At 38.6% G+C, this 65,000-nt stretch overlaps 2 long non-coding RNA genes across 2 annotated transcripts in view; one reads left to right on the forward strand and one right to left on the reverse strand.

The window, feature by feature from the left end:
- The window catches only part of LOC118765703, a 1,920-nt gene extending 702 nt beyond the window's left edge, over nt 1-1,218 (forward strand). Inside the window, exons 2-3 of the long non-coding RNA XR_005001568.1 lie at nt 704-860; nt 983-1,218. This is a non-coding gene — a long non-coding RNA (uncharacterized LOC118765703). The remainder of the gene's footprint in view (nt 1-703; nt 861-982) is intronic.
- Nucleotides 1,219-25,498: 24,280 nt separating this feature from the next.
- On the reverse strand, nt 25,499-46,732 carry LOC118765704. The gene is made up of 3 exons (XR_005001569.1): nt 46,715-46,732; nt 42,955-42,959; nt 25,499-25,564 (listed from the first exon to the last, which is right to left on the reverse strand). It is a non-coding gene; the product is annotated as an uncharacterized LOC118765704 (long non-coding RNA).
- Between the last annotated feature and the right edge of the window lie 18,268 nt (nt 46,733-65,000).

A 65,000-nucleotide genomic window follows, 5' to 3' on the forward strand; every position in this document is an offset into this window, starting at 1 on the left:
ACGTGCACGTTAATTTCACGAGCAGGCTGTTCCGTTGATCAGATCAACTGGAGCCCTCGTCGTCGCAACCGACGGAGAGCCACGAAACGAAATCCAAGACTGGCCTACTACTTCTTGAATCTGATATTTTGCACCAATCTGAAGAGCGTTTTTACAGTTTGTTGCGACTGATCATGATCTAGCTATATTTTGATACTCTCTCTTTTACTCTTTTACTTGTTTCAGTCATTTGACTGCGGCCATGCTGGAGCACCACCTTTAATCGAGCAACTCGATCCCTGGACTTATTCTTTTGTAAGCCCAGTACTTATTCTATCGGCCTCTTTTGCCAAACCGCTAAGTGACGGAGACGTAAACACACCAGCATCGGTTGTCAAGCAATGCTAGGGGGACAAACACAGACATAAACACACACACGCATATATATATATATATAATATATACATAAATACGACGGGCTTCTTTCAGTTTCCGTCTACCAAATCCACTCACAAGACTTTGGTCAGCCCGAGGCTATAGTAGAAGACACTTTCCCAAGGTGCCACGCAATGGGACTGAACCCGGAACCATGCGCCTATAACTTACTGTATTTGCAATACGTATTTACACGCGCATAGACTTTTCACAAAATACATATTCCATGCTTCTTTTCGTGTGTAAAACGAATATCTATATATTGATGATTGTTTTTGTCACCGTATAGATGATGCTAACCAAAACGAAGAGGACCCACCTTGTATTCCAATTATTGTATCCGACATCTTCATGCAAGCCAGTTCCGGTTTGCATCAAGTCGCCAACATCATCGTTTATTCTGTAAATGGTCATGTGACTATGTCTGTAACACTTGGCTAGATTAGGTAAGTTATGATTGCATATTTTGCAGTGTTACAATACCACTATTTGATCCTATGTGATTTATACATCGATATGTTATACATACACACAGGTTTGGTACAATTTTTATCTTCATTGTTTACAGATATGTCAAGCACTTTGACCGCTGTGAGATTTGAATAGAGAAGCTGCCATACCTATACAGCACAAAAGACTTGTCCTACGTTCTAATGAACCTGAATATTCAACAGCATAGCTGAACAGCTAAAGAGAACACCATCAGAGTTATCCGGCCCAGGGTGCCAAATATGAAGAACACCCTGACCTTTTTTGTTAAGGTTAAACATTTTTTCGTAAATAAACGAAAAGGGGATGCAACTATCCGAATGACTGGAAACTTCTGGACATATTTTTTATAAAAGATAAAAATCATATTCTTTTTTTTTACTTATTTATATAACTTGCAGAGTATGGTATCTGAGTATAGGTGTCTGCTAGTTTTCGATTTTGCATAGTTTTCGATTTTAGGACCAGAAGAAATATTCTCTCCCTCACTATCTCTCCCTGTACTCCTCATATAATGTGACCGCGTGTGTATCGTTGGCGATTTTTTTCCTCCGTCTTCTCTTCCTTGGATTTTTCCTTTTCCTATTTTTCTGACGAAGAGCTCCGCTCGAAACGTTAAATCTTCCTCCTTTCTTTCCTTTCCTGAGCGTCCAATAACACTATACTTGTTCCACGTCCTCGCGTTGTTGTGTTTTCTCTTTGTGTTTTCATGTTTGGATTAACTATATATATATATATATATATATATAATTCATACACACATACACATACACACGCGCGCACACGCAGACACACACATACATACATATACAGATGTAACAGTATCCAGCATTTGAAACCCTATCAGTTCAATAACCGGCGAAGACCACGGCATATGAAGTTTCCGTATTTGGTGGCGACTGTCTCCATCAGATGAATTTGAGACCCATATTTCAACCGTGCTTTTGTATTCGTGAGGTGTCAAGATTAATGGAAAATTCCTGGTTAGCTGGAGGCTATGCCGTTCCGACCTCGTGTTAAAAAGATTATCTTTCGCCAAGCACCAACACTTAACATTCTCACCTCTCTCCAAGCATGCATTCTCACACTGTAATAACTGGTTTACAGCATTGTAGCGTTTTTTTATTGTAATAACTGTATATAAATCTGTAATGAAAGTGTGTGTGTATATGTTTGTGTGTCTGTGTTTGTCCCCCTAGCATTGCTTGACAACCGATTCTGGTGTGTTTACGTCCCCGTCACTTAGCGGTTCGGCAAAAGATAAGTCCCGGGGTCGATTTGCATGGCCGCAGTCAAATGACTGAAACAAGTAAAAGAGTTAAAGAGTAAAAGAGTATATATACATAAAAAAATAAATACACCCTTTTAAAGCCTAGCCAGGCTCATGGGCCTAGTTTCCCAGTTTCTATGGCGTATGTGCTCCCCAGCTGGATGGGACGCCAGTCCATCGCAGCGTTACTCATTTTTGCCAGCTGAGTGGACTGGTGCAACGTGAAATGAAGTGTTTTGGAAACAACGCGTTGCCCGGTCCAGGAATCGAAACCACAATCTTACGATCATGATGCTGACACCCTATCCACTAAGCCACGCGCCTTCACACATATATATACATACATATATATAAATAAATGGCGTTAAGCGCTTAACTCCATTTATTTATTTATATATATTGTACGAAATATTTCACATCAACTCGGAGTTTCTACCTTTACAAACAGGGTGTTGCGTCCCTATTGCTTGTGTGATTTTTTAGCTGCCCTGGTAGCTGTCTGTTTATTTTTTTGCATGTTAATTGTAAACAAGGCAAAAATACACACATCCATATATACATACATACAGACATACATACTACATATATAAATATATAATATATATATATATATATATATATATATATATATATGTATATATATATGTATATATATATATATATATATATATATATATATATATATATGTATATATATATATATATATATAGATATATATTATATATATCTATATATATGTAATATGTATATAAATACATACAACCATGCGTGTATATATATATATATATAATATATATATATATATATATATATATATATATATATGTAGGCGAATATATACATATGGGGAGTTCGGTGTGTTGTTTAGTATGTATGTGTGTATGTATGTATGTATGTTGTATGTAATATATAAAGTGATAGAAACGAGTGGACGATTAGAGTAACTGTACTGGGAGAGAAAATATTAAAAAAAGAATATAAAAGTGTAAAATGTTACAGAGAGGAGTGATTTCGACAGCAGGAAGTAAGGACGAAACGAATTCTACGTTTATTAATATACCGTTAAAATTGCCAACTTTGTTTCTATCTGCCTTTAATAACGTCTGCAAATAACTTAAATATCTTTATTTAAAACGCTAATACATATTATATTGCAGTCAACCACTTTAAACATTTATATCTCGCAGTTATAAATCGGCAAATCCAAAGCCACTGCATCCTTTAAAAATTACTTCCGGTTGTCAATTTTTCGAAATTATCTCCCGCTGTGATAGGAAACAAGGTCACATACGTAAGCGTATATATGTATGTATGTATGTATGTATGTATGTATGTATGTATGTATGCATGTATGTATGCATGTATGCATGTATGCATGTATGCATGTATGTATGTATGCATGTATGTATTATGTATGTAAGTACGCATATAAGAGTAATACACACACTGACACAGACACATATAAATACATTCATGTATGGATACATACATATATATAGCTATATCTATATATCTATATATCTATCTATCTATCTATATATATTATATATATATATATATATATATATATACATATACATATATATATATATATACATACATATATATATATACTATATATATATATATATATATATATATATATATATATATACACCTACATATATATATATGCATATATGTGTATGTGTGCGTACATATATAATGCATACACATATATATATATGTGTGTGTGTGTGCATATATATATATATATATATATTATATATATCACACACAAAAGCGCCTGTATATATACATATGCGAGTGGGCACATTTATACACACACACGCATACACGGACACACGCATACACGCACCTATGAATGCACATATTTTTCGCGCACAAAATTAGCTGCCTTCTATTTGTCTGTTTGCATGTGTGGAGCCATCCCTAATCGCACTTCATCCTTATATAATCAAATAAACAAAGAAAGAAAAGAGAACTCCGCCAAGCGTTGATATGTTTTTCCATCCCCACACTCCGGATGTCTACTTAGTTGATGGCTTAGTAACACTGAAGTCAGAATTCAGATGCCATCTGGAGTCAATTAGGTGAAACTCCCAAACTTACAAGCACGAACTCGAATACGAAACGATTCTTTCCTGGTTTGCTGTCTTCTATGACGTCATTGACCAGCTTAGAAAACATTCATGGAGTCGTCTTTAGAAGTTCCGAAGTACATGGCACACTTGTGGTCCTTGATAACAAAGATCGCGTTCAACTGTTTTATGTGTAATATGGAATTTCTCAGTGTGAACACAGCACGGTAAAATTTCAGTAACTGAATCAAGTAAACGCACATGTAAACATGTTCATATTTACACGCGTTCACACACGTGTATTTTGATTTTTTGATTTTTCCAGTTTCAGCTAATGAGCTGTGGCCATGCTGGGGCACCGCCGATAATTTCTGTATGCATACGAACATGTAAAGTTAGTATTTCCGTGCGTGTGCTTGCAACCATTTCTACAAACCACATACATATCCAAAACTCAAAATACAGCCACGTACATATGTTCATATGTATTTATATAAATATATGTACGCATTTGTGTACCCTTTGTTATTAATAATGCTTCTGTCGCTATTGATTATATAGGGGCAGACGTGTCTGTGTGGTAAGAAAGTTGCTTCCCAACCACATGGTTCTGTGTTCAGTCCCACTGCGTGTCACCTTGAGCAACAATCTTCTACTATAACCCCGGGTCGACCAAAGACTTGTGAGTGGATTTGGTAGATGGAAACGGAAAGAAGCCTGTCACATATGTGCGTGCGCATGCGTATGTGTTTGTCTGTGTCTTTCTGTCAGTGTCTGTCCCCTACTACCGCTTGACAACCGGTGTTGGTGTGTATACGTCCACGTTACTTAGTGTTTTCGGCAAAAGAGACTCATAGAATAAGTACCAGACTAAAAAGAGAGAAAGGAGTGGGATTGATTCTTTCGACTAAATTTTCTTCAACGCTGTGCCCCAGCATGGCCGTGGTCTGATGACTGAATCACGTAAAAGATAAAAGATAGAAATATATTAATTCTTTATTGCACACAAGGGGCTAAACATAGAGGGGACAAACAAGGATAGACAAAGGGATTAAGCCGATTACATCGCCCCTGGTGCGTAACTGGTACTTATTTAATCGAACCGAAAGTATGAAAGGCAAAGTCGACTTCGGTGGAATTTGAACTTAGAACGTAGCGGCAGACAAAATACCTATTTCTTTACTACCCACAAGGGACTACGCACAGAGGGGACGGACAAAAACTGACAAACGGATTAAGTCGATTACATCGACCCCAGTGCGTAACTGGTACTTTATTTATCGACCCCGAAAGTATGAAAGGCAAAGTCGACCTCGGCGGAATTTGAACTCAGAACTTAACGACAGACGAAATACCGCTAAGCATTTCGCCCGGCGTGCTAACGATTCTGCCAGCTCGCCGCCTTAAACGATAGAAATATATATACATACACACGCATAGACAGATACATACTCACACACACATATATACATGTGTGCGTATCTATATTCATTCATTAATATACATATATATATATATATACATACATACATACATACATACATCCATACATACATACATACATACATACATACATACATACATGCATACATACATACATAGACTCATGTACATACGCACAGAACATCTCTTAGGTCAAAACGTGATATATTATGTTGGGCTCAGACTTCACACTTAGTGATCTTTATTCGAAAATATCAAAACCATCCCACAAAAAAAGGGCAAAAGACAAGAATTAAAGGTGCTTTCTATGCCTCATGGTCGGTTACACGGATTCTGTGACGTATATTTCCAAAACTGACGCAACATCGGTCCGGCGCAGGATTTTAAGTTACAAAACCATAAAACTATGAACAAATATTCCTAAAACATCCCTCTCGCTCTCTCTCTCTCTCTCTCTCTCTCTCTCTCCTCTCTCTCTCTCTCTCTCTCCCTCTTTCTATCTCTCTCCCTCTCTCTTTATCTCTCTCTCTCTCTTTATCTCTCTCTCTCCTCCTTTCTTATTTGCTCTTCCTATACATTTATGCATGTGTGTCTGTGTGCGCGTGTTCGTATGTGTGTGTGTGTGCGTGTGTATTTGTGTATGTGTGAGTGTGTATTTGTGTATGTGTGTATGTATTTGTGTATGTGTGTGCAAATGTGCGTATGTATGTGCATGAATGTGTGTGAACGTGTGTGTGAGTTGTGCGTCAGTTGTCTAATACACATGTGAATGAAAACAGCCTACCGCATTTAATAAGTTTTGGGATGAGACTGTAACACTCCACATATATCACCAGGGGACCCGACATGGCTATCCCCGTCAGCGAAGGTGGTTGAGATACTAAATCGTTCTAATAGTTTGCTCTTCCTCTCGTCTCTGTTTAAAGCCATCAAAGTCGACAAAGATGTCATGTAAGCGAGTGGGTTCAACACGATAATGTTTACGTTGTAAGTAAGTCGTAACTATAATTTATTAACCACATAATATAAGATATAAACGTTCGTGTTGTCATTATTTCCCCTAGTATATTATGTAAATAGAGATTGTTACAATCTTACTCTACTTTAAAATCTTTTCTTGTTTGGTTGTTGTTTTCTGCGTTTATGAACGTCTCACATTCCGTTGGTTACGTATATCTGATCGTCTGTTACAGACACGCTGTTCTTCTAAATATTCGAAGTACAAGAGCCTCAACTTCTAAAAAATGATATTGGAATAGAATAACCGACAGTATTATACCATATTCATACGAATGTGTGACCTTATAGTAATCTAAGAATTCAATATTAGGTAAGTCACTGCCCGTGTGACAGATAGAAAATATTACTCCTTTACAAGTGTTATATTCGGTTGTCCGGAAAGTTTGTGCCGATTTTTAAAGGAAAGAAAAAGGTCAATATATAAACTTGCCATTACATTTTTAATCAACCAAATATAAACCATTTTGTTGCACAATGCGTCTCCATCTTTCCTTTAACTTGAAAATACCCTCTTCCCAGAATTGAGGTGGTTCCATGGCAAAGAATTCATCAAGGTATCTTTTTACATCATCCAAGGTATTGAAATTTTTACCATTAAGACTATTCTGCAGAAACCTAAATAAGTGGAAATCCGAAGGAGCAATATCTGGTGAAGATGGAGGGTGGGGTAACGCATCCCAGCCGAGCTGCAGCAATTTTTGTCTGGTTCCCAAAGCATCAAGTGCCGAAAAGGAACTTTCTTATCTTCCATTTTAAAGGGTTACAGAATTAACACAGGTTATAAGAACATAAACCTTCTTCCACGAAAAGATAGCTTAAACTGTGCTCTAAATGGAGGTGTAGTCAAATTCTATTTTATGGACTCAACCATGTTCTAAAATAAGTCCAAATGTAAGCTACTATAAATCGGCACGAACTTTCTGGACAACCCAATATAAACAGTAGAAAGCTAGATGAAGGTCCTTATTATTAAGTCCAACCGGTGATTCCTAATTGAGTAGACCTCGGGCCGCATTAACAATGATAACCGAAAGCGCGTGAACTCGTAGAGTAAAAATTTATCAAATTCTTCCTCGCCATCGTCAGGTCCTATCCCACTACTATATTAATTTCAACCTATTATTTTTAATTTAATTTATTTAACATTAATCAGCTGTAATGTAATATGATTTACTGACAACTAGAGCAACAGGAAAGCTTGCCAATTTTCAACAATTTTTTATTCATTAGAAACACAAAGCTGTTATACTTTACTAGGCAAGGCAGTCTGACAGTCTGATTAAAAGTACGTTTCACAATCGTGTAGCATCTTGGGCAATTATCTTCTTGCATGAATCTGGACACTGACCAAAGCCAAGTCAGTGAATCCGGAAGACGAAAACGGCTGTATAGAAGCCCGCCGTATATGGATATATACATGTGTTTCTCTGCGTGCATGCGGGTGTGTCTCTCAGTTTCTATTAGTTTCTAACTGTGCGACACCACTTTTATTTTTGATTATTTTCCTGTAACCTAGCGATTCGGCAAAAAGAGACGGAAAGAGTAAATATCCAGCTTAACTACTTGGATCTATTTGATCGACTAAACCTTTGAAGGAGGTAACCCAGTTTCACCATAGTTCAAAGACTGAGACAAGAATAGAATAAAATAATATTCTCCATGGTAAATATCAAGAAAACAGAAGCTCTTTGACGCTTATAATCCCTTGATGTCTTAATCACGTGCTTATCTATATAAATAAAACGGAATTTGTGTGTATGTGTGTGTGCGCGGGCGTATTTTCCTTATGGATTCTAAAACTGAGTTTCCGATTTTGAAGTATATGGAATCCAAAGACTCTAATCTTTCGGCTACCAAGTATGTTTTTTTGCACAACTCTTTTTCACTACGAAAATAACCTCGAAAACGAAACTGGGCCGCACAATTTTGAGGGCTTTCGCCAACTCTGCCTGCAAAATTTTTGTCTTAGGAAAATGTTTAAAATGTTTAAAATACATGGAATGAAACTTCGAAGATATACCGTCAACTTTATTAGTAATATTTAGTAGATAATCTTGTAATATGAAGTATGTTTGTGTTTATGAAGTATGTTCGTGTGCCGATTCTGCCCATAAGAAAGGAACAAATAATACAATGTGGCTGTAGATCATAACACCCGAGCATCGCTGGGGTGCATCGCTAGTGTTAGATAATGGTTAAACAGCTCATGACCTGGGCAAAGTGGTAATCTACACCCGGAAGCTCCAGCTCGGGAGCCAAGTCTTTAGGAAGAAGGGATGTACCTGTTACCATTACTCTCAGTTCCGCTCCGATCCAGGTGGGTAGTATCTGTTAAGGGTCTTAGTTATAGGACAAATAGCTAAAGATCGTCCTATGGCTAAAACACAACAATGAAATGGAAAAGAGCTGGCTCCGTAGACTTTTATCACACAGATTGCTTTGAGTGGAAATAGTATTTATTCGCAGTTGACTCCTTTTCTTCATATTTGTCTGTTTGTCTGTCTTTTAATTCAACCATCCGTCTCTCTCTCTCTCTCTCTCTCTCTCTCTCTTCCTCTCTCGCTATCTATCCATCGATCCATCCATCATTTATCTATCTATCTATCTATCTATCTACTATCTATCTATCTATCTATCTATCTATCTATCTATCTATCTATTTATCTATCTGTCATTCTACCTACTACCTATTTATCTATATGTGCATATGTGTATATATACACGTGTGCATTTGTATATTATATATATATATATATATATATATATATATATGTATATATACATACACACATATACATACACACATCCATACATTCATGCATACATAAATACAAACAAACATGCATATGTTTATATTTGTATTTGAAGTGGGTATATTTGGGTTGTGGCGTGCGCGCGTGTATGGCTCTTTGCCAACTTACGAAATTCCTATTTATTTGCTCCAATAATTATCTAGGCTCACTGATTTAAGTCTTGTGGTGAAAATTTGCGCTGAATTTTGGATATATGTCTCTGGTAGTTCTCTATTATCTCAAACGTTAAATGAACATCATGGATTCAAAGTTAAATATGTATATATATATATATATATATATATATATATATATATTATATATTATATATATATATATACATATAATATATATATATTATATATATATTATATATATATATACATGCATATTTATATGTTTAAGGAATTGAACATCTGGGTGGAATATTCAAACAGGAAACTATGATTAAGGTGGAAATGGGTGGAGGAGGTTGGTGCAGAAAAAGGGGTGAAATGGGTGGGGGTCATTTTGTTATTGGCTGAAAGATGTGCGGCCATAATTACATTAGAGGTAGTGGCGGTGAAGGTGATGGCTGGTGGGGTTGATAGTGGAAGTGGTGTTATCTCCGGATACTCATAGGGTAGATGGGGGACTTGACACAGTTTAGATTTGTAGGTGCTGTTGTTGTTGTTGTTGTTGTTTGATCCCTAGCCAGCCCTGGTAGAGTAACCCTCTCATCGAAAGCATTTCCACCGCTTTGACCTGAATAAGTTTTTTTTTTACTTCAAAAATGGGTTATATTACCTGATGTGTTTTATCTAATTTGTAGATGATTGGGGTGGGGGGTGGAACTTGTGGAGATTTGGCTGTTATTTCTGGGAGTGTAACCGAGAGTATAGAAACTCATGATCCCAAGCAGGAGTGGCTGTGTGGTAAGTAGCTTGCTTATGAACTACATGGTTCCGGGTTCATTCCCACTGCGTGGCACCTTGGGCAAGTGTCTTCTACTATAGCCTCGGGCCGACGAAAGCCTTGTGAGTGGATTTGGTAGATGGAAACTGAAAGAAACCCGCCGTATATATGTATATGTTGTGTATGTGTGTGTGTGTGTGTGTGTGTGTGTGTGTGTGTCTGTGTTTGTCCCCTTCAACATCGCTTGACAACCGATGCTGGTGTGTTTACGTCCCCGTAACTTAGCGGTTCGGCAAAAAGAGACCGATAGAATAAGTACTACGCTTAGAAAGAATAAGTCCTGGAGTCGATTTGTTCGACTAAAGGCGGTGCTCCAGCATGGCCACAGTCAAATGATTGAAACAAGTAAAAGAGTAAAAGAGTAAAGAGTAAGCCCCCATTGGCTTAATAGCAATATTCTTAATGGTAGAGAAAGTGATAATTGTAGTATCGCCATTGTTGTTGTTGTGCTGTTGCTGTTATTAACCCCAAGTCAGCCCTGATTTAGCAGACCTATGATCAAAGGCATTCCAACAATGGTCCCCTCATTTTTTTCCTCGTTATCTTGCATCTACAACTACAATGTTCTCATATACACTGTTTACATAAGTCACTGTGTCAATGCCTATGGGCATAGCTTAGTGGATAAAGGCTCTGATTAATTCAGTGCAGTCACCTAGGCGTTCTGAGCTCAATCCCAGGCAAGGCAATTAGGCGAATCACAAGACACCTGATGAAGGCTGGAGGTATACCAGCCGAAACGTAGTGAAAGCAGCAATCAAGATTTGAACACCAGTCCCACCTATGTAAACAGTATTTAAGTAAAATTTGGTTGCTATTTTGAGAAGGTCAAGTGACTACGAACAGTATCCCTTGGGGGATAGTTGTCTTATTTTGCTATTGTTGTTGTTTAACACAAGTTTAGTCTTAATGGAACAATCTATAATCAAATGCCTCCCTGTCGCGTTCATCCTGTCTTTTTAACACTTTTTTGCTCTGAGCTTGAAACCCACTAATACATTGTGCAGTGTCCTCTTTCCTAAGACCTGTGGTCTGTGATTGGAAGGAAATTTATCTACTGTTTATAGCAGACTGAACACCACGCAGAGGTTAGTGGTGGTATTTGTGGTGGCACTGGGGGTGCTAGTGATGCTGGTGATGATGGTTTGGGTGTGGAGTGAGGGTGCGTTATAATGTGGATCCTCGTCCACTTGCATGTTGTCAGCACTGTAATATTCTTGTCGCCACTATCATGTGGCAATATTCCGTGTTTTTTTTTTATCGTGCTATCGCTGATGAGCAGTCACGGAGAAACTCCCCCGTTGGTAGCAATGGTTATATCGGTAACAATGACATTGATCGTAATGGAGATGGTTATGCTGTAGTTAAAATAATAATAAATGCGCCCTTTTAAAGCCTAGCCAGGCTCATGGGCCCTGTTTCCCGGTTTCTATGACGTATGTGTTCCCCAGCTGGACGGGACGCCAGTCCATCGCAGCGTTACTCATTTTTGCCAGCTGAGTGGACTGGAGCAACGTGAAATGAAGTGTTTTGCTCAAGAACACAACGCGTCGCCCGGTCCAGGAATTGAAACCACAATCTTACGATCATGATGCTGACACCCTAACCGCTAAGCCATGCGCCTCCACATGCTACAGTTATGTTGACAGTAATAAAATAAATGGCTTTCCTCATCCCCTCTCCACATATTCAAACCAAAATTCCGGATGTTTTTAAATTCGGTCCTGTTTTTGCTAATGCGTAGAAGCTTTTCAAACCAATCACAGTTTTGAAATTCTAGGTTTCTTTATTTATTTATTTGTTTTGTTTTTTTGATAATTTCGAAATTCTTATTTGTCGGAAAGGTTTGAATCCGGGTGCGTGTTCGTCACCTTCGCCACCTTCACCAAAAGGTACTTACCAAAGATACCACCATACTAGATCAAATCCAGGAACTTGTTACGCATTATTTAATATATCTTTCTGTTATTTTTAAGATTGTAGAGTATGATTTCAGGGAGATTTGGTTTGCATTTCTAGCAGGCCGGACGGCCACGTAAAGACACGGTGCTTGTGGTTAGGATGGTATTAGTGATAGGAATGATATTGATGACGGAAAAAACGGAGAATGTTACACAAATACAAATAACATGACATAACAACAGGTGTCTTTCGACTAAGGACAAATTAAATTAAGCTGGCGTGAGTGGAAATAAAGCCTTACGCAAGGATACAAGATTTCACTGGCGCAGGGGGGACCATAGATGTTGCACGGACGACATATATATATATATATATATATATATATATTATATATATATATATATATATATAGATAGATAGATATGTATGTGTGTGTGTATGTGTAGGTATATATACATATATATATATATATATATATATATATATACGTGTGTGAGTGTGTGTGAGTGTGTGTGCGCGCTTGTGTTTGCCCGCTTCCCATTACCGCTTAACAATTTGTGTTGGTATGTCTACGTCTTCGAAATTTAACTGTTCGGTCCCTAAAATATGTACCAGACCTAAAAATAGGCAGTGGGAACGATTTGTTCGACTGAACCCGTAAAGGTGGCGTCCATGCATGGCCGTAGTCCAGTGACTGAAACGAGTAAAAGAAAAAAAGGGGAAGGATATAGTTTTTAAAATTTTTTTTGTGTCATTAAAAGAAAAGAAATATATGTCGAGCTAGGTGCTTGGTGGTCACCACTACTCTCACTACAACATTTATCAGTATTCTTGCTTTCAATTTTGCTTCTCCAGTTGTAAGGCGGTGAGCTGGTAGAATTGTTAGCAGACTGGCAAACCTCTTAGCGCCATTTCGTCCGTTTCCTCGTTCTGAGTTCAAATTCCACTGAGGTCGACTTTGCCTTTCATCCTTTGTGGGGGATCGATAAAATGAGCACTGAGGTCAATATAATCGACTTACCACTCACTCGAAATTGCTGGCCTTGTGCCAAAATTTGAAACCAATATTGTTCCTCCAATTCAGCAATGACAACGCACCAAACCTACTAGAAATAGCAGCCAAAAATTCCTCAGATTGCACTAAAACGGTAGATACCCCCTTCGGTCATGGGATTGCACCTAGAAAGTTACCCTCCGAGGCACAAGTCCCGCAAAGTTATTTAAGGAAGACCAGCTTGGCACCAATTGGATCGCAATACATTCCTACAGCTGAGTGAACTGCAACAACGCGAAAGAAAGTGTCCTACCCGAGAACCGACCACACTACACGAAGATAACGTTTCTGGTTTTCTTACACACTGATAAAAGGCGGGACTGTCATGGTTTGATGTAACGGGATTTTTATCATAGGGCTGTTAGATCGAAGCTCACCTTGGGCTGAAGTTATCACTATCAACAACTTGAAAATAGCATATCTATGCGGTAATTGACCTGCTAGAAATACAACCAAATACTCCTCAAATCACCACACACTTTTAGAAAAGGACACATTTCATAATGTTATCACAGATTCCCAACATATAAGAAGAGACAGGATGGTCCCAAATGGGAAGCTTTTTTCTCAAACATAGCTGTTATGGGGTTAAACAAAAGCAACAACCGCGACAGCAAGAGCAGCAACAACAAGGAGGCGCAATGGCCCAGTGGTTAGGGCAGCGGACTCGCGGTCGGAGGATCGCGGTTTCGATTCCCAGATCGGGCGTTGTGTGTGGTTTATTGAGCGAAAACACCTAAAGCTCCACGAGGCTCCGGCAGGGGTGGTGGCGACCCCTGTTGTACTCTTTCACCACAACTTTCTCTCACTCTTTCTTCCTGTTTCTTATCCCCGACTTCCTACGCAACCGCTGAGCCTGGATGCGCATTCATCCATCCGTCGGGGGTTGACCTGCTTTCTCTTCTGCGGGTCTTACGAATAGCAAAGGGCCACGTTTCGGACTTCTCCCATCTTGCGAGCTCTGGGACGAAGACCGTTCGCTCAACAGCAACAGCTCAACAGCAGCAACAAGGAGGCGCAGCGGACTCGCGGTCGTAGGATCGCAGTTTCGATTCCCAGACCGGGCGTTGTGTGTGTTTATTGAGCGAAAACACCTAAAGCTCCACGAGGCTCCGGTACGGTGTGGTGGCGACCCCTGTTGTACTCTTTCGCTACAACTTTCTCTCACTCTTTCTTCCTGTTTCTTGTCCCCGATTTCCTACGCAACCGCTGAGCCTGGATGCGCATTCATCCATCCGTCGATGCTCTCGGTGTCGGGGGTTGACCTGCTTTCTCTTCTGCGGGTCTTACGAATAGCAAAAGGACCACGTTTCGGACTTCTCCCACTACAGACACTCCCGAGGCGCGATCTTGCGAGCTCTGGGACGAAGACCGTTTCGCTCAACAGACAGACAAATAAACAAACAAACAAACAGCAACAACATAAACTTCTTGTAGGAATGTCTTGCACGAAAAGTTAGAATTCCTTTTTTGTCATAACATAGACATTTATTCCATTTTCTGAACTGATTTCTGCTGACGTTTGCCATCGCTGGTGTCTTAGGAAAGGGGCTAGCGTTTCAGTTATGTTTGCGTAATTAGGGGAAGAAGGAGTGTGCACGCTTGCGCATGTGTGTGTATGTGTGTGTGTGTGTGTGTGTGTGCGTACATGTGTATACTGTCGAATATGCATGAAGAGTGTTGTGATAGAATGAAAAAATGTGTAAAGGAATGAGACAGTCTAGAAGCGTTAGAGTACGTTTGTGTTTGTGTATGTGTGTCTGTGTGTCTGTAAGAGTGTGTGTGTGTGAGTCAATAAGTGTGTGTGTGTCTGCAAGAGTGTGTGCATGTGAGTCAATAAGTGTGTGTGTGTCTGTAAGTGTAAATGTGTAACTGTAAGTGTGTGTGTATGTCTATAAGTGTATGTGTCTGTAAGTGTGTGCGTGAGTATGTGAGTGGTGGTGTGGGGGGGGGGCTGTAAGTGTGAGTGTGTGTGTCTGTAAGTGTGTGTGTGTTTGCGTGTGTGTGTGTTGTCTCCGAAGGAGAAAGAGAGTGGGGTGGGAGAGGTAGCAGCCGGAGTAAAAAGGAGCAAAAGTAAATAAATGAACGGTAAGAGAGGTGGGGTGGGGGGAATCTAAGAATCTGTGAAAGTGACAGACAGACAAAGAAATTAGACATGCAGATAGAGAGACATATAGACAGCGGGACGGATAGACAATTGTGTACATACGCGCGAACACACACAGAGATACACACACATACACTTACAAACATGCACACACACTTACAGACACACACACACACTTACAGACACATATACACACACATACACTCACACACACACACACACACACTCACACACACATATATATAGATACGGATATATATATATATATATATATAGGTTCATCAAAATTTAGATTCAGGTGAATATGGTACTTAAGTCAAAGGCACCAGAATTTTGTATGGTATTATCCATATAAATCTATGGGGTGATTACAATCAAAATAAGTAACAAGTATATCCGAGGTAATGTGGTACGATCGTTTCATGCTACTTCATTTTATTAAACACTGTAAGTATTACATCAGTTTTAAAATGTCGAGCAATCTTCAGCCACTTATAGAAATTTTCCAATCAAACGGACAATGCACATTCTTATCCCTGTAGGGATAAGAATGTGCATTGTCCGTTTGTGCATATATATAGATATATATATATATATATATATAATATATATGCAGATAGATAGAGAGAGAGAGAAAGAGAGATATAGATAGATAGATAGATAGATAGATAGATAGATAGATACATACATACATACATACATACATACATACATACATACATACATACATACATGCATAAAGGATTCAGAAATATAAAATCATAGAAGAGTAGAATGGAGTAAGTGGAGGAAGAGCATGCACGAAAACGAAAATTGTCGCTGAAGAGGTCACAGATATGTGACGAAAGATTTCCGGACAAAGGACATGAGTTAAAATAAAATAATAAAAACAGTAATAAACGAGTGAGGAACAAATATATACTGTGTGTTTAACTGATAAAAAAAAGACACACACACACAAAGGACCATCCCGAAATACTATATGTGTATCTATATCTTACTTGTTTAACTTGTATATGTGTATGTATATATGTATGCATGCATGCATGTATGTATGCATGTATGTATGTATGCATGTATGTATGTATGTATGTATGTATGTAGTAGTATGTATGTATGTAGCATGCATGCATGTATGTATGCATGTATGTATGTATGTATGTATGTAGTATATGTATGTATGTATGTATGTATGTATGTAGGTATGTATGATTATGTATGTATGTATGATGTATGTGGTGGTATGTAGTCTGTATGTATGTATGTATGTATGTATGTATGTAGGGATGAGTTATGTATGTATGTATGTATGTATGTATGCATGCAGCATGTAGTATGCATGTATGTATGTATGTATGTATGTAGGTATGTATGTATGTATGTATGTATGTATGTATGTAGGTATGTATGTATGTATGTATGTATGTATGTATGTATGTAGGTATGTATGTATGTATGATGTATGTATGTATGTATGTAGTATGTAGTATGTATTATGTAGTATGTATGTATGTATGTAGGTAGTATGTATGTCTGTATGTAGTATGTACGTATGTATGTATGTATTGTATGTATGTATGTATGTATGTAGGTATGTATGTATGTTGTTGTATGTATGTATGTATGTATGTATGTATGTATGTATGTATGTATGAAGTATGTAGTATGTATGTATGTATGTATGTATGTCGTACGGTTATGCATGTAGTATGTATGCATGTATGTATGTTGTATGTATGTATGTATGTATGTATGTATGATTGTATGTATGTATGTATGCAGTATGTATGTATGCATGCATGTAGGTATTGCATATATGTATGCATGTATATATGATATATGCATGCATGCATGTATGTATGCATGTATGTATGCATGCATGTATGTATGTATGTATGCATGCATGTATGTATGTATGTATGCATGCATGCATGTATGCATGCATGTATGTATGTATGCATGCATGTATGTATGTATGCATGCATGTATGTATGCATACATGTATATGTATGCATGTATGTTTGTATGTATGTATGTATATATGTATGTATGTATGTATGCATGCATGTATGTATGCATGTATGTATGTATGCATGCATGTATGTAGGTATGCATGCATCTATGTATGTATGTATGCATGTATGTATGTATGCATGCATGCATGTATATATGTATGTATGAATATATGTATGTATGTATATATGTATGCATGTATGTATGTATGCATATATGTATGTATGCATGTATGTATGTATGTAGGTGGGTAGGTAGGTAGGTAAGGTAAGTATTAAGAAACTGTAGGGTGAGCTGAACAGCAGAGGTTCTTCAGAGAAGAAACCCAAATCATGCAAGTGTCTGGCGCTTAACTCTTATACTCTGAGGCGGGGGGGGGGCAAGGTCGCATCCAGGTCATAACTCCTGGTGCCCCCTTCGCCGTCACATTTTGTGAAACTATCTGCAATGCAACACTTCTTGGTGGTTAAGGTGCCCCAGATGCAAGGCACCTTGGTGATCTAACCAGTTCTTTTGTGGTTTCCACTCGCCCTCTGCCAAATTAAATTTGTAAAGTGATGGTCGGCCCGGGCCAATAGTAGAAGAGGATCTTTTCATTTTGAAAGCCAGATTTTTCAGATTTTTCTAGTTAACTAAATAATTTGAAACTTCGTATACTGGTAGAATGTGTCAAAAGAAAACAATAATTTCAACTAGTTTTTTTGACAAAAATGTATGCATCTATAATACACACACATTATAAATTACATTATAAACTTAGAAATTACAATTCCGTTTTCATTTTTGTTTACAATTATGTTTTCTTTTGACACATTCTACCAGTATACGAAGTTTCAAATTGTTTAGTTAACTAGGAAAATCTGGCCTTCAAACTGAAAAGATCCGTAGAAGACACTTGCCCATGACGCTAGGTGGGACTGAACCCTAAAACATGTGGTTACAAAACAGGTTTCTTAACAACGCAGCCATGTCTACTAGACGTGGAAACTATATTCGATGTGTTCAACTATACTCGTCATAGCAGTGCTCCAGCATGGCTGTAGTCTAATGACTGAAACAAGTAAAAGATAAAGAGTGTGCGTGTGTGTGTGTGTGTGTGTGTGTGTGTGTGTGTGTGTATGTGTACATACAAATACAGAAGTAGGAGAGAAGTGGAGTATATAGGAACAATGAGATAAAGAGACAGACATATGGACTGATGAGGAGACAAGAAGATGGGGAAACAGACAGATGGACACATGGTTAGGCAGACAGATGTACAGCGACAGCAACAGAGTTTCGAGAATAGAGATGAAGACAGAACGAGAGAGAGAGAGAGGGAGGAGAGAGAGCGAGATACAGAATGAGAGAGAGAGAGAGAGAAGCAGAGAGAAGCAGGGAGACAGAAAGACTAACAAAAATTGGGTGTGATGAAAAACGGATAGATATTTAAGTAGAATAATTAATGAAGTGTTGAGAGAAAGGGGCAGGAAGAGAAAAGGGGGTAGAGAAAGTGAGAAAGAGGAAGGAGAGGGTGTGAAGCATAAAAAAGGCAGAAGAGAGAACAAAGAAGAAACAAGAGAAAGCAACAAATGTGCAAGAAAGAATATAAAATCTCAAAGCAGACAGAGAGAGAGAAAGAGAAGACGGACATATTGATGTGCAGACGGACAATGTGACATAGAGAGAAAAGGAAAGAGGAGTAGAAAGAGAAGCAAATAGAAAGAAAGGCATAAAGATAAGAATAAGAAAGGAAGCAAAGATTGAGAGAGGAGTAGAGGAAAAAAGTTAAACTAGAGAGATATCTACCGATCTCGCTAACAAAAGAAATATGGATAGAAAAAAGAGAAAAAAGCGTGATGAAATGAAAAAAAGAGGAAAAAGAACGAAGGAAAAGAAAATAAGTGTAATACAGAATGTAGGAAGGAAAGGAGGGAAGAAAAGAAGAAAGAGAATCATAAAGCCAGAGAGAAAAAAAAACATAAGAATAAAGAAAACAATACAAGAAATAAAGAATTATATTATTAAAAAAATAAAGAAACAAAAATTGAAAGTGGATGGTGGAGAAGATGGAGAGAAAGAAGTGGCGAATAAGCAATCAACGTGAAAGAGGAAAAAATAAAGAGACAGAAGTTGAAATGGCAAGTTTATGGTGAAATAAATACGGCATGATATGGAAGGAGAAAGTATAGAGGAAATAAGAGAGGACCTAAGTAAGGGACGTAACCAGTGAGTTTAAATAGTTTAAAGTGGAGAAATACGATATGCGATGGAATGGGGAAGGAAAAGTGTATAAGCGAGAGGGAAGAGAGAAGGATATGATAATTATCTGGGTCTTTTCGCGCCAGTATGCGTATGTGAGTGTAGATAACTCATGCGTGTGTATATGTGTATGCATTTGTGTCTATAGTTATGCTCATCAAAAACGTATGTACACGCGTGTATATAAGCAAATATACGCACGAGAAAACTAATGATAACAAGATTATTAATAACTAGCACTAGTGCTTGCATATAGAGCTGCGTGCGTGCGCACATACACGCGAGTACTGTCCAAATCTCCGACCAACCACATACAGCTAGCTGGCATTCAATTGCCCTATCAAGTTTCGGGCATTTTGATTGGGTTTTGGATAGAAAATTCACAAAAATGTCACTTCTATTGATTTTTTTATGGTTTTGCGGGGTGACTGGGGAAATGCAAAGATGTGCACGACCACCCTTGGACGGTTTTGAATGACCATAGAAAGTGCGAGCCCTCTAACTGAGAAATTGTGGATTTGTATAAAGGACACGCACACACACACACAGACATTTTGCCGTTTATATATAGAGAGATAACAGCAATAATAGCAAGAATAACCGTAGCTGTAAGAATAACGATACTAATGGGGATAGTAACAACAACGAAAATAGCGATGAAAGCATGCAAACCAACACAAACAATACTGGCAACAACAGAGACAACCAAAGGGATTGTAACGATAGAAAGGATAGAAAATAATACAAGAAGTATAAATGACACTAACTCCCTTCACACTCTACTTTTGAATCTATGTGATAAGTTGTACGATATAAGTCGCATTTATCCGATAACCCTAAGTTTCAACAAAATAGTTTGTATCCCACGACAGACGCAATAGAAGCGCAATTCACCATAGCTTTTACAAAACTTAAGCAGTACCCTAGAATACAGAGTAGGAGAGACGTACAACAACTTGATAAGACATCTGACCTGCACAAACTCACAGCGCACAAAAAGTAAGGAAGTTGAGTGTTTCTCTACGGACAAGTCCGGCAGAATGTCGACAGGCAGCCTGTCGAACTACAATGCGACTCCACATCACCAACATGAGGGAAACAACAGTACAAGTGTTTGAGGAGAGAGAAAAGATCCTCAATATTCACATGATGATGTGGCCAAACATCCTGGGAGCAAAGAAACGCACGGCCAACAACTTCCAGGCCACAAATAAGGACATTCCAACGCTGTATAGACTCTGCAAGGATCATAAAAAGACCATTGTTCCAATGTCATTGACCATCAGAGGGTACCGGTGGGGACCTCATTACCACCGTTACCACCTGAAAACAAGAGAGATTGAACCCGGGCAAAAAATTGCTGTAGTATAACGTTTTAGCGGGAATATGGTCCTATACCACCTCAGTCTCTCTCCTCTCTCTCTCTCTCCTCTCTCTTTTTTTTCTCTCTCTCTCTGTTGCTCTCTTTCTCTTCCTTCCATGACCAATGTCTAAAAAATGTATCCTTATAGGCGCAGGAGTGGCTGTGTGGTAAGTAGCTTGCTTAGGAACCACATGGTTGTGTCATCTTGGGCAAGTGTCTTCTGCTATAGCCTAGGGCCGACCAAAGCCTTGTGAGTGGATTTGGTAGACGGAAACTGAAAGAAGCCCGTTGTATATATGTATATATATATGTGTGTGTATGTTTGTGTCTGTGTTTGTCCCCCTAGCATTGCTTGACAACCGATGCTGGTGTATTTACGTCGCCGTCACTTAGCGGTTCGGCAAAAGAGAGCGATAGAATAAGTACTGGGCTTACAAAGAATAAGTCCCGGGGTCGATTTGTTCCACTAAAGGCGGTGCTCCAGCATGGCCGCAGTCAAATGACTGAAACAAGTAAAAGAGTAAAAGAGTTATTGACAGTGACAACTATAAGCCTTCAAAGCTAATGGAGATGATTAAAAAAACAAAAAAAATAAGAAAACAAAAAATACCACGCTGAGTATTCGTCTGCCTCCTCAACTATTATAAAAGGGAGATCTACCGGATACCTACTTCCCTACCAAATTTATCAGCGAACAGAGACACCTAAAATAGCCTCGTCTCCGCCACCGAGCACAAAAACACAATCATGAAATAACAAAAACATGATCGTGGATTCATATATGAATAGTAAATTAAAGAATATTGTGGCAGTTTCTACCTAATACTCACTTTGTATACTTTGTCCTGTCTTAGAGTAATCCATGCAATTTGTAAATATCCGGTAAGTGTATTGGGTTATCCGGAAAGTTTGTGCTGATTTTTAAAGGAAAGAAAATGGTCAACAAATACTTGCCATTACATTTTTAATCAACCAAATATGGACCATTTTGTTGCACAATGCGTCTCCATCTTTTCTTTAACTTGAAAGTACCGTCTTCCCAGAATGGAGGGGTTTTCATGGCAAAGAATTCATCAAGGTATCTTTTTACGTCATTCAAGGAATTGAAATTTTTACCATTAAGACTATTCTGCAGAGACCTGAATAAGTGGAAATCCGAAGGAGCAATATCTGGTGAATATGGAGGGTGGGTTACACATCCCAGCCGAGCTGCAGCAATTTTTGTCTGGTTCCCAAAGCATCAAGTGCCGAAAATGAACTTTCTTATCTTCCATTTTAAAGGGTTACAGAATTAACACAGGTTATAAGGAATATAAACCTTCTTCCACGAAAAGATAGCTTAAACTGTACTCTAAATAGAGGCGTGGTCAAATCCTATTTTATGAACTCAACCATGTTCTCAAATAAGTCGAAATGTAAGCTACTATAAATCGGCACGAACATTCCGGACAACCCAATACTTTGAAAAGGCCTGATAATGTTGATTGATAACTGGCAGAATCATCAGCATACCACGACAAAAGACTTAGCGGCATTTGAGTTCAAATTATGCCGAGGTCGACTTTACTTCTCATCCTTTTGGAGTCGATGAAAAAGGTACCAACTCAGCACTGGGGGCAATATAATCGACTTATCCCCTCTCCCAAGATTTCAGGATTTACGCCTACAGTAGAAAGGGTTATGGATATAGTGAGTTTAGCCCCTTGTGGGTAATAAAGAAACAATTATAAAATTTTATAATAAGTAGCTGACCCCGTAGAATTACAACAACCATATTGTGAAGGGTAACATGACATTTTAAATGTTATATTTATAAGTCATATGTTCATCCATAGAAACAATATATACAGTGCCTAATTGCACACACGCACGCACTCACTCACACACACACACACCTAATCATTGTCTGTGTGTGTGTGTATGTCTGCGTGTGTACACCAGTAGCGTTTGTATGTGTATGAGTGTATGCGCCAATAGGGTTCGTCGGAATCTTTTTTCTTTCTTTCCTTCTTTCCTTTCCTCTCTTTTTTCTTTCTCTCCCTCCCCCAGTCTCTAGTCTCTCTCACTATCTGTATCTCACACACTTTTATCATTTCCTAAGCCCTATAATGTACCAGCAGCGTTCGTTTGAACCTCTCTCTCTCTCTCTCGCTCTCTCTTTCCCTCTCTCCCTCTCTCTTATCTCGTTAGCATTTTAATGCAATCGTAGACGAGAGGAGTTGGGTAGATAGATAGATAGATAGATAGACAGATAGATAGATAGATAGATAGATAGATAGAGATAGATAGATAGATAGATAGGGAGAGACATTGATAGGTACATAAATGAATTGATTGAGAGAGAAAAAAATTAGTGCGTGAGGTTTTGTACCAGCAGCGTTCGTTTGAATCTTCCTCTCTTTTCCTTTCTCTCCTCATACCGCTCTTTCCCTCTCCCGTGCACACACCTTTACCGTTCTCGTTCTACAGCCTGACAGATTAGCAAGCACAAGAGGCAGTCGCTAGAAGAGTGTCTTACCTTGCTACATTTAATCATCTTTATATCATAATTTAGAATTACACGGCGTGTTAGAATTAGAATGTTCGATCTCATCCGAATCAGACAAGTAACATAACAGGTAACACGCTAGACTAGTTTAGCCATGTTATTTTCTGCTTACCGTGTTCACTTGACTTGAAATCTCCGGCTGGACTGACGGCTCATGTCGGTCGACCACATATCACATGGTCCCGACAGATGAGGAGGTATCTTGCGGAGATAGGGTCTGACTCAGACTGCACAACGGATCGTCCGGGAGAATCCGGTATTATACCTATTTCTTTACTACCCACAAGGGGCCAAACACAGAGAGGACAAACAAGGACAGACAAACGGATTAAGTCGATTATATCGACCCCAGAGCGTAACTGGTCCTTAATTTATCGACCCCGAAAGGATGAAAGGCAAAGTCGACCTCGGCGGAATTTGAACTCAGAACGTAACAGCAGACGAAATACCTATTTCTTTACTACCCTCAAGGGGTTAAACACAGAGAGGACAAACAAGGACAGACAAACGGATTAAGTCGATTACATCGACCCCAGTGCGTAACTGGTACTTAATTTATCGACTCCGAAAGGATGAAAGGCAAAGTCGACCTCGGCGGAATTTGAACTCAGAACGTAACGGCAGACGAAATACCTATTTCTTTACTACCCTCAAGGGGTTAAACACAGAGAGGACAAACAAGGACAGACAAACGGATTAAGTCGATTACATCGACCCCAGTGCGTAACTGGTACTTAATTTATCGACCTCGAAAGGATGAAAGGTAAAGTCGACTTTGGCGGAATTTGAACTCAGAACATAACGGCAGACGAAATACCGCTAAGCATTTCGCCCGGCGTGCTAACGTTTCTGCCAGCTCGCCGCCTTTACATCGGTATTATACCGATGAATGATGAAAGCAGCGACGCGTTGCAACGGCGCATGCCCCAACACCTGAAGTAACCATTATTCTCTGCTGTTATTCTGGCACAAGAAAGGTAACGTATTTACTTAAAAGTAATTTCGTCAGATAAAATTCTTAAAACAAATACATATTCGATGTTTCTCGGTGCAAAACTGGAAATATAAACGTTCTTCTTTTACTTGTTTAAGTCATTAGACAGCGGCTGAGCTGGAGCACCGCCTTGAAGAATCTTAGTCGAACGAATCAACCCCTGTATTCATTTTTTAAAGCCTGAATTATATCGTCTATCAATCTCTTTTGCAGAACTGCTAACTTGCGGACTCTGTGTACGCATCAATAGAGTTTTTATGTGTGTGAGTGTCAAACAGTGGAGAGAGACAAACAAACACACACACATACACACACACACACACGCACACACACAAACACACACACAAACACACACACAACACACACACACACACACACACACACACACACACACACACACACACACATACAATAGACTTCTTTCAGTTTCCGTCAACCAAATCCACTCGACTTTGGTCGGCCCGAGGCTATAATGGAAAACACTTGCTCAAGATGCCACACAGAATCACACAGTTGGGAAATCACTTAACACAGCCACGTAATATTTGAACATTCCAGAATTTAAAAAAATAAATTATCTTCCCAATTGTTATCCGAAAATTCTTAAAATATCGATTTTGTTCAATATATGAACACAAAAACATATAAATTCAAAACAATACAATGAAACAATTTCCCTATTCGTCCTCTTGCTCCAGTCATTGGACTGCGGCCATGCTGGGATTCATTGATAAATGAAGTTATTATCTGTTATTATGTATCTGTATTTTTATAAACATAAATCTGTCCTCAAGTATCTTACGCACCCTATATATAACCACAGTAACAGCATGCATCTTCATTTCTTGAGTAAGCTGAGGGTCTGCCATTATTATTTTCTGAAACAAAGATTATAGAGAGATAGTAAAAAATGTAGCAATGACCCCCAAAAGGTATGTCCTCAAATACCATATATATATATATATATATATATATATATATATACATACAACAAGAGTATTTCAGTTCCTATTTACTAATCCACTCACAAGGCTTTAGTAGGGCCGAGGATATAGTAGAAGACATGCCACGCATTAGGACCTAACCCGGAACCATGTTGTTGGGAAGCAAGCTTCTTACCACAGAGCCACGCCTTCGGATATAACTGAGAAGGCAGATCAAATATCCAGAGAAAAAGATTTTCGCGAATGTGTGCGTGCGTGCGTGTGTATACATACAGACGTACATATATACATACATGCATACATAAATACACACATGCATGCATACATGCATACATACAATATATAATTACATCAGCTGAAAGTAATAAATTCTGATAAACTTCCCTCCTTCTGCTCTCTCAGTTTCTACTCGCCCACCCCAACCTTCTCTGTATGTTTCTATCTAATATCAACTCACCAGCTTTTTCGACTCCTGGTCGTCTAGAATTGTACCTTCACCAGTTTTCGACTGCCATACCAAACCCCAAGCAGTCTTCCAGGCACACCCACCATCTGGTTAAGAAATAATAGTAATACACACGTATATATATATATATATATATATATATATATATATATATATATAATATATATATATATATTTCCCGGCAGCTTTAAATTAGATATAGATGCAAAGAAAAAAGAAGAGGAGGAGAAACGAGTTAATGAAATAAATTGGTGATTATCAAATCCAAGCTACAGCAGACGTAGTAATTACAATATTTGACAATCATTTAAGGCGGGGGAGCTGGTTGAATTGATAGCTTGCCGGTCAAAATGCGTGGCAGCATTTCATCCGTCTCTACGGTCCGAGTTCAAATTCCGCCGAGGTCGTCTTTGTCTTTCATCCTTCAACAGCAGACATAGTGATTGCAAATATGTCAATAAGTTAAGGCTGTGAGTCTTGGAAGACTCGGACTCGTTAGCCTGCCGGACAAAATGCGTAGCGGCATTTCGTCCGCCTTTACCTTCTGATTTCAAATTCCTGCTGGGGTCGATAAAATAAGTACCATTTGAACACTGGGGGCGGTGTGATCAACTTACCCGTTGCCCTGAAATTGCTTTGTGCCAGAATTTGAAACCAGTATCTAACTATCATAATGAGGTTCATTGCTGAAACTTTGTTTTAGTCCTTATCATATGAGTGTGCACGCATTAGCAGGGTTTCCAATGTTTATTTCAGTGGGTTTTTTAGTTTATTAGCCCTAGTTGTCAAAACGATAGGCCACGTGTAGCAACGTAAACATTGACGCATACATGAGCGTGCATATGAACTCGTGTGTTTAAATATGCACTGGATCATGAGTTTCTTCCATTTCAGCTTAACTGGAACTGCACAAGGACAACGCAACATGCATATGTCATGCTCTCTAGACACTGTCGAAAGAGATTGTATTGGCGCAGGTGTGGTTGTGTAGTCTACAGTTTGATTTCCAACCACATGGTTCCGGGTTCAGTCTCACTGCGTGGTGCCTTCTACTATAGTTCTTCTACTGTAGCCCTAGGCCCGACCAAAGCCTTGTGAGCAAATTTCGTAGACAGAAACTGGAAGATGCTCGTCATATGTATATGTGTGTGTATGTATGTATGTATATATGTATGTATGTATATGTGCATCGATTATGTGTGTCTGTGTCTGTATTTGTCCCTCACCACCACTTGGTGGGCTTACGTCCCCATAACTGAGCGGTTCGGTTAAAGCGACCGATAGAATAAGTACCAAGCTTAAAAAGTACTGGGGTTGATTCATTCTACTAAGAATTCTTCAAAGCAGTGCTACGGCATGGCCGCAGCCTGGTGAATGAAACAAGTAAAAAAACTTCATAAAATTTAAAAGATGGGACGATACTGAAGGTAACACGTAATGACATTTAGGTTTTGCTGAAAAGAAAATGATTTACCATTACAAGGAATATATCCGCACATTCTGAAGCTATTAATAAAATAGCAACCTAGATCAATTCGTGTAGAAAATAATGATATAATTATAATGGGAGCCCCGCCCCCCGCCACCGTTTCATATCATGTCATGCAGGTTCAATCCTAAAGGATCCTAATCTTAAGCGCAGCCCTAAAACTAACCCTTACTCCTAAACCTGAATAAATGAATCGAACAAACTTTGTTCTGACAACACACACAAGAATATATTTCATAACCCTTTAAACTAACGTTCCCAGTTCACTGTCAATGACAGTCGACTTTTAAGGACCACAAATCACTTTAAAACTGAGTGATACTTATTTTCATGCAGAATAAAATGTATCAAATCCTAAGACTGCATCAATATAATTTTGCTTTTCTATTTTACCACTAATTCCTGCTACGTATCTTATTAAAACTCATAAAGTCCAAATGAATTAGGCAAACGTTTAAAGTTTCTCTATCAAATTTCAATTGCAAAATTAATAGCGATGGGAACTGTTATGAAATTGCCAAAATATAAAGCTCTGCCTCCCATGCAGTAAATACATAGAAAAGTCATATCATGTCATAGGGATATCACCACCACTAATACACTAACAAGCACTATTGGTTTCACAGAACTTTAGTACACAAGTCACCAGCATCATCACAACAGGTAACTGCCTCATCAACATCTGAATAAAACTACAGCACTTTCAAAGTATACTATTTACTCTTTTACTCTTTTACTTGTTCCAGTCATCTGACTGCGGCCATGCTGGAGCACCGCCTTTAGTCGAGCAAAATATTTAGAAAATATTTAGAAATAAAGAGACCTCTTCATAGAAATGGATCGAAGTTTGGTAAGACTTCATACTATGTCCCAGGCAATTTCAATTCCAATAAAGGAAACGAGTAAACTGCGTCTAAAACATGCTAAGTTTATTTCTCATGTTTTAAAAATGATCCGCTAGGTGCATACTCATTAACCGTTGACTTTAAGAATCATGAGATCACAGTGAAATTTGCGAATGCAATTTCCACCATAAACAGTAATTTTTTCTCGATCCAATCCCCTGATGTAGACAGTCGACCAAATGACCAAAAGATTTAACGAAACCTTCGTTTAAAAATGTAATCCCGTCTGCCTTCAATAATAATATGCACTCAGATTCAGACCCACGTGTACGCACAGACACACACACACACACACACACACACACACGCACGCACACACACATACACACACACACACCACACACACGCATACACACACACATTGGCAGAGTCGTTTGCGCGTCGGATAGAGCGCATCGTTTCATAATGGTATTTGTTCCGACTATGTGCTCTGGGTTCAAACCCTGCCCTCCTAAGTTTTGCCTTTCATCCCATCGGGGTCGATAATTCATCCCAGTCTAAGGGGATGGATTGATGGTGCTGTTAGCGTGTCCGTAACCTTCCTGGTTCTTCGCATTATGGTGGGCCACGTCCACAACGACATTGATACTATGCTGCTTTGTTATTATCTTTTCCTTGGGCATCATCAGATGTTTGGGCACTTGACAGTCTTTCACAAAATCCTCTCAAAATCAGACTCTCACCTGGAATATTTCAGGTACGAATACACGTTATCAGCCATGTTTGAAGTGAGGCGCTATATAAACTCTGACTAACGCTTATATTTTGTTAGTCTACATTCGTTTCGTTTCTTAATTTTGTATGAGTATATTATATCATGTAGAGGCGCAATGGCCCAGTGGTTAGGGCAGCGGAATTGAGGTCGGGGGATCGCGGTTTCGATTCCTAGACCGAGCGTTGTGTGTGTTTATTGAGCGAAAACACCAATAAAAGCTGCACGAGACTCAGGCAGGGGATGGTGGCCACCCCTGTTGTACTCTTTCGCCACAACTTTCTCTCACTCTGTCTTCCTGTTTCTTGAGTAACGCTGCGATGGACTGGCGTCCCGTCCAGCTGGGGGGAATACATACGCCACAGAAACCGGGAAACCGGACCCATGAGCCTGGCTAGGCTTGAACAGGGTGACGTTCATCGTTATATATATATCATATTTTCAGTTTCCTGTAGTGATATTTTCTCTTTCATTTCCGGTTTTGTTTTCGTCTCTTACGCTTATCATCCGTTCAAAATTTTAAAGATTGTTTCCCTGTCGCATAAATAATTCTATGTCACTTTATACATCTGCAAGATCTAATTCTACGTATTCAGTACATATTTGGAGAGTGACACAGCCTCACAGAAATTGTGGTTGTATATGATATATTACAGTTCAAGAGTTTGGTTGATAACAGCTGGTTCTTAAATCCCTTGATAAAAAATAATCTACAGAAGTAAGCTTCGCAATTTTGCGTGTACCTGTAGGCATTCAGATATCTTTACACATTCCGAAACACTGGTTTATGTTGAAACTACTTTACATATGTGTTTGCGTACATTTTTGGTGAGTACAAGACACAGGTAATTAAACAAAAATACGCTCACAAAAATGCATACATACATACATACACACATACATACATATATAAAAGTAAGGACAGGAAGAGATGCATAGTCCTACACACGCACGCGCGCACATAAATGTCTAATTTTTCAAAATGCCATTTGAAATCCCACGTGATCCCTAGATAATTCAGAATTTCATATATAATATTACTCGAGAAATGCATATTATGTTTGCGTGTAGGCATAAGATCATGGGTGAGTATGTAGCCATGAATGTAAGTTACGTATATAGTCTGTGTGTGTGTGTGTGTGTGTGTGTGTGTGTGTACGTGTGTGTGAGTGTGTATATGTGTGTATATATATATATATATACATATATTTATTTATATATATATATGTATATATATATACATAGACAGACAGACAACGAGTGTTATATATGTTTGTGTGTGTGTGTGTGTGTGTGAGAGAGAGAGATACACACAGTATTTGGTGCACACTCACACGTAAGCAGTAAGAATAGAGAGTTTATTAGGAATTGCGCCATAGCTCCAAGTTTATATTAATGCTGCGAGCGACACCCTGAAAGGTTTTCTAGAAAGTCAGAAGTATCTGACTGTTCCTATTTTATTGTCCTCAGAAGGTAAAAAGACAGCAAAATGATGTAAAGTCAACGTGCGTATGGAACTCTTCAAGAATTTATCGGCCTCTCCTGTAGCGGAAGCACAGTGGCTCCCATGAAAGACACGGCACGTGTAGTACATCTTTTGGCAAAGTTTGACAGAACAAAAATATTAATAAACGGAAACTTATTTAATATCTATAGCATCTAAGTATGTTTGAAAGGCAGAAATGTTAGCATGCCGAGACAAATGCTTGGCATTTCGTCTGCCGCTGCGTTCTGAGTTCAAATTCCGCCGGGGTCGACTTGGCCTTTCATCCTTTCGGGGTCGATAAAATAAGTACCAGTCACACACTGGGGTCGATATAATCGATTTAATCCGTTTGTCTGTCCTTGTTTGTCCTCTCTGTGTTTAGCCCCTTGTGGGTAGTAAAGAAATAGGTATTTGATATCCCAAAAGGGAACACATTGTATAGGTATGCATGACGGCATTACACTTAATTTGGCAGAAAGAAAAAAATTGGAGAACTTGCGTGATTGTGTGAATTGGGACCTACTTATTTGATGTATGAATGCCCAGAATGTATATACATGCAATACGTGTGTGTGTGATCACGCGCATGCGTGTGAAGGGATTAATTAATTTTTTCATTTTATATGAACGTTATTTTCAGGGACGTAGCTAGTGTTTGAGACTTGTAGCAGCCCTTAAGTTTGTATCACCTCTCCGCCCCCTTTACAAGCCTATACAGCAGATCTTATAGTGCTCCTTTCCCCATAAAAGCCTCACCTGGAGCGGACCACACTCTCACCACAACCATCCCTTACCAGTGCTACTGATTATTCTTTTCAGAAGGCCAGCAACATTTTGAAGGTCGGTGTATATATTGGCCCTGAATATGACAGACTCTGCTTATCCAAAGATATTATTAAAGCAATGAGGTGGAATAAAAAAAAATCCTGGACTAGTTATGGTTAATAAAACTGATTTATCCAACTTATTTATTTAAGTTTTACATCATCTCTTTTGAAATAGTTACCTTGTACAGCACTACACCGGTCCAAGCATTCTTGTCGCTTTTGGAATCCGGTTTAGAAGTTTTCTGTTAGTGAGTCAAAGACCTTCTGTGATTCTTTCTAGATCTCGACAACGGTGTTAAAACGGCTACCTTTGAGCTGCATTTTCATCTTGGGGAAGATATGGAAATCCGCAGGTACAAAATCTGGCGAATAAGGCGGCTGCGGAAGCGATATCACGTGGCCTTTGACAAGAAACTCACGAAGGAGGAGAGATCGTGACAGGATGCATTGTCGTCGAGTAGAATCCAAATCTTCGCGTTCTACAGATCCGGTCGCTTTCGCCAAATGTCTTCCCTCAAACGCCTCGTTGATTGTCCTCCGACGATTCTCATGGACAAGTTGATGAATTTTCTCCGCATTTGCGGGGGTGGCGCTCGTGGCAGGTCTTTCAGATCATTCATTGTTTTCCGCTTTTAAAGCGCCCGTGTCACTCGAAACATTGCACACAACCCATTGCTTCGTCGTCATAAACTTGTCGATGCCTGCTCAATGTCTCTATAGCAGACTTCTCAAGACCTCGGCAGAATTTGAACATTAGAACGTAAGGACGGATGAAATGCCTATTTCTTTACTACCAATAAGGAGCTAAACACAGAGAGGACAAACAAGGACAGACAAACGGATTAAGTCGATTATATCGACCCCAGTGCGTAACTGGTACTTATTTAATCGACCCCGAAAGGATGAAAGGCAAAGTCGACCTCGGCGGAATTTGAACTCAGAACGTAACGGCAGACGAAATACCTATTTCTTTACTACCTACAAGGGGATAAACACAGAGCGGACAAACAAGGACAGACAGACAGATTAAGTCGATTATATCGACTACAATGCGTAACTGGTACTTAATTTATCGGCCCCGAAAGATGAAAGGCAAAGTCGACCTCGGCGGAATTTGAACTCAGAACGTAACGGCAGACGAAATACCTATTTCTTTACTACCTACAAGGGGATAAACACAGAGCGGACAAACAAGGACAGACAGACAGATTAAGTCGATTATATCGACTACAATGCGTAACTGGTACTTAATTTATCGGCCCCGAAAGGATGAAAAGCAAAGTTGACCTCGGCGGAATTTGAACTCAGAACGTAACGGCAGGCGAAATACGGCTACGCATTTCGCCCGGCATACGAAATGCCGTTAAGCATTTTACCTGGCGTGCTAATGACTCTGCCAGCTCGCCGCCTTATATTGGAAAGTTAATAGTGATTTGAGAAATCATGAATACAGAAACAGCTTTGCTATGGTACTGACTCTAGTGTTTTATCTGTGGCTGACACCGATAAATATCAGTAAAGTAACAGAGCAAGGTGTACTTTGCTAATTTCCTGCGTCAGCTGGCAACAATCCGATACAGACGGGATTTTTACTTGAGTAAACTTCAAATCACTGTCAGACATGCATTTTTCACATTAATAATCAAGGACATACCTTATCAGTATATGCTAATTATCTCCTTCAGATATAATCAGCTTAATGTTCGGGATCCTTTCAAACAGGAGATATTTTCTAATCAAGGTCAGTTAGCTTTGTATCATTGCGACGTCAGAGGAGTTCCAACGACGAAAGTAGAAAATATACGAACACTGGCGATTCAGAGATAGTCTAATTTCAAAATGTTTGTGATTTTTCCCGAAAATTGTATATAATGCTGTATATATAAGTATATACGTAAAAAAAAAGCAAAATATATATTCATTTTTTTTTTTCATTTTCATCTAGTTTCAGCTCACGAGCTGTGGCCATGCTGGGTTTTATTAGACAATTATTTTATTTCCATTGAATATTTTCTTCCACTTTGTTTAGGGTCATATTTCAATGAAACACTTGTGATCTATTCTGTTGACAACTTTGTCCTTCGTGCGCAGACACGTTTGAATGTCTCATTTGTGTCTCATACGTCCAGTTGGTGAGTTGGAAAATGTTGGAATCGTTTATTACCAGCTGATGGTTAAGCCGAGCGTGGGCAGATGATCGCCCACGTTCATTGTCATCATCCTCGTTAAGGTGGGGAGCTGACAGAATCGTGAGCACAGGAGGCAAAATGCTTATCGTACGAGGGCAAGGAAGAAGAACTGGGATTCAAACTGCATAGGCAAAGAAGTAGACGGCATCAAGCAGTAACAGTAACAGATCTAGACTATGCTGATGACCTGGCATTACTACCAGAGAGGATAGATCAGGCACAGGAAGTGCTGAGCAGATTAGAGCAGGAATCGGGGATGGTTGAACTGTACCATAACGCAAAGGAAACAGAGTTGCAAGTATTCAACCACGAAATGCCTGTGTCAGTGAAAGTGAGAGACGGAAAGTCGCTCAAGGTAGTTGAAAATTTCAAATACTTTGGTGTGTGGACACAAAATACTGAAAAAGACATTGTAGCAAGGAAAACTCTTGCCCGGAGCGCAGGCCATAAGTTGAGAAAGGTATGAAGTTCACAGTTAGCTAAGAAATTGAAAGTGAAGTTGTTTCCGGCAATAGTGGAGTCTGTTCTTCTATACAGTGCTGAAACATGGACGCAATTAGAAGGTTGTTATACGAGGATGCTAAGAATGGCTCGGAGTGTCTTGTGGAAAAGTCATACAACAAACGCCAACTTAGACCAGGGACTACCAAAAGTAACATTGAAGATACAGCACAGAAGGATGAGGCTGGCTGGACACTGCATCAGACATACCGATGAAATTGCTAACAAGCTAGTGCTCTGGCAACCATCGGAAGGAAGAACCAGGAGAGGAAGGAGGAAGATGACCTCTATTGACCACTTGCTGGAGGATACTGGTATGGAAGGGGTACAGGAGCTGAGGACCATTATGGAAGATCGAGATGAGTGGGGGAAACGTGTGGAAACAGTATTGGGGCGTCCTGAAGGACGACCTAAATAGATAAATGCTATAATTGTCAAAAATCCGATAAAATATCATTAGCTCTGGTTCAAATATTTCCTTCGCTTTATTTCACGTATAATTAAAATTCTAATTAACATAAATTTTGGAGCTATCAACTGATTCTTTTGTCCATATTTGATTAAAATCATTCATTGAGTCCATATTTAAATCCCTTAACTGTAAAAATAATCATAATTAATTTTTTTCTTCTGCAACAATAAGCATATTACCATTTAGTCTCAATTACGTCTGAAAACACGAGACTGTTTCGGTTCGATAGTTTCTGATCAGGCCTCAATTTAGGCTTAAACATTAACAGCTACTACTACCACTGCTGCTGTAGCTGCTGCGGTCACTAATAATAATTTTTCTATTATAGATGCAAGGCCTGAAATTTTTAGAGAGGGGCTTCGTCGATGGCCTTGACCCCAGGGCTCAACTGACACTTGTTTTATCGACTCTGAAATGAGGAAAGTCAAAGTAGAACTGGGTTAAATACGAACTCACAATGTAAAGTCGGAAAAACTGCTGTTACTCATTTTGTGTAGCGTACAAACGATTCTACCAGCTCGCTGCTAATAATAATAACAATAATAATTATAATAATTTTTTTCTCATTTTGGCACAAGCCAAAATTATGAGAGGAGGGGCAAGTCGGTCGATTACATCGATCACAGTGTTTGACTACTATTATCGATACGGAACCCCTTGTGGGTAATAAAAAATCAATTATCGACATCGAAATGCTGAAGGTTAAAGATAACCTCAGCGGGATTTGAACTCAAAATGTAAAGAACTATAAGAATCCCGTTAATCATTTAGTTCGACTCGCTAATTATTCTGCCAACCAGTAAAAAAATACTACTAATAATACTTTCTTTGTTAGTCACAATGACCAAAATAACATTTAAGACATTACAATAACAATTTAAGATATTACAATAACAAAAATACAGTGAGGATTTACATTTATATGTGTAAACAATATAACAATAACAATCAAGAGAACTAGTAACAACAAAGTGGTTACCAAGGAAACCCTCGCATCCTGGATCGTCCTGACCACTAAGGCACCACAAAGGGATGCTCTTCTCCCATCCATTGCCTTCATGCTACAGGTACAAGTTTAAATTTGGCTCACTTACCCAGGCCATCATTGCCACAGCCACCTACATTTAAAACAAATTTACGGCTCCTCCTTTCCATTTTTAGCTTTGATTTTAAATGGAATGTTAAAATGTCGATAAGAACTTGGCCCAAAAGGAAAGGATCAGACTTCAGTCCTTTCACTCTTCAGTTCATTCACCACACAACCTCTTTCGCCATACCCAATAGGCAGAAGAAAACAACCCGTCCTTCCTAGCCAAAGGATTGCGGTGGGGCGATGTTCACCATGGAGCCAGCCGGTAACTGGATGCATCCAACATACAATAATGAAAAATAATGATGATGATGATTCTGTCATTAGCGTTGTTTCTGACATAGACAGAAGAGCACAAGCCTAGAGCAAGAGGCTGGTCAGTTAAATCGATACCAGTACTTGACTGGCGATATTCCGGAAGGATGAAAGACAAAGTTGAAATCGAAGGATTTTTTGCTCAGAACATAAAAAGCGCTGGAGCATATAACGCAGTCTTTTGTGTGATGCACTCCTTATATTGCTATAATCAATAAGGTGGTGGCGAACTGGCAGAGAACGTCGGGCAAAACACTTAGCTGTATTTCGTCAGAGTTCAAATTCCGCCGAAGTCGACTTTGCCTTTCATCCTTTCGGTGTCGATTAAATCAGTACCAGTTACGCACTGGGGTCGATATAATCGACATAATCCTTTTGTCTGTCCTTGTTTGTCCCCTCTGTGTGTAGCCCCTTGTGGGCAGTAAAGAAATAAGAAACGTTAGCTCGCCGGGCGAAGCGCTTAGCGGTATTTCGTCTGTCTTTACGTTCTGAGTTCAAATTCCGCTGAGGTTGACTTTGCCTCTCATCCTTTCGGGGTCGATAAATTAAGGACCAGTTGCGTACTGGGATCAATCTAATAGACTGGCCCCTCCCACCTAAAATTTCGGGCCTTGTGCCTAGAGTAGAAAGGAATTAGGTGACGAGCTGGTAGAATCGTTAGCACGCTGAACAATTATTTCCTTTAAAATAAGTAGCAGCTGGGCATAAGGTTGATGTAATCGATTTAATTCCGCCCCCGAAATTGCTGCCATTGTGCCAAAATGTGAATATAATGAATTAGGTGACGAGCTGGTAGAATTGTTAGCACACCGAACAAAATATTTAGCGGCATTTCGTCCTTCTTTACGTTCCGAGTTCAAATTCCACCGAGGTCGACTTTGCTTTTCAACCTCTCGGGGTCGATAAAACAAGTACCAGTTCTTCACTGAGATCGAAGTAATCGACTTACCATCTTCCCGAAATTTCTGGCCTTCTGCCAAAATCTGAAACCATTCTACATATGACCATCACTGAAGGTGGTGAGCTGACAGATAAAATGCTTAGCAAGATTTCGCAAGTCTTTACGTTCGGTGCTCAAATCCCGCCGAAGTCGATTTTGCATTCATCCTTTCGGAGTCGATGAAATAAATACCAGTTGAGCTCTGAGGTTGATGTAACCGACTTAAATCCTCATCCGAAATTACTGGCCTTGTGCCAAAATTTGAAACCAATATTATTTCATACTTCCGGGTTCAAGTACTGGGCTCGATGTAAGCGACACTCTACTCCCACCTTCAAAATTTCATGCCTTATGCCTATAGTAAAATGGGTCTAATATATTTTTCTAAACACAGAGGGGCTAAACACAGAGGGGACAAACAAGGACAGGCAAACGGATTAAGTCGATTACATCGACCCCAGTGTGTAACTGGTACTTAATTTATCGACCCCGAAAAGATGAAAGGCAAAGTCGACCTCGGTGGAATCCGAACTCAGAACGTAACGGCAGACGAAATACGGCTACGCATTTCGCCCGGCGTGCTAACGTTTCTTTTTTTTTTTATTGCCCACAATGGGCTAAACATAGAGGGGACAAACATGGATAGGCGAACGGATTAAGTCGATTACATCGAACCCAGTGTGTAACTGGTACTTAATTTATCGACCCCGAAAGGATGAAAGGCAAAGTCGACCTCGGCAGAATTCGAACTCAGAACGTAACGCCAGACGAAATACGGCTACGCATTTCACCCAGCGTGCTAACGTTTCAGCCAGCGCGCCGCCTTACAAATGGGTCTAATATAATCATTGCTGATAATGGTCATTGGGTTCTTATTTTTATAGTTAGCAAAAGAAAACAACCAAGTAATTCAGGAAGAATAACCGTTACCACCTCCTTGCTATTGAGTAAGACTTACTAACCCTGACCTTTTCTGAATAAACATTAGCAGCCCACACAGTTGAATAAGCCTTACAACCGCTTATTATTGAATATCCCTTACACCCCTTACTTTAGAAGAAACCTTTACACCCCTTGCAGTTGATTAGCGCTAACCATTCCTTTCGTACCTTACCCAAACTCTGACTTCTTACCTTACTGCCTATGCCTTAATTCCAGTCTTCTTAGATATATCTTCTCCTCACTTTCTTCTCCTCCATCTCTTCCTGCCCCTCTCTCTCAGGTAGATATACACACTCTTTCACACACAAATACACATACACTCATACTTTCTCTCTCCCCCTCTCTCTCTCTCTCTCTCACACACAGATATACACATACACACTCCCTCCCTTTCCTTACTCTTTCTTTTATTATCTCTCTTTCTGGTACACATACACATACTCTTTCTCTCTCTCTCTTTCCCTCTAAATTTTTATCTACAGAACTTGTTTCCCAAACTCTACACTGTATCTGTTCCTCCATCTTATCTTTTTCCTTCAGTAGTTTTGTTAATTTTACTTCTTCTTCTTCTTCTTCTTCTTCTTCTTCTTCTTCTTCTTCTCCTCCTACTCCTCCTCCTCCTCCTCCTCCTCCTCTTCTTCTTCCTCCTCCTCATTATTATTATTATCATTATTATTATTATTATTATTATTAAGGCGGCAAACTGGTACATTCGTTCGTACGACCAACAGAATGCTTAGCGGCATTTCGCTCGTCTTTACATTCTGAATTCAAATTCCGCCGACGTCGACTTTGCATTATATATATATATATATATATATATATATATATATAGATAGATAGATAAATATATATATATATATATAATATATATATATATATATATATATATATATATGTATATATATATATATGTATATATATATGTATATATATATATATATTTGCATATTTATGTATGTATGTGTATGTATATGTTTGTGTGTCTGTGTTTGTCCCCCACAACATCGCTTGACAACCGATGCAGGTGTGTTTACGTCCCCGTAACTTAGCGGTTCGGCGAGAGAGGCCGATAGAATAAGTGCTAGGCTTACAAAGAATAAGTCCTGGGATCGATTTGCTCGACTAAAAGGCGGTGCTCCAGCATGGCCGCCGTCAAATGACTGAAACAAATGAAAGAAAAGAGAAAGAAAAGAATACAAGAATTGCCTTAATAGCAAAACCAATCACTACAATAAGTTAAGCGATTGTAATATATAAAACATAATGCTTACACTTGAAACAACTTACTCATCCTCTCCCTCAAAATTGCTGCCCTTGAGGCAAAATTTGAAACCATTATTATTATCCTCCAAAATGGTTATATTTTAAACATCAGTTTTACAAACTGCCGTGAGTTGAAATTGTGAGTTTGTATTGTGCGCGGAAAATCCTCAGTAGTTGGTGGTATCATATATGTGACTGCTTGGCTTTCTAGCCTCCACTACAGTGTGTGATTTGGTACCGTTTGAGGTGTATATCTTATAAGAGATCTCCACTCTTTCCAGTTATACCGGGATTAGAACTTTCACACTAATTTCAGGGCAATAGAGAGCTGAGACAACAGTTACAAGAATTTTACAAAGATACTAGACTTTGCAGAAACCAGAAGAATAATTGAATAATACTCATTAGAAGAAAAACGACAGATCCAAATAGCGGTTGAAAGTCTGCGTTAATCATACCCTTTGAAGATTTTAAAATAAACAGCTAACAGAACGGTTACTTTCCGGTGACCGGTGGACGGAAAGAGCCCTATATATCCAAGAAGAAAAACATCCAAGGGAAATTTGGCACAATATGGGATAGTGAAGCACAGCACTGTGGTGTGTAGGTGTAAAGAATTTACGCTGTTAGTTAAATTGTTATATGTACCAATTGAATTAAACATCTGGTGGTTGGTGATAAGCGTTGCTTCTCAAGGAGAGGACGCAACCATGGACATGAACAAACATTGCCAGCAATATTGCCCTGAAATTAGGGTGAAAGTTCTAATCCCGGTATAACTGGAAAGAGTGGAGATCTCTTATAAGATATACACCTCAAACGGTACCAAATCACACACTATAGTGGAGGCTAGAAAGCCAAGCAGTCACATATGTGGTACCACCAACTACTGAGGATTTTCCGCGCACAATACAGGCCCAGGAAACCTGCACCCACACTACTACTGATACATGAGCCATAACAGTAACATCAACAACAACATCAGTAGCTGTAGCAGCAAGTCGAGCAAAATTCGCAACCATAACAGCAGCAACATCAGGAGGCGCAATGGCCCTATGGTTAGGGCAGCTGACTCGCGGTCGGAGGATCGCGGTTTCGATTCCCAGACCGGACGCTGTGTGTGTTTATTGAGCGAAAAAACCTAAAGCTCCACGAAATCCGACAGGGATGGTGGAGACCCCTGTTGTACTCTTTCGCTCCAACTTTCTCTCACTCTTTCTTCCTGTTTCTGGTCCCCGACTTCCTATGCAACTGCTGAGCCTGGATGCGCATCCATCCATCCGTCGATGCTCTCGGTGTCGAGGATTGACCTGCTTTCTCTTCTGCGGGTCTTACGAATAGCAAAGGACCACGTTTCGGACTTCTCCCATCTTGCGAGCTCTGGGACGAAGACCGTTCGCTCAACAGCAACAACAACAACAGCAATAGCAACCGCTGCAATAACAACAGCAGTAGGTATCCAAACCAGTGCCGCAACACATGTGAGCTGAGGGTTGAAGGGTTAGAAAGCAAAGAGATGTCTTCTGCTCGCTACAAAAGAATAACACCGATATTAACTCAAGTGACACGTACGCACACACATGCCCCAACGAGCTTTTTCTCCGATTTTCTTTAAATATTTTGATTCCGAATTCTCGTGAAATCAGAAGCGAATAAGCAGTTTGGATACTTACAAGCCGTGACCACGAGGAGTAAAACGAGAGGAAAACGATTGTTCTACTACCATATTTGAAAGAAAGATTGGACTGTAGTGAGAACCCCATCACGGCAGATGATATATAGTTGGAGGTACATAAGTTGAGCCAGGATCTATGTTACGAGTTCCATGTAAACTTCCCAAACAAGCTCTTCTTCACATCTAGAGATGTATTTATTTGAAATGGCAGTAAACTCGAAGCTGTTTAAGAGGGGAGTTCTATTGCCGCTGAGGAAGAATGGGGACAAGGAGGACATCAACATTTTCTAGTCAACGCAGAATCAGACTTTAATACTCTAATGAGATTAGGGGTTGTCGTTGGGATGGCGCAGAAGTGTACGACCCTCATCAAATTCCAATTTGATTCGCATACAAAGTGTATACTTCTTCCATGTAGCCAATATTGTAAACATTCAACACCATCCTTCTCCTGATGCGATTTAGATTATCTGATGTGGTTTGTACACGGAAGAGAGGATGGTTAACAAATTTTATTTCGACGAAGCATCGATCCACTTGGATGAATCTAAAGGTTTGACCCCTAATTCTCGAAAGGTATCCTCAGTGCTCGTTTGCGTCCCGTCTGCAATTCTACCAAGAAACTAAATAGCCAGTTATTAGAACAGGTTTCGAACACAAGCTCAATCCACAAAAGTTGTTCTCCCTCATCACTTGTATACATTTTGGGGTGTGAGCAGTGGCTACGTAAGCCAGGTGTTGAGCAGTATCTCGCTCAAACTGCAGACGATCGTATATATAGTCGATATAAAAACTTTGTTATCGGATTTCACATGAATCGTGTACCACAATGAGGAAATAAGAGGTGCCGAAAGTATGTAAATCTAGAAAAATTCGATAGTGTTGCAGCTCGGCAACTTGAAATGCAAATCCATGCTGGTCAGAATCATTAATGCAGAACTAGCTGTCCTGTCAAGATGCTTGTGGGTATAGTTTAATTCAGACTTCCAGAAAGATAGTAACTAGGATGAAGTTACATGCAGGGTGGATATTCTCCCCAAGAAACTGGATTAGAGGAAGGTATCTGTGAAAGGTTGGGCAGAGGTAACAAATACATAAAATGCCTCCGTTATATATTACCACCTAACTGTCATGTCTTTCCCCAGTTTTCACAAGATAAATTTAAATGACTGCACTTTCGATTCTTGGAGAAGGAATCTGCTTCATTGGTTAAACTGTTCATCTGCTACCAATTCTCACAGCTCAGAGGTTTTGATATAGCGTCGATGATGATGCAGAGTCATTCCGATGAAACGTAGAAATTCCTGCATTGGCAGTGCTATCTATGTGGGCATTTCCGGTTCAGGATGTGCTCCATTGGCACAGAAATCAAGCTTGTCTGAGGCGCACGCAGGGCAACAAATTTGTTCTTCACACATTCATTCTAACACTAAGTTTACTAGATGGAAAGACATGACGACTCTGCCTTTTAGAGGAGAAGAATTGTACTCAGCGACTGCTGTATTTAAGCCTTCCACGTTCTCTTCGGCTGCATGTACAGGCATACAAGGTTTCAGTTTTTAAGCATTTGCACACCTTCAGTACCCTTAACGGTTTTAAGAGAAAACTAATAGAAAACGTCAAATATTTACGCCAAATATTGGAGGTGTCCACAGCAAGAGGTGAGTTACTTCTCAGTAGTTCGCTTTACCATCTTACATGCCTCCATCACTTCGTGACGGTCTTCCTCCATCCGAGCACTAAAAGTTGAAAGGCCAACCTTAGACCTTGATGAGCTAGCTATTTGGAGGATAAAGAATTCAGCCGTAATTCATGAAGAAGCGCTGTGATTCTTTGCATTCCTCGTTCCATAGCTATATTCTATTCTTTGAAATGCAGAGTTGTTGGCTGTTACACTTTTTCTTTAATTTGTGATATTTTTTAAGGGACTGGATTTTTGAAAACATTTTATTGCGTCTTAATTTTTGATAAAATGAAGTCTTAGAATATTAAATTCCAGTCTTAATGTTATGGGTGGTACTGAAAATGTATTAATGACACGGATTAGACTTTTGCTATTTAAAATTTTTGAAAAAACCTTATCTCGACTAAAAGATTAATTCGTTATTCCTAGTTGCCAAGCTTTCGCATAAGCACAAAATCTGCCTTCGTTTATACCAAAATAAGTATAATGTATACCAAATGATATCAATAAAGGACTTTATAAATAAATATTTGTTCCCACTTAAACGTGGATGTTCTGATGGAGCAAACTATACTGCGGTAGGTACCATAAGAGAAACTCTCATATTGGTTTTCTTTGGTGTAAAATGCACGCTTGTTTAAATCGGTAGCGGGGAGATAAAACCGTGCCACTTCCAGCGCCAAGGCCACCGGACCTCGTGATTTCGACCTTTCTTGGTCTTGTCAATGATGGGCGTTCGACCGCTCATTTCCTGCCAGTAATATATAAAGTAACAGTGCCAAAGCTGACGCTGGTGTTGCGATTAACCAGTGAGCATTATAAATAAAAGTATGTATGACATGCAATCGCAAACAGGGATATGCACAGCGGGTCAAAAAATATAATTAAGTCAAAATATTTCGAAACGAAGAAGAAAAATTAAATCGAGAAATGAAATATACGAGAGAACATCAAAATGTACAAAAATATACGGATCATGCGTTCTTGTAAATAAACCGGAACGCGAAATGGGTGTAAATAGGAGACAGTAATCTTGATTAATGTGAAAACGACCAGAGTAAAGGTTAAATCTACTTAATAAAAGGGAAAACTAATTAAAAATCAAATAAGGTAATAGAAAGATTTAAGCTCACATGAACTTCCGGATTAAACCATTTAATAGCATGGAAGAGTGTTGTAGTTCGTTTCAAGCATTGCCGGATTTGCTGAAAATCGTTTTGTTGTAAACATTAACTATAAATCAATAACAATAACAAAAACGTTGAAATGCTGCTTTTGAAATATCTGATTGCTCCGGCTATTTCGAATTAAAATCATTTTCAAAGCTTTAAAGGACACGATGACAAAGTAGATATATCTCCAGGGTGCGGAACATCAACGAAATAAACACACAATTTCTCTCTCTCCTTCTCTCTCTCTCACTCACTCTCTCTCCACACACACACACACACATACATATATATATATATATATATATATATAATATATATATATATATAATATATATATATATAATATATATATATATAATTATATATACACATACATGATATACATATATTGTTCTTTAAAAAATTTGAAATAGAGTTTTAACTCGAAATATTGGTCGAATTAAATATTCGTCATTGCTATTTTTTAATATTTTTAATATTCTATCAGCATCACTATTACCTTCCATAACACACCAATTTTCCTTAATGATATGTAGTTAAGACGGCGAGCTGGCAGAATCGTTAGCACGCCGGGCGAAATGCTGAGCAGTATTTAGTCTGCCGTTACGTTCTGTGTTCAAATTCCGCCGAGGTCGACTTTGCCTTTCATCCTTTCAGAGTCGATTAAATAAGTACCAGTTACGCACTGGGGTCGATATACTCGACTTAATCCGTTTGTCTGTCCTTGTTTGTCCTCTCTGTGTTTAGCCCCTTGTGGGTAGTAAAGAAATAGATATGTAGTTAAACTTTTTAATACATATTATTCGCTGATTAGCAGAATATGTGCCATCATAGAAGAAGAAAGGGAATACTGTACTTATATAAACAACAAGATAATGGGAGCTGAAACGAGCAACTGCAGATCTATTAGTTATTTATTGTTAATGTAGAAAGTGCTGGTTTGAAGCACGAGGCTTAGTAGGGTGTTGGGCTCATGATCGTAAGATTATGGTTTCGATTCCCCAGCCGGGCGATGGGTTGTGTTCTTGAGCAAAACACTTTATTTCATGTTGCTCCACGAGTAATCCTGCGACGGACCGGCATCCCGTCCTGGTGAGGAATATATATACGCCATGGAAAGCGGTCTTACGAGTCTATATGAGTTGGGGAGGAACTTTTACAAGGAACTAACAGAAGTGACAGATAGTAAAATGTAAATTTTGAAAAATTGAAAATCAGCAAAACCATCAAAGATATCAAGAGATACAATAAATTGATGGAAAGGAAAAACTTAGCAATACAATAGATCGACTAACGAAAAGTCAGCACATGGTAGAATTATCTATAACAGATTCTAAAGTGCTGTGAATAATTGCTTCTGATTTAGGCACAAGGTCAACAGATTTTAGGGCAGGATTTAGTTGATATCATCAGTCCCCAGTACTTGATTAGTACTTGATGTTATAAACTCAGAAAGGATGAAATTGGCCTCAGCATCATTTGAACTAGAAACGTATAGAACCGAAACAAATGATTAAAATAATGACATCATTGGATAGAGAACGTTGTTGAGACAACTATTAGTGAGTTTAGTTGGAATACTGACATGCAAACAAGAGCTACTCTTTTAAGTTAAAATAAGAAAAAGAAAGATGATTTTCCAAAAAAGATTCAATATTTGGTTTTGTTGGTAATGAATAGATAAAAACACTAGCGTAGGTACCTTTTGTATAAATCTTATAAAGTACTAATGTCCATAAATACCCTCAGAACTACACCAAAAAGTGAAAAGGATAAAGAATGTTAGAACTTTCGTCAGAGAAACTAGCAGACAGTGTGGCATTGAGAGAAATGAAATGAATAAATAAATAGATAAAATAAAGTAAATAAGGTAAAGTCTGTTGGAATTGCATTTTTAGATAACAAAGTAATACAAGGAGAACGAAATACATAGCTACAGGAGTGTTCTGGACGATTATGGAATGAAACAGAAAGAACTAAAAGATAAAGTCCCAAAAATATAAACAGGGAGTCAGACGATCTTACAAAGAAAACTAGTTGGGGAAAAAGAGCCAACACCTGGTAAATACTAAATCGGAGATATCCTTTAGTGTTTTTTAGTGAGCGAAAAGCGAAGCGTGATGAAATGAATAGGCACACCAAATCAATGTTAGCAACAAACCCACGATAGAAGTTTTCGTAGACATTTTAACGAAAACAGACAAATAAATAAATAAATAAATAAATAAATAAAAGCAGAATGCTACTTATTTTAACTTTTATTACGCTAGAGTATTATTGAAGATAACATGGACCGATTATATATATAAAAAAGGACTCCAATGTAATTTCTCATTCCTATCTCTATAAAAGAAATAGAGAATTCAAGATAGGTGCTTGGAAAGAGTTTGAGAGGAGGAAAATAAAATAAAGCTATTTTGCGAAGAGTTAGGAAATTATGCTCAATAGGAAAGTAAGTCATAATGGTTGCCTGCGCCATTTCAATTTTGTGATATGCAAGATAATACTGCAGCCAAGAATGCCAAAAAATACGCATAGTATTGAAATGGGCAGTATAAAGTAAAGTACATTCTATTTACGGATGACTTTAAGATGTATATTACGGAGATGAAATAGATTTTTTTAGTACACACAGTCGAGAATATTTTAGTACAAATACTGAGTTAGAAGTCGGGATAGAAAAACAACAAAAATGAACGTGACGTTTTAGCGATTTAATAATGAAAACAGGACGGAGAGAGGGAAGTAATTGAAGACAGTTACTTTACAAAGGAAACAGGCCGATAGAGAAGTTTACAAATAATTAGATTCGGCAGTGCTGGATAAGACTTAGGAAACAGTTAAGGACTTCTTGAAAATAGTAATTCGGAAAAATTTAAATTAGTGCATAAATCTTTGATCAAGTTGCAAAGATAAAGCTAAACAATAACATATTGGTGATGACTATTTTGACATATTGTTGTTGTTGTTTGTTCCTTCTCGAGCCACGCCTGGCTCATAGGGTCCGGTTTCCCGGTTTCCTTGGCGTATAAGTTCGCCACCTGGACGGGACGCCGGTCCGTCGCAGGTGAGCTGCAAGATGCAGGAGGAAAGAGTGAAAGAAAGTTGTAGCGAAAGAGTCAGCAGAAGTTTCGCCATTACTTTCTGCCGGACCTGCGTGGAGAATAGGTGTTTCGCTCATAAACACACACATCACCCGGTCTGATATTCGAATCCGCGATTCCTCGACCGCAAGTCCGCTGCTCTAACCACTAGGCCATGTGGCTTCACATTTTGAGATATTATTGGTTTCAGATTTTGTGTCAAGGCCATCAATTTCGGGTGAGGGGGTAAGTCGATTACATCGACCCCAGTTCTCAACTGGAACTTATTCTATCGACCCCGTGAGGATGAAAAGCAAAGTTGCTCTCGGCAGAAATTGAACTCAGAACGTGAAGATGGACGAAATGTTGCTAAGCATCACGTCCAGCGTGCTTACGATTCTGCCAGCTCACCGCCTCTAATTTAACATGTATTAAACTACCAAAGGGTAAAAAGTTTGTTTTGATTAAAGAACTCGGAAAATATCGGGTTGTCCGGAAAGTTCGTGCCGATTTATAGTAGCTTACCTTTCGATTTAATTAAGAACATGGTTGAATCCATAAAATGGGATTTTACTACACCTCCATTTAGAGCACAGTTTTCGTGGAAGAAGGTTTATGTTCCTATAACCTGCGTTAATTTTGTAACCCTTTAAAATGGAAGATAAGAAAGTTCTTTTTCGGCACTTGATGCTTTGGGAAACAGACAAAAATGGAGGAGCTCGACTGCGATGTGTTACCCCACCCTCCATATTCACCTTCGGATTTCTACTTATTCAGGTCTCTGAAGAATAGTCTTAATGGTAAAAATTTCAATTCCTTGGATGATGTAAAAAGATACCTTGATGAATTATTTACCTTGAAACAACCTCAATTCTAGGAAGATGGGTATTTTCAAGTTAAAGGAAAGATGGAGACGCATTGTGTAACAAAGTGGTTCATATTTGGTTGATTACAAATGTAATGGCAAGTATTTATTGACCTTTTTCCTTCTGTTAAAAACCGGCACGAACTTTCCGGACAACCCAATAACATCTATATTTTAGTAGGATAAATACATAGAAAAGAAGAAGCGCTTTAATAAGTTCTGAAGAACCTTATAGAAGATAAAAGCAAGGTAAACGCGTCTGCGTATGTAAGTAACACTGCTAGTACTGTGCTGGAAGAAATAGTAAACTGGGAATAGCTGAAACTGGAGAATATACGACACCAGGAAAATTTAAGGGATGTTATCTTGAGAAAAATACTGTAAAGCCAAGATTTTGGGCAAGAAAATAAAATGCATGGGCAGGTTATTAGGGAAATGAATAAATATGTAGATAATTCCCTGTCACGGATAAGAAGTCCTGATCAAAAGCTTGAGTCTCAGCTTTATTCATCGCTTGGCACTTATAAGAATCTTTATGAGAAACGAATTAGTGGTTGTGAAGCACAGTTGATAAATAGATGCAGTAATTAGCGCAGAGCATCCACTGGAAATTATGTGGAAAATATATATTAGAAAAAACACAGGAATTGTACGATATCCAACCTCTCGGTATAATCATCTTTCGTTACCAGAGTTAGAAACCAGATATCGTTGTAGCGAATAATACAGTACAGAAATAGGAAATAATTGGTAATGAACTTCCGAGACAGACTGGGAAGTAAGAAAAACGAATAAGCGGAGACATAGCAAGATTTTAAACATGTTTCCAAATTGGTGGCTCATAAAGCGAAGCTACATATGATATGAATAATGGAGAGATATTTTTCTATAATCCCTAATAGTCAAATGATTAACGAAAACTGGAGTAAAAATTAGAACAGAATACCTTCCCAAAACTATCTTATTAGGAACAGCTGAGGTATTAGGGAAAATGTGAGTGGCCTAGATACACAAGTACAGTGTATAGATATGTGTCTGTAATTTACATCTAATGGCAGCAAACACCGATGTAACAGATTTAAGGAGCAAACTAACTTGCCTTGGTTGATGTGAGCTCCCGTTACTACCCCATGTTCCTTCAGTGCGGAGCGATCGACTTGATTTCTTTGGTGTTTGGTATGCTTTGCGGACTGAGTTTGTAATTGTAAACTATTCTAATGGCTGGATGGTTACTGATCTTCGCCACTTGGGAGATTAACTATATGTTGAATCAATTGAATCTTTCAAAGCAATCAAAATAAATACCTCAATCTCATTTGAGTGGCCATTTATATCTTTCAAATTGCTTTTTACACAGCCATTCACTACCAGTCATATCGCAGGTGCTGTTATCAGATTTTCATTGCTATCCACTATTTCTGACGAGTCCCACCACCGCAAACCGTCGAGGCAAGCACTGAGGTTCACCGTCTTTGGTCCACCTTCCGCCGATTCAGTCGAGATAATTGGTATTATAGAAGCGCAAACATTGAATGGCACATGTCTGGTATGCTATTCAAACTCAATTGGAGCTTTGTTGCCGCATCGCGTTTCTGCCCACACTACATAGGAACTGTTAACCCGGTACAGTTTAACCAAGTCCAAGTTGGCGTATTTGGAAAATCTGGTAGTTTCCTGTCAGACACAACTCTTGAGCAAGTTTGTGAGGCATTTACTCTCCTTCCCGAAAGCATTTACCGACACAATCTCAGTCTGTGACTAAGAAACCATTCTCATTACCATGAATGATCTTAAATTTTTGAAGAAATATTTCTCACATGCTTCAACCGAAATATAAATGATACTCATCAGAGCTAATTACTACGTTGTGAAATTATATACTTCGTAAATATAACGTAAATATATTTTGGAGCAAACACGAAATTTCGAGAAGTAGTTTGCAGCCTTCGAACCTTCTTGAAATGTTGGTTCCTAATGGCTATTTCTGGTTCTCCCTCAGTGGTAGCTGCTTGTTCAATTCGTAAAAGAGCTAAATCAATCAACCAGGTACTTTCAATATTTGAAGTAAATGCACAAAATATATTATACGTTTCTACCAGTAACTTTCGATGTGTTGTCAATGGGGTTATACGTCAACTAGCTTCCAAACTCAGTCAAATCCAGCGAAAGGATCACACAATTGTATTTTATAAACGACAGACTATGCTGATGATCTTGCAGATGTTTACGTATCCATATACGTAAATATTAACAAGTGAAACTAATTAGTACATAGGTAATAGTTTTTTTATTTCGTATATTTTCATTTGTCTTGCTTATTTTTACACTTTGTTTTTTTTTGCTGAGTTTTTTCTTGCGAACACATTCTTCGTGGAAAATAGCGATTTTGATGTCTATATCTAGCATATAGACTGTCCACTTTTAGTGGTCAGTCCTATAAATTTTGTATGTATATATATATTTATATATTGTATTTCGGGATGGTCTTTTTTTGCCTAATAAACGCATGCGCTATATATTTTTTCAACACTCATTTATTACTGTTCTCATTTAATTATTTTAACTCATGAACAGAATGTAGTAAGTGGAGCAAGAACACACACGAAAACGAAAGTGTCGCTGAAGAGGTCTCAGAGGCGTGACGAAAGAATTCTGACAATGGTCATGAGTTAAAATAATAAAATAAGAAGAGTAATAAATGAGTGAAGAAAAAATATATAGTGCGTGTGTTTATTAGGAAAAAAATGACCATCTCGAAATACAATATCTGTTTCAACACACAATTTCACATCAGGAATCTTGCAAAACGAATTCATAAACACACACACACATACTTATATACGTAAAAATCGAACGAGGAAATGAGTGCTCAACACCGCATTGATGGATATATAATTTCTTTATTTGTGAATTATTCACCAATGTGGTATTGAGCACTATCTCATCGTCCGAAATTTACGTATCAAAGGTTCCGACGCCAAAAAACACCGGGCAAGCACTGAAAACATACCATGGAAAAATATGAAATAATGACATCACTGAAATACATACATACATACATATATATATATATTATATATATATATATATATATATATGTGTGTGTGTGTGTGTGTGTGTGTGTGTGTGTGTTGTGTGTGTGTGTGTGTGTGTGTGTGTGTGTGTGTTGTGTGTGTGTGTGTGTGTATCACATATTATTTTTACAGATAAATTCCTCTATTTACATAATATTGAGGTCTCTTTCTTTTGTTATCTTACCGTTTTTACCAATATATATATATATATATATATACATATATATATATATATGTATATATATATATATATATAATATATATATATATATATATATATATATATATATATATATATATATATTATATATATATATTTATATACATATATATATATATATAATATATATATATATATGTATGTATGTATATATATATATACATATATATATATGTATACATTAATGACATCATCAAGCACAGCAACATAAAAATTTTTGCAGATGATTCCAAGCTACAGAAGGTCATAAATGAGGCGAGTGACCGGACATGCCTTCAGTCAGATCTCCTGGCTGTTATCCAATGGGCAGAAAAAAACAATATGCTGCTGAACGAGGATAAATTTGAGTTAATCCACTTTGGAAAAGAGGATGCCCTGAAACTCCCATACTCCCTTCCTTCAGGTGAAACTCTCGCGGCGTCCAACAACATCAGAGACTTGGGAGTAATTGTGGACAACAACATAAGCTGGACCACTCATATAAACACCAAAGTTGACATGGCCCGCAGAATGTGTTCCTGGATTCTCAGAACTTTCCAGTCGAGAGATATCCACACCATTATCCTTCTCTTCTCCACTTTTGCCCGACCCCACCTTGAATACTGTTGTCCACTGTGGTCTCCTCACACAATACAAGGTATCATAAAAGTTGAAGCACCTCAAAGGGCAATCACAAAAAAGATAGATGGCATGACAGGCCTCGACTATTGGGGTCGATTAGAAAAGCTAAAACTTTATTCTCTCCAACGTCGTCGTGAGCGCTACATCATCTGCATGATGTGGAAAATATTCCATCAGCATTGCCCAAATGATGTTGGCATCACCTTTAAGGTACATCCAAGGCTTGAGCCCCGTGCCATCCGCCCAAAACAAAAATCGCACTCTCATCTCATAACAACAATACGGCACAATTATTTCACCTCAATTGGCCCCGCTCTCTTTAACATTACACCAAAACACATTAAAACAGAAACTGACCCTATAGGGTTCAAGAAGTCTTTGGACAGATTCCTTCAAGAAATCCCGGATAAACCCCCTACACCCGGATATGTCTCTGTAAACAATAACTCTCTACTTGAGTGGGCCATAGTGCCCAAATTCTGACTTGAAAGACTTCACCAGGTGGTGCTATTAAGTTGGACATGGCCTGGGCCAATAATGGCCGAAACCTATCAAGTATCAAAGTACATATATATATGTATATATATATATTCATATATATATATATATATATATATATATATATATATATATTACTTGTTTCAGTCATTGGACAGCAGTCATGCTGAGGGACCCTCTTGACAGGTTTTACCTGAAAACAAATTGATTCCAGTACTAATTTTTTCATGTTTGGTGCTTATTGCATCATTTTTTTCTTTTTGCTAAACACTTAAATTACAGGGATATAAAGAAAACAACACCGGTGGGTTGACAGACACAAAGTCACACATCTACACACATATTACCAATAAAACATATCGTATGTGTGCATGTGTGTTATTTAAACGTCAGGCGCTGCGGTTTATCGTCCGAGAAAATTTCTTTTAAAGATGCATAGTCTAAAAAGAAAAGAAAAAAGAAAGAAACACAATATAGGCGCAGGAGTGGCTGTGTGGTAAGTAGCTTGTTTATCAACCACCTGGTTCCGGGTTCAGTCCCACTGCGTGGCACCTTGGGCAAGTGTCTTCTATAGCCTCGGGCCGACCAAAGCCTTGTGAGTGGATTTGGTAGACGGAAACTGAAAAAAGCCCGTCGTATATGTATGTATATATATATGCGTGTGTGTGTTTGTGTGTCTGTGTTTGTCCCCCTAGCATTGCTTGACAACCGATGCTGGTGTGTTTATGACCCCGTTACTTAGCGGTTCGGCAAAAGAGACCGATAGAATAAGTACTGGGCTTACAAAAGAATAAGTCCCGGGGTCTTGTTGCTCGAGTAAAGGCGGTGCTCCAGCATGGCCGCAGTCAAATGACTGAAACAAGTAAAAGAGTAATATACTTCAGAGTCAGGCGAAATAGTATCGCTTCAGATGCTAACACGTGAGCGGTAGGTACGTATTTAGCTCTAACTGCAGCTTAACAATGCCGTGAGTTCGTGTCGCTTCTGAGACCAAATCGAAATCTCCGGCTGGATTATTTTCCGGCTCTTTACATTTTGAGATCAAATACCACCGAGGTATTTGTCTTTCATTCTTGAGCGGTCGATAAAAGGAAGTACTAATGTAGTACTGGGGTTGATGGTATGGACTAAACCTCTCCCATGAAAATTATTGTTTAGTGCCAAAATTTGAAACCATTATTATTCTTATCATTGTTAAAGTTTATATGGACGGTAGACTTGTTTCGCAATGTCATCATTTTTCAAAATAAATGTAAAATATATTTAGAGTAATTTATACGCAAAAAGAAAAACAAAAGCAACTATTAGCAACATAGGCGCAGGAGTGGCTGTGTGGTAAGTAGCTTGCTAACCAACCACATGGTTCCGGGTTCAGTCCTACTGCGTGGCATCTTGGGCAAGTGTCTTCTGCTATAGCCCCGGGCCGACCAATGCCTTGTGAGTGGATTTGGTAGACGGAAACTGAAAGAAGCCTGTCGTATATATATAAGTGTGTGTGTATATTTTTGTGTGTCTGTGTTTGTCTCCCTAACATTGCTTGACAACCGATGCTGGTGTGTTTACGTCCCCGTCACTTAAGTAAGTACTGGGCTTACAAAGAATAAGTCCCGGGGTCGATTTGCTCGACTGAAGGCGGTGCTCCAGCATGGCCGCAGTGAAATGACTGAAACAGGTAAAAGAGTAAAGAGAGAGTATTGAAGAACACAATAAAACATATTTGGAGAAGGAAGCGCAGAAAAGATGGGCAGTGGAAATAAGATGAGAGGGAAAGATACAGCATAAAAGAGGGATTAAAAGAAAATAGAAGAGGAGAGGACGCAATAAGAACGGGAGAAGAAAAGGGGAGAAATAAAGGGCAGAGTTATTTAGAAGTTGGATTAAATTATCTGTTACATTTACTCTTTTACTTGTTTCAGTCATTTGACTGCGGTCATGCTGGAGCACCGCCTTTAATCGAGCAACTCGACCGCGGGACTTATTCTTTGTAAGCCCAGTACTTATTCTATCGGTCTCTTTTGCCGAACCGCTAAGTGACGGGGACATAAACACACCAGCATTGGTTGTCAAGCAATGCTAGGGGGACAAATACAGACACACAAACATACACGCACACACACACACACACACACACACACACACACACACACACACACACACACACACACATATATATATATATATATATATATATATATATATATATATGTACATATATGCGACAGGCTTCTTTCAGTTTCCATCTACCAAATCCACTCACAAGGGCTTGGTCGGCCCGAGGCTATAGTAGAAGACACCTGCCTAAGGTGCCACGCAGTGGGACTGAACCCGAAACCATGTGGTTGGTAAGCAAGCTATTTATCACACAGCCACTCCTATAAAAATCTAACTAAATCAAAGCAGCTTTGGCTAAATCAAAGAATGCTATTTACAGAAGAAGATACTATCTCTGATTAGCCATCACACGTTGTAAGGTTAAGTAAACACACGGACAAACTGTTTTTCTTTCGTAATGATTTAGCACTTACTTGCGTTGAATAACTAAACAGTTAAGTTTTTTTTATTATTCAATTAGGAAATGCGTGCAATTGTGTCCATGATTTAATTTAATATATTGCCAGCAATTAACGGATTATATTACTTTAAAGTCTATGCAATTCCGAAGCATATCTTATAAACTCAACTCATGGAGCAATTTGTGTAAAGTGCAAAATGAGTTTGCCTTCTTCTGAAAACTAAGGGCAGTCCCATTGAGCACATGCAGTGTGCATATAAATGTTTTTTTAAGGAATGCAACGAAAATCTAAACTATCTAAGGTCAGAGGGATCTGTCTTGAAACAACCCAAAAAGGCTGTTAAGAAAATTTCCTGCCGAACTTAAACCGGAAGGCTTACTGCGCAAGGAGGAAAGAAAAGAGAAATAAATTCGTACAAAAGACTTTAAAACATTTTGTTAATTGAAGTAATTTTCTTAAAAATATTTTCCTGCCTTACAGTTACTAAGCTTAAAAAAAAATTATGTGTGTACGTGTGTACACACACACACACATATATATATATATATATCAATACACACACACACACGCATATATATATATATATATATATATATATATACATATATTATCCTCCACCTCCTTTTCATCATCATTATCATCATCATCAGAATCCTTATTTATTTCTTTACTACCCACAAGGGACTAAACACAGAGAGGACAAACACGGACGTACAAACGGATTAAGTCGATTACATCGACCCAAGTGCGTAACTGGTACTTATTTAATCGACCCCGAAAGGATGAAAGGCAAAGTCGACCTCGGCAAAAGTTGAACACAAAACGTAGCGGCAGACGAAATACCTATTTCTTTACTACCCACAAGGGGCTAAACACAGAGAGGACAAACAAGGACATACAAACGGGTTAAGTCGATTATAACGACCCCAGTGCGTAACTGGTACTTAATTTATCGACTCCGAAGGATGAAAGGCAAAGTCGACCTCGGCAGAAGTTGAACACAGAAAGTAGCGGCAGACGAAATACCTATCTCTTTACTACCCACAAGGGGCTAAACACAGAGAGGACAACAAGGACATACAAACGGGTTAAGTCGATTATAACGACCCCAGTGCGTAACTGGTACTTAATTTATCGACTCCGAAGGATGAAAGGCAAAGTCGACCTCGGCAGAAGTTGAACACAGAAAGTAGCGGCAGACGAAATACCTATCTCTTTACTACCCACAAGGGGCTAAACACAGAGAGGACAAACAAGGACATACAAACGAATTAAGTCGATTACATCGACCCCAGTGCGTAACTGGTACTTAATTTATCGACTCCGAAAGGATGAAAGGCAAAGTTGACCGCGGCGGAATTTGAACTCAGAACGTAACGGCAGACGAAATACAGCGACGCATTTCGCCCGGCGTGCTAACGTTTCTGCCAGCTCACCGCCTTCATCAGAATTATCATTATTATTATTATTATTATTATTATTATTATTATTATTATTATTATTATTATTGTATTTAATCGGCAGACGTTGTAAAGGGACTGAAGGGCTGAGAGTTTCATGCATGCACTCACGTTTCGAGTTGTGTGTGTGTATGTATACATGTGTGTGTGTATTCACATGTGTGTATACATTTGTATATATGCATATGCTGGAAAGATTTTGCGTAATACATTTAAAGCAGGTTGCCTATGAATTCACCATTAAGTAAAGTTAAATGCAGTGTTGTTTCATTTGAAACTTCCGTTAAACATAACAATAAACTTTAATTCTGAAATTCTTTAATTCAAAAAACGAATTTAAAATGAACAAAACCGGTGGTTCAGGAAGTAAAACACCCTCGGAAATGAAATCCTTCGTATAGCGAGTGAAAAGTGGCGACAAACCTGTCAAAGTATTGGAACAACAATGAATGCAGTGATGAAGATATGGTATTAAAAGATGCACTGATCTCCAGTTTATATATTAAATATGTACATATGATAGCCTTTAGAAGTCTGAATATTACCACGGTAACACCCGTAAATATTCATATACACCGCCGGAAGTTGTTGTTGATAAACAACGGCAGTAATTTCATTCAGCTGAATGCACGTCATTGATTGGTTGAAATTACCGAAATACGACAAATTTAACAAAAAATAACTTGCAAAATACAGAATTTTCTCAACAGCGCCAAGAGAAAAAGATGTTTTATGTGACACATTCTACCAGTATACGATGTTTGAAAGTGTTTAATTACAAAAAAATTATTTTTTAAATCTGTCAGCCAAAAGGTAAAGATCCCATAATGCTTAGCGGTATTTCGTCCGACTTTAGGTTCTGAGTTCAAATGCCGCCGAAGTCGACTTTGTCTTTTTTCTCTTTCGGCGACGATAAAAGGGGTCCATATAATCGACTTATCCGCTCTCTCGAAATTGCTGGCCTTGTGCCAAAATTTGAAACCAATATTGTGCCATTGCATAACCGCATATGTTATGAATTACGCAGCAGCATTACGGGAGATCTGTTTTTAGCTGAAGTCTGTGTTGTGGTAAACCTGAATGAATTACAAAAAAATACTGGAGGTTAGTAAACTAAAAACTAATTTACAACCATGTTCTATTGATTTGTAGATAAGACTATTTCCTGGAAGTACTTGCAACACCTGCGAGCTGATGCTCTGGAATCATCATGAAATTTACTTTTAAAAGAAAAAAATTTCAGGAACTTTGAAGTTTCACTATTTATTACTTTCGTCAGACATTCAGACGAAAAGAAATTGCTAAACTTTGAAATTACTGAGAAGCTTTTCATTACACACACACACACACACACATACACACACACACACACACACACACACACACACACACACACACACTCACACACACACACACACACAAACACGCACACACACACACATACACACACACACATACTCACTCACACGCACACATGTTTGTGTGGAAAAATGGATGTATGAATAAGTATTATGCCCAATACAGGGATAAATGTATGTATAAGTCTATGTACATAATTATCAGTTTTGAAGCTTAGGAACTAATGTGCATAAAATTTATTCTGCATTTTGTTATGTAATTTTATCCCTTATTTCTTAATTATGTTAATTATTTAATCTTAAATTTTTCTACAGAAATTAACCAGAGCTTTTTTCCCCCCTTTTATTTTTCTCCATACTACTTCCTAAGACTTCCGGTTGTGAAAGGATAGATTAACTTCGGTAAGTATATTTCATAACTAGATTTCTTAAATATTCCAACTCAGATTCCGTTGAACTTAACATTTTTTTCAAATCAAACAGAATCTATAAACTCTAAGCTTTTACTTGGAATGAACGTAATCTTCAGTATTTTGATTTAAGCTTGCAAGTATACTTTGTTATGGCAATTGGGATCTATTCGGTTTGAACGGCAGTTTTTTCTAGCGGTGTCATATGAAATTGTCACCCATAATTATGACCTTAGTATCGATCTATTTCAATCTATTTTAGGGTTAGGGTTAGAGTTAGGGTTAGTTAGGGTTAGGGGTGGGGGAAGGGGATCTTTTTTTTCTTCAGAAATGTAAATAAACCCAGTCTGTTTCTTAAAAGAGGGACATATTCATACGGCACAGAATGTTTTCATCTCAATAGATGTCATTGATTGGTTAAATTTTTAGAAATTGAAGAAAAAAACAACAAATATCTTACAAACTATAGAATTTTCTCAATAAAGCTAAGAGAAAAAGATGTTTTATAAACACATTCTACCAGTATACGAAGTTTAAAAGTGCTTAGTTACATGGAAATTATTTTTAAAAACTGCCGTTCAAACCGAAAAAATCCGGCAATTGCTTTATGCTTCGGGTTATGAGAACGATTACACTCTGCAACTCGACTTTTGTCTTTGGGTACCAACTGTTATCTCCCTTTGCTCACACCTAGAAAGTATAAAATCTGGCTAATATTTCTTTCAAACTTTGCTTTTGTTACATTTATTCAAACCCCAAAGAATTTCTTCCAGCACATGGCTATGATGCTCCCCTACTACTCCTGCACGTGATCAGAGATGCACATAGAGTCAGCCATTAAGAGATATACTCAAGTAGTTCCCGTCAAGCAACTGACAAGTAACTCTGTGGTACTGAGCAGAATATTTGCTATAACGATATTTCTGCTTCAGCAACCCAGCACTGAAATTGTCTGAAATGTAATGGAAAATAGGCCAGTTTCAAAACAATGGTGTCCAGGTCACAATAGCAAAGTTTGAAGGGAATAGTAGTCACTTCCTTTGATTTCTAGATAGAAGCAAATAGGAAATAATACTTACTGACCAAAGACGAAAAAAAAAATTGTTACACAGTATTATGGGACCGATTGTAGGCAAGCAGAAAACTCTAATTGTTAAAAGTAGTTTAAGAATATCTAAGTCATAAGCTTGTGAACATTTTTAATTCCATACAAGGTGAAAAAGAGTCGTTTATCTATAAAACTCAAGGAAAATAATAAAAAAAAAATAAAAGCACCTTTGTGTGTTTAGATATTTTCCTTGCAGCGTCTTATCGCTATCAATTGTCAAATCCTTATTCAAACGTTAAGCCTAATTTAATTAGCAGGAAATCTAGAAGGAATTTGAACTGATTTTTTGAAAGAGTTTGAATTCTTAAGCATAATACTGCCGTTCTTTCATTCTTCTCAACTTAATTTTTTTACTTCTTCATTTTCTCTCATCTTCCAATCCTTTTCTACTCTCTTCCCCTTTCTTCTCTTATTCCGATCGACTAAATTCCTTTACATCACTTTCTCTAGTTGTATTTTTGTTCCTTCTGTTGCTTTTCTGATTTTTCTTTTCGAATATAACCTCATTGATACTGAAATATGTTTTACTTATGGATGTTCATATTTTGCCAATTAAACTATATATATTTCTTTACTACCCACAAGGGGACAAACAAGGACAGAGGGGACAAACAGAGGGGACAAACAAGAACAGACAAACGGATTAAGTCGATTACATCGACCCCAATGCGTAACTGGTACTTAATTTATCGACCCGAAAGGATGAAAGGCAAAGTTGACTGCGGCGGAATTTGAACTCGGAACGTAACGACAGATGAAATACGGCTACGCATTTCGCCCGGCGTGCTAACGATTCTGCCCGCTCGCCGTGTACTTGGCGTGTACTTCAGCTTTATTGTTATTATTATTACTATTTTAGTTTAACTTCTTTGTGAAAGCTCTTACCTCACACATTCTGTGGCTTCATCAGCGACTCTCTATTCCACGTGTTTCCTCTTGATAAGCGAAATAAGCAGAACCAGAGGAGACACGTGGGATCGAGTCATTGATGAAGACACGGAATATTGAATTGATTTTACAATAACACAGAGAGCTATGAAAATATAGCGAAATGAATTTTCGACCTTTGAAATGTTGTGCACACATACACACAAATCAATTCACACAAATCTTCACCAAAAATAATGTTGTGAAACAACCCTTTCTTGAACATGGCATTTGCCATTAGTTAACTAGGCAAATAACCACGTAAATAGTTATGCGAAATCTAAACACAATACCAGATGAGCAACCTGTGAGCTGTATCTCCCTCTCCGCCCACCCCTCTCTCTGTATAGCCGATTTTGTCCGTATTCTACAGAAAAAATGCAAGCGCGTGGCTTAGTGGTTAGGGTGTCAGCACCAGGATCGTAAGATTGTGGATTCGATTCCTGGACCGGGCGACGCGTTGTGTTCTTGAGCAAAACACTTCATTTTCCCGTTGCTCCAGTCCACTCAGCTGGCAAAAATGAGTAACGCTGCGATGGACTGGCGCCCCGTCCAGCTGGGGAACACATACGCCATAGAAACCGTGAAACCGGGCCCATGAGCCTGGCTACGCTTTCAAAGGGCGCATTTATTTATTAACTATTCTACAGTAAATAAAGGAATTCTCGAACGTGGGGTGGCTGTGAAGACAGCTTAAAAAATCAGGTAAATATCCTTTAGCAAGCTTCTACAGACAATCGAACCCTGCACCTCTTAAATGTCGGCCGAGTGCTCCGAGTGCGTGTGTGCGCACGTGTGTGTGTGTGTGTGTGTGTAAATCCATTTATAGAACAAAAGACTTTACTACACATGACATTCACATGAAAAAATCTGCAGCTTGAATCAAGACGTCAACTCCCTACTAAGATCCCAATAAGGCAGTAGGGGCCAACTCACAGCAGGGAAATTAAAATCAGCTTCTAGCAAAATATCAAAGAAAACAAAACACAGAAACAGAATACCGCAAGTATATGTATCCAGCAGAAACCACAAAAGCAATCAAGAGAACATTATACTAATTAATTAGCAGTATCAACAACTGTAACAAGATCTTCAATTAATATACTCATAACTCAAACAGTGAGAAAACTTCATTATCAGATACAGTTCCATAATCGGTTCCCAAGGACCACACATTTACAGAAGCAAAAACGCAGTCAATACTCGTAGATACGTTTCTCTTAGACGAAGACCTTAATTTGTTTCTAACCCAAAGAATAAACTGAATCCACATAACTCAAAACGCCACCGAACAAAATTCACGAATATTCACTGGAGTAGCGTGAAGCATGCTGACCGGAAAAGACAGCCTTTTTAATTCTGCAGGTTTACTTTAGTCGAAATTATGATATGTTCAATGAAAACTAAAACCAATTTGGCTACCGCACTGAGCTACGAAAACTCACACTACACCGCGGACTAAAACTTAACAGATCTGATCCAGAAGAAATTATTGCACTCACCATCATGTTAATTTACTCGTGACTACAAAAACTTGGAATTTGTTAAGTTGGCAGAAGTAAAATGGTTGTCAATCGGTTTAACAACACAGATTAGTCCTTGGGTGCACTTAACAGCGTTCATTCTGCTGCAAGCATTCGTAGTAGGTCGCCCATTGAGAATAATTTTCTGCTGTAAGACTCAGAAGCCCTAAATAAAGGCGAGGAGGTTATAGGCACTGTCTTCCCCTCTCATATTAACCCTCTAAGTCCCAGGGTGTCTAATTTCTGGAGTATCACTTTTAAATTCGCACACCAGGCTTTATATAGGTTAAAATGAAAATATCTGTAGGTAAAACTCGTTTCCTTTATTTATTAACGAATATATAGCCTGCCCTATATATATAGGACACTGGGCACTGTTGCTATATATCTATAACGAAAGAACAAAATGTATATATTTGAAATAAACTTAATGATGCTAAATGTGAGCATATATATTGATGAAAAATTATGTATAAAACCTTATTAGACAAATTTATGAAAAGTATACTATGTCTATTGTTGATAATTGAAAAAAAAAAAGAAATTATGAAAAATAGGCGCAGGAGTGGCTGTGTGGTAAGTAGCTTGCTTACCAACCACATGGTTCCGGGTTCAGTCCCACTGCGTGGCACCTTGGGCAAGTGTCTTCTGCTATAGCCCAGGGCCGACCAAAGCCTTGTGAGTGGATTTGGTACACGGAAACTGAAAGAAGCCTGTCGTATATATGTATATATATATATGTGTATGTGTGTGTATATGTTTGTGTGTCTGTGTTTGTCCCCCTAGCATTGCTTAACAACCGATGCTGGTGTGTTTATGTCCCCGTTACTTAGCGGTTCGGCAAAAGTGACCGATAGAATAAGTACTGGGCTTACAAAGAATAAGTCCCGGGGTCGATCTGCTCGACTAAAGGCGGTGCTCCAGCATGGCCGCAGTCAAATGACTGAAACAAGTGAAAGAAAAGAAAGAAAAAAAAGAATCATCGTAAATGTCCGTTCTTGAAAATTTCCTCTCAAAACCTCAATCGTACTTTTTTATTTTGAATGAGAAGGACTAAAACAATCCACACAAAGGGTGACATTGCATTTTTGACAATAAGTGAAGGAGTTTGCTTTGGCAGTCCGTATGTTGACATCGCCTTTGCTTCTCTCGCTTTGCCATTACATGTCCTTTGCTATCATATCTCACGCTGTTTATTGGCTTAGAGACAGCAGATGGCATGCCTTTAGTTTCAGTTTTTTTTTTTTTTTTTAACCTTTCAGATATGTAAGACAAATGTATCTCTTAAAGTCGAGTAACGACGATATTTCACCCTTTCCATCATGAACTAAATTATAAATAGTCCACGCATTCACGACGGCCAAGTCAAGATGTCGTGTAAATAGTGGCCAATACCACTTTTTACTTCGAAAGAAAATTGCGTATTTCGACACTAGCCAGTCATATATATCGACACCTCCCATGCAATTGTTATATGTAGTCAAAATGTAAGGTTGAGAAACATTACCTCTAGTTCTTTTCATGCCTTTTCCAGCGAAGTACATTACTAGTTGGTTGAATTGCATCAAAGTTTGTATACATGCACTCACACATACAGACATACACACACACATATATTATGTATATATATATATATATATCCGAATCCGGACTTGCAATCCTGAAGTTTTGGATTCCTATGTTTTCATTATTGCGATTGTTTTTGGCGATGTTTTACATGATTTTTAGCGACGAAGATGATCATCATTGGGATATGACTGTGGAGGAAGCAACTGCAAGAAATTCTCCAAAACAATTCAGAGATCTGCTTGCAGATCTTCCCATTCGGGGTCAGTTGCTTAAACGTTACATGCTAACTTAAAAGCCGCACAATAGGGCAGCTTTATATATATATATATATATATATATATATATATATTGTTAGGAACTTAAAAACGATAAAACTTTTTATCAGATAATGTTAAGTTAAACACGTAAACACACACTTTTTCATACTACACTGTAAGGTCAGGATGAAGTCCATCGTCAAAATGGAGGAAGCTAGGTGTTAATAGCCAAACTGTGAAACTCTAACAAATTGGCTAGACCTTAGCAGACCTTTATAAGCAGAGATAATTGTACCTAGTTTTTTTGTGACAGTTCTTCTGAGAAAGTTCTTTTTTTTCGCATTAATCATTATTTGATCCCTGTTAGACGTAAGTCGCATTGTTGATAAATTGTTGAGGGTCTCTCGTAAGAGTGAACCTATTGTTGAACGTCATTGTTAAATTATGGAATTATTCATTACTGTTTTTTTACCAGTGAATTATATTTGTTTTCCTCCCCATTTATGGGTGAAGTAGGAGAAAAAGGAAGAAGGAGAGCAAACTAGTTGCACTCGACAGCTTTGCTTCAGCCACTGGAAGAAGTTTAACTGCTGTTGCAGGTACGAGAGATACAGATGGACCAGAGGAAGTTGAAGGAGTTCAACAGACTCATAGAGGAGGATGGGACCAGTTTAAAGCTGACATCGCCAGAAAATTTAACAGCAAGCGTGATGAAGAGGACAGTGGTGTATAGAACGCTGTCCGGGACATCGGAAAAAAAATAGATATTGCCACGCTGGAGACTATAGAGGAATGCCTAAAGGAGAGGGAGAGAATGCGGCACAGTAGAGGTGAGATTCGCGAATGAGCAAGAAACGATAAACCACTCCACTGTGGAGCTACGAACACCAAAGTGGGTACTGCTGCCGACTTACTGTGGAAAACGCGTGGCCAGGGTAAGGATTGGCTGAGTACCCTCTGAGATTGAGGAGGTGTGGCTGGGGGAAGCCATCCTGTATAATATGGAAGAGGACGTGGATGTGTTGAATGTAACGAGAACGAAGAAGGTAAATTGATGGGGATTTGGCCTAGAAGTGGCAGTCCAAGTCAGTTTGCCAGATTTACACAAGATAGCAGAGGATGTGAATTTGAGAATAGTGATGAAGGGAAGACTTCCAACCTGTTACCAGTGTGAAGTAAGGGGGACACATGAAGGCAAAGTGTTCCCAGAAACACGACGAAGTTGTAGAGGAACTGAAGCAGCAGGGTGACGAGCAGGAGCAAAATGCTGAAGCGACATACCCAGTATGTGAGAAGTGTCCAGAGAATATGGAGGAGGAGTATACGGAGGTGAGTAGAAAGAAGGAGAGGAAAGAAAACGTGGACTCGCCCCTGAAGAGTCCACTAAAGAGAAGGAAGGAGAGTAAAGAAGGAGCACAACATGAGATACCAACAACATCGAAGGAAGTGAACACTAAAAAACAAGCGGGACTACAGAAACAAACATATAAAAAAAGGGCCAAAACATAAATAACATATTCTCTACAGAAGTAGAGAAGAAAATCACAAAAATGAAAACAGTAATAAGAGTGAAGTTAACGTCGGAGTTCTACACAGAAAGCACTAAAGCAATTGTTATTGATGACGAGAGATGTTAGGGTTAGGTGGAAGTATTAATGACGAGAACTTTTCGGTAATAAGATAGACCCAACGGGAATACATATCGAGTTCGATGTCTTGCCGTCAGTAGTAGAATATGACGACCTGTTGTTGT

Source organism: Octopus sinensis, linkage group LG13, assembly GCF_006345805.1.
Source record: "Octopus sinensis linkage group LG13, ASM634580v1, whole genome shotgun sequence".
Taxonomy (NCBI): domain Eukaryota; kingdom Metazoa; phylum Mollusca; class Cephalopoda; order Octopoda; family Octopodidae; genus Octopus; species Octopus sinensis.